At 33.8% G+C, this 60,948-nt stretch overlaps 1 protein-coding gene across 1 annotated transcript; it reads left to right on the top strand.

Moving 5' to 3' along the window:
* The first annotated feature begins 14,209 nt into the window (after positions 1-14,209).
* On the top strand, positions 14,210-27,309 carry LOC143228380 (polycystin-2-like protein 1). The gene is made up of 6 exons (XM_076459645.1): positions 14,210-14,445; positions 16,546-16,770; positions 17,445-17,607; positions 23,583-23,813; positions 26,960-27,081; positions 27,279-27,309. The coding sequence occupies exons 1-6, from the start codon at positions 14,210-14,212 to the stop codon at positions 27,307-27,309; spliced, it is 1,008 nt and encodes a 335-aa protein (XP_076315760.1).
* Positions 27,310-60,948: the final 33,639 nt, after the last annotated feature.

Here is a 60,948-nt window from a genome sequence, read left to right as displayed (position 1 = left end):
CTTTTGTATTTAAAACCTAAATAATTATTGTCCTTAAGTGGCTCAGTAGCAAGTCTGAAAGTTTATAAAACTTAAAAACTGGGTTTCGATGGTTGTGGCAGTCACAGTACAGACCGTCAATTGTGTAGCTTATTGCTTATCAGCAATAAACAAATCACTATTTGTGTGCACTTTGTCATCTTAGCCTAGGAGAAATGCACAAGTACAAAAAGGAATGCAGACATTTACAATTAAAGCACTGGGAGACACCCAACAGTTTTTTCTCTATGGAATATATATATATATATATCACCAAGTCTGAAACTACCTGTGACAGAGATATTGTGACACACTCCGGACTGACAAAACTAGCTGATAGGGGTTCGGTTTTAATCACAACTGTAGGTTACAAACGTAGTTAAAACTTGTGTTTACAATTCATTAATACCACAGTAGATTACAATACGACAGTATTACTTAAAATCTTTGTATATATTGCATACCTTTTATCATTTTAATACAATAAAATAACATTTACATACAAAAACATTAGGATGTGAAATACGTGCTCACGTTTTCAGTCGTTGGAGCGTTATAATGTTTAGCTCAATTCCACTCTTCGTTGGTAAAAGAGTAGCCTTTCCTCTAGTCTTACACTGCTAAATTAGGGATGGCTAGTGCAGATAGCCCTCGTGTAGCTTTGCACGAAATTAAGAAAGCAAACAAAAACAATTTAGTCTGCAGTTAATTACAATAACTTGCCAAACCATGCAAAAGCAATTAATATTAGCTATCCCCCTGTCACAACAACACTGAATAGGTACAACAGTACATCACGAAAATGAAATCTAATTTATATTACGGTGCTTTTTACAGACGAATTTCTTGACTTGCTTTCTACACGAAAGTGAGATAGTAATATTTAGATAAATTAGAAAAAGATATATACGGTTTTATTACAGGAAATGTATGTCAGTTTACTAACTGAAATTATGTTGAACAATGTAAGAGTTCATATATAACCACCAATTGTTTTAAATGTATTAAATTACACATTGTTAGAATATCCACAGAATAAGTTCACAATTAACACCATTTTCAGTAGTTAAATACAATACAGATTCAAACTGCATGTAAAATTTCAAGCAGAGACGGATTAGAAGTGAAACAAAAAAGTCAAAATGTTGCAGGCAAACCTGATTTTTAATAACAGTGTAGTACACAGTTATTTGTAACATCTAACGTTTCCCTCGTCATCCAGAGTCTCAGTGGTAAGTCTTGTAAAATTAAAAATCAGGTTTCCATCCCATGGTGGCATAGCAAATGTAGATATTGTATAGCTTTGTACTTGATTACTAACAAAAATACAAACACACATCAAACTAATCAAACAAGCATACTTTGATTTACCATGTTGGTGTTGATTACACTTCTAGTAACTATCCATAAATTCATGGTGCCTTTTTGTTAAAGTTCAGATAACAAGAAATACAGAATACCCTAAGCTCAGCGATGTTTTAATTGGTTTATGTGAATACCACGAGCTAATCTGCAGTAGGGTTGGAGTAGAGAGAGAAACTGCTACCCGTCGGTTTGTTTAGAGACTTAATAAAAGCTGGAGTACAAATCAAAATCACCTTGGGGGGGGGGGAAATGGTGCGGCCAAAAAAGGTTTGAATGTGCGACTTTGGCGTCGAAACTGGTAGCTACACTTGTAGCATTGATTAGAGGGTCGTTGGTTCGAATCCCCGTCACACCAAATATGCTCGCCCTTTCAGCCGTGGGGGCGCTATAATGTGACGGTCAATCCCACTATTCGTTAGTAAAATAGTAGCCCAAGATTTGGCGAACATGCTAATTTAGTTATACTGCTAAATTAGGGACGGCTAGCATAGATAGCTCACGTGTAGCTTTGCGTGAAATTCAAAACAAACCAAACCAAGCATTGATTAGAAGTTTACAGCAAATGGTCATTTACTAGTTAGCCGGGCGCAAAAAGTTTCGTCAAATTTGAGCGAATTTTGTTCAATAATTTTGCACATGTGCTTTATATTTACAACAAATGAGACTCCTCATTGTAGGTTAAATGGTCTATCATTATAAATTTCAAAACAAATCCGTGAAAGTTAAGTACTTTTTTCTTACAAATAAAGATTCTGTACTTTTGGTGCAAAGAAGAAAAAAATCAAAATGGGAGATCTTACGTCTCAAGCATTTTTTAATGGATTGCCTTGAAATTTGGTATGTGAAATGAAAGTCCAGTAGAGCACATCCATTGACAATATGAAATACTGAAAAATTGAAATACCTGAAAATGTATTCATAATACTCTGAAGAGCTCCATGTAATAGAATATATCATAATATTTTCTGAATGAACTCGTGAACTTCCTTCTGTAACTTAATTCATGCTATTCAGCATACACCATTCGCTTCACTTGGTGGTGGAAACATTGTTATTGTTGTCATCGGCACAACCATTCGATTTTAGGGTTTTGGTTATTGAATAGTGTCAATGAAGCCCCACTAACAAGATTTCCCACGGAGTCTCAACACGCTTTACGTGAGGTGTGACTCTTAGAATCTCACTGCTGCTGTCATCCTCTTTTCTGTTTTTATGACTACAGGCAATCCGTTATTAATAATAGAACTTAGAAGAGGCTTGGATTGGCTTCTCCCATTGGTAGCAAGTTGAAAATACCGTAGAATGCTTTCCAAAGCGTTGGAAAGCACTTCGAATGCTTTCCATAACTACTTTTTAATAAAATAAATTGAGATTTTAATACTAAATAATAGCGTTTGTCAGTTTTTCCTATACAGTTTAGCTCGGCATGGCCGGGTGTTTGGGACACTTGATTCACAATCTGAGGGTCGCGGGTTCGAATCCTCCATCCCCCCAAACATACTTGCCCTTTCAGCTGCGGGTGTGTAATAATGTGATAGTTAATCTTACTGTTCGTTTTCAAAAGAGAAACCCAAGAGTTGGTGGTGGATGGTGTTGAATATCTGTCTTCCCTTTAGTCTATCGCTACTAAATTAGGGACGGATACCGCAGATAGCCCTCATATAGTTTTGTGCGAAATTAAAAAATAAACGTATATATTTTAACGTTTCATTTACATGGCTATGGCACTAAACATTGATAAGTGGATAAATAAGCAAGTCAATATTGAAGAAAATCGGCTCGGTATGGCCAAGTGGTTAAGGCACTCGACTCGTAATTCGAGAGTCGCGGGTTGAAATCCCCGTCACACAAAACATTCCACCACCAACTGCTCTGCATTGGCACCATCTTAACGATTTTCCTTCTAAAGCAGTGTTTCAAAGGTTCATGGTGGACTTCTATTTCATTTCCAAGTACAGGAACCAAAATATAGAAATTTTGTACATGCCTAAACATTGGTAGAATTTCACAGAAGTTTAATAAGTTTGAAGCATTAAATCTATTGCTTATAATATCACACAATAAACATTATTATTTTATTTTATAAAATTTATTATCTCTTTGGTCATCAAATATATTTATCTTGAATTTCATTTATAGTTTTTACCTTACGTAAGGCCCGCCATGGCCAAGTAGTTAAGGCCCTCGACTCTAAGGGTTACGGGTTCGAATCCCCCTCACACCAAACATGCTCGCCCTCTCAGCCATGGGGGCGTTATAATGTGACGATCAATCCCATTATTCGCTGGTAAAAGAGTAGCTCAAGAGTTGGCGGTGGGTGGTGATGACTGGCTGCCTTCTCTCTTGTCTTACACTGCAAAATTAGGGACTGCTAGTGCAGATGGCGCTCGTGTAGCTTTGCGCGAAAATTCAAGAGAAAACAAAATCATGTATTCAGGATAACGTTTTAATGTGGATAACTACGAAACGTAAGCAGATACATTTTTTATGAACATTTCTCGTTGTTACAAAGAATTACTAACCTTCCTCAACTATTCTTGTACATAACATTAATTGTACAATATGAGTTCTGTTATTTCTTATGCGAGTTCATTTTTTGCACACGTTTCTGCATCATACAATATGCATTTGTATTATTTTATTAATTACCAAACACGATACGTTTATTTTCCTTATTCGTGTTGCTTATTATTTCGTTATCACAGATGTTAATTACTGTATGGTTTTGTGTCTTTAGAGTGAACGTGTCAAACTCCTCCTCTTTTTACATATTAATACGTTCACCACCAGTATTTTTCAGAACATAATAGTATTTATTGTTTGTAATTATACATGGATTGTTCATTCGTTATTTTTTATTATTGTTTCTGAATTACATACATACTATTTGTTGTTTGTGTATCTTCAGTGTGTTTTTAAAGCAAATGGTTAAAACGTATCGTAACATACGTATTTTTTCACAATTAACATCTTGCTTTTATGTTAAGGTTCGGAATATGAAAGCAATAGAAGAATGAACCGCTATCAAGATCCATGCAAAATCTTTGAAGATGAGCTGTGATGAAAGACATGGAAGAAACTGGAGCATCTTGCACTGGATCTTCAATGATGAAAGACATGGAAGAAACTGGAGCATCTTGCACTGGATCTTCAATGATGAAAGACATGGAAGAAACTGGAGCATTTTGCACTGGATCTTCAATGATGAAAGACATGGAAGAAACTGGAGCATCTTGCACTGGATCTTCAAGAATATTTCCAGGCAGAAATACTGTTGTGTCTAATGATCAGGATCTCAAAACCCAGGATGAGAAAGTGAGAATAAATGAACAGGATCAAGAAGAAACCATAAACCCAACTTATACAGAAGATCTTTCAACAGATGGTCAACGTAAAGTTGTGACTGACAATCAGTACAAAAAAAGAAAGTCGAAAAAATGTCAATGCTTCAAACGTTGTCCGAGTGAGTGATTTTACATTTATGGATTTTTAAATAGTTTTACGACAACGATTTTAATGTCTTAATTTTTTAGATTTTTCTCCTTATTTTCGGTCAAATGCAAGGCTTAGAAATAGTTGAAGTTGGCCAAATTTACAATTTTCAAAGATTTCATCTTGTCGTAAGATTACTTACCAGAATATGTAAGTGAAATCATGTAGAACAGTTGAGTTACAATAGTGTTAAATGCTTTTGTAAGTACGTTCACAAATATTTAACTACATTCGACCTTGTTATGTTTATCTTAACTCTTTATATTATAATTACGCTAAAAATGGGGTTTGCGATTAATAACAAACAAACAAATAATAATAGTAAAGCACCACATTGTTCTTCAAATTTTGATAAACAAGAACTTACAGGTTTTGTTTTTAGATTTCACGAATGTGCATCTTTCTGTATTGGAAAGATAGTCAAGTTGTTGGAACAACGTCCTTTGTTGGTCAAAATGTTGTCTTTTGGAGTGATGTTAAGACAGAAAAAGTAAAATACAATTTCTAACTGAAACTTCATCATTTTGTTTAAATAAGTGTACAGGTTTCCTTCTCTGGATGTTTTCCAAATATTTTGAGTGTTTAATTTTAAAATTTTATTATTTCGCTGTTTGATGTTTATCTCATGACTGCCGTAGTTTTGTATAAAACTTTAGATACAATTGTGTCATGAAACGATGAAGGCTAATTAATATCAACAAGATGCTGTGGTTTTTTTAGTGTATTTTTATTCTATTCCTGCCAGTAGTATTTTTTTTACAAGTAATTTATTTTATTTTTCAAAAAATTATTTAGTACGTTACAAAAATACCTAGGTGTACTTTACTACCTGTTTCTGTCTTGTTCCCGGTGAGACAATCAATTGAATTATATGTTGCAGTAAGAAATTATGAATTTTGATTTTTTAGATGTTCTGATTGAGAAGTGTCTGAAAAAAGATGAAGATGGGCAGGTGGTAGCTCTCATAAAAGAGCTTACCATATATTTGATTTTTTTGTCTCTACTTTCTACAAGTAAGTGTTAACGTAAAGACGTTGTGGAAGATATTTTCGTGTTGTCTATGGTACTCGTAAATATGTTCGTTTATTTACTTGACTATATGTATATGTATACTGCTCTCATGCATCCCCTTCTTCTTATTTTCATAGACATTTTTTGTCTTCCCGAGGAAACATTTTTTTCCGTTAAACAATTACAACAGAAATTTCATGGACGATCTTTCATCCTTAATTTAGAATTTTAGCTGCTTAAATAACAGTCTGTTTTTAATGTACCGAATTATTTCATTGTTAATATTTGCCCTAATCCTGAATGACTCACTCTTTTGATCTTACATTGTACTCACATATGACAATCCTCGTCACACCAAACATGCTCACCATTTCAGCCATGGGGACATTATAATGTTACTATCAATTCCACTGTTCGTTGGTAAAAGAGTAGCCCAACAGTTGGCGGTGGATGGTGATAATTAGCTGCCTTATCTCTATTCTTACACTGCTAAATTAGGGACGGCTAGTGCAGATAGCCCTCGTGTAGCTTTGCGCGAAATTCAAAATAAACAAACAAATACATGCAAATCTAGTGTACAACCTACCCATCACTGGAACTAGATGGAAAAACAACGTACACTAACATAGAAATAGCTGAGATCTTTAAAAAACACATAGAAAACTCGTTCAAAACACATCATGAACTAGACATGAACAGATACTTCTATAATACAGTCAATAACTTTATTGATCAAAACAAAAGCGTATACACACCTATATTCCCAGTAAACACATTATTACAACCAGAGAAAACAACAGACTGGAGCACTCATCAACTAATAAAAGATATCACAGTAACGGATGTAGAAACTGCTATCAAAAACACAAAAATCAAAGCTCCTTGAGAAGATGATATCCAAGCTATCCTCCCAAAACACGGCACCCAGAGATTATATGAACACCTAACAGCCTTATTTCACCTATCATTATCAGCTGGATATATCCCCATTTCTTGGAAGGAAGCAATAATATTAATGTTCCAGAAAGAAGGAAAGCCAGCGAATAAACCAAATAACTACCGCCCAATTAGCCTAACCAGTTGTATCGGCAAAATTTTAGAAAGAATAATTAGTAATCGTCTATCCATATACTTAGAAGAAAACTCTACATTACCCGAAATTCAAAACGGATTTCGAAAATACCGACAAACTAATGACCACCTAATTAGACTAAGAGAATCAATTACAGACAGCTTCAATAAAAATGAATGCACTGTAGCTTGCTTTCTCGACATTGATAAAGCATTTGACACAGTGTGGTATAATGGATTACGTCATAGCTTACAGGAAATGGCTTTACCCCAGGGAATTATTCGCTGGCTATCCAACTTCCTGGAAAACAGAATGTGCTAAATAGATGTGAATAGGGCCCACTCAGGGTCCTTTTCACCCGAAGTAGGAGTCTCGTAGGGAGGGGTAGTTAACCCTATATTATTTATCATGTACGTGAGTAATATGTCTCTGTCGGACCTGAATTTATGTTTTGCATCACAATTTGCTGACGATGTAGCAGTCTGGAAAAGTGCCCCCATTCTTCAATAGCAGCAACAAACCTCCAACCAGTCCTGAATAATATAGAAGAATACTGCCAGAAATATAGAATAAAATCAATATTTCGAAAACCCAAGTAATATTATTCAGCAGACTAAATAAACTGAAAAAAGATCCATCCAAGCTATACATGAATGGATCACTTTTACTGACTGCTACTTCTGCTAAATTTCTCGGTTTAACTTATAATACAAAATTAACGTGGTTACAGCATACGAAAAATATACTGATACGAATCTGGAAAAGAGCAAATTATGCAAGAAGTCTTTCAGGTATAAACCAAGGAACATCACCAGACAACATAATTAAAATCTGCAAAACATGCATCAGACCCATAATAGAATACGCATCTCCTGCCTGGATAAACATAGCACCCAAACAATTACAGAAACTACAAAGAATACAAAATTCAGTTTTAACTTCGGCCTATAAAGTTCCACATAGCACTTCATCCACAAGTATGCAAACATAAAGACAATATCTGAAAGACTCTTGCATAATTCTCTTAAGTATTTTAATAAGAATTGGCATAAAAATGACTTAATGTGTGATCTTGACAGATACTACGTACATGATGAACATAGTCCTAAATACCTCTCACCTTTTAACAGATATTTGAGGTTGGTTTGGTTTGGTTTGGTTTTGGAATTTCGCACAAAGCTACTCGAGGGCTATCTGTGCTAGCCGTCCCTAATTTAGCAGTGTAAGACTAGAGGGAAGGCAGCTAGTCATCACCACCCACCGCCAACTCTTGGGCTACTCTTTTACCAACGAATAGTGGGATTGGCCGTTACATTATAACGCCCCCACGGCTGGGAGGGCGAGCATGTTTGGCGCGACTCGGGCGCGAACCCGCGACCCTCAAATAACGAAGCGCACGCCTTAACGCGCTAGGCCATGCCGGGCCAGATATTTAAGAAATATCAAACAAGCTGGCCACCACGCACTAAACACTTAAACCTAGTTTTATATTATTGTACCCTATTTTTCTTATTTTATTTTATTTTATTATTATTATTACTACTACTGCTAGTATATTATCTATGGAAGAAAGAAAAATAATAAAAAATGAAAATAAATAAATAAAATATATAAAAAAGAGAGAAAAAAATTATTGTCAAGACTATGCATGGACACTGCCCTGAAACGGTTCTGAGAACGGTGTCATACTCTGGCCGAAAGTTATACAAATGAATCAACACTTAACGATAGACGCCATCAACGCTAGGGATGGAGGAAGAGGTCTAGTGCACCTGACCCTCCTGGGTATTTAACATCACTACCCAAATACCAACACAGAGGAAGCGAAATCTAGTGTGTGGGAGAAAGAGGTCAAAGAGAACCTGACCCTCCAGGGTACGAACATACAATACCCAAACATCGATAGAGAGAGAGAAAAATTTAGTGTGTGGTAAGTCAAGTATAAAAAAACATAACATTAGTGAGTACAATTTATACTTAATGATTAGTCGGTTCAGGATTATGGCAAAAAGTAGGGATGAAATAAACCTGTACATCAAAGAAGTTTTTCCTACTAATTAAGAAATTCTCAACTCAAAGAAGCAGAACAAAATCATCGTAATATTCATTCAGCGTTTTCATTTAAATACTTGTTTAACCTGTGAACAAATTTATTGAATCGCGAAATTAAATTTATGGAAATATGATTAACTAAAGATGCCATCAGAGGAATTTTCTTTAAATTAATAAATAAAAATATGTGTCAGAGTTTTGAAAGTATTTGTATTTTCTATGGAAAAAAAATATTGAATCTCCATATTGAACAATTTAATAACGTAATAAGCTCACAGTTTTACAGTTGTATGATATTTGTAAAAGTGTTTAAAACAATCTCATATTTTTATGCAGGCGATAATTTTGTCTCTTGATACTTTCAGTAATTTTCACGATGGTGGGAATCAATCATTTCTATTTAACAACCGTCCTAAAATCTCTGTTTCTGGGCACTAGTTTCCCGGACGCAAGTGGTAATTTGAGAGAAGCTAAGGACGTTGATGATTTTTGGAACGTAAGGAGCTGTTATACTAAGATCTGATATAGAGTGATCCAGTTTTTCTCAAGCTAGCTTATGTTTCAAATATATATGTCACTGTTTCTCTGTGTACCTGTAATCGCAGGTATTGATTTGGTAATGGATAATTTCAATACTTTGTGAAATTTATTGCTTTTTTAAATGTTAAAGTACGACACATTTAAACTATATTTACGTTGAAACGATTTTACCTTCGGAAGATATGAAATTATCGCAAGTCACAATTGGCATTACCTGTTTTAAAGTCTACTGTCCTGTATTATAATGTACAAAATATCAAAATGTAATGGGAATTTATAGTAAAATCTTCACAGCAGTTAGGTGCTATTCAGTGTTTTCAGTATTCTACTTATGACAAAGCACAACTGTTATTGAACGGTATCAATGACCCTCTCAGTTTACTGTTACACAAAACAAGAGTCATATGACTAGTCGTGTGATTTGGTTTGCAGATTTTAGTGTTTTATAATAGTGAAGGAAATGGTGTGTTCTCAACAGCTTGAGAGTGTAAAAAAAATCACAGTGCTATATTAAAATGTGTCACGACTCCATAAAAGGCATTAACACATTTTAATGACTTGGCAAACAGTAGGTTGTCTTGTAGATGATCAAGATAATAAGTCTTTCAGAATTATTTACAAGTCTTGTAAAGTATGGTTAGCGGATTCTGACTCGGTGTCAGATCACCAACAATTAGCAGAGGGGATGGAGAGGTATATCAATGCTCACAACCCCGCAATATTTTTTGTACTTAACAGTATGGTTCTCAGTCTTTCAACTAAATAGCATTAAATGGACAAGTCAGTATACATATGGTCAGGGAGCGTTTACAGATTCGGCCATTTAGCTAAATAACCAATGGTGTGTGTTTCTCTAACCTATCGCTACAAAATAGCCTGTCTACAATGGTGTCAAGAGTTGCAAAATGGACAAACGACATCTGGGCGAATGTCTTGTCCACATACGAATCAAGCTCTTCACTACAGCCTGATACAATTTATATATGCACTTGTAGAGTGACCAGCACCAGATTTAATCCCAATTTCACAGAAAAATAAAGATGCTCATACGTTGGTGGTGACGACATATTAGCCTGGGAAGGGACAAGCACTTATGGCCACACTGACTTTTTGTGCTAAAATATGGTACTATGAATACTATATTGTTTAAAGAATCTCTCCTTTCTATGTTGAACTAGTGAAACTTTTCCTACGAGATGATGTTGTTGAGCGAATGGATTGGCTACCACACTCAGGATTAGAATTTGATTGAGTAGTCATGTGATGCTCTTGGAGTTAACTTGGCAACACTTGTTTCACTTTCTACAAGTGTTAATCAACTGAAAGTAGATGTAATAAAAAAGTAGGGAATATTACCTCAGTAGCTCATTGACACACTCATTTTAAGTATGAATTACTGTTCAAGATAGCATGTGTTATTAATAAATATTTTCTTATAATTTTTTGGGTTTTAACTCTGTAGTACCATATAAACATTTGTGAACAAGGATTCCAATACTGGACCACATAAATGGTTATATAGTACATACTTAAGAAAATTAAAAATCATTGTCACTATTTACTAACAGTAGTTTGACCTTGTCATGGCTGGTATGTTAAAAAACAAAATTGTTGTAATTCTCTAATTGTTTTTGGCAATGCCTTGTAACTAAAACAAAGCATAAACATTTGTATAAAATAATGTCAGTCTGTTATCAAAATATTTATATATTTGCTTGTATCTATTGAACAGCTGGGTAGAAAAATGGAACTTGGGTAAAATATCTGCTTAAGGACACAACGTAATGCCTCCTATCCCAAAGTATAAACAATGAGTAGCATTAACAACTACACCATATTATCCCCATATTGTATGGTGTCTAAAATAACCTTTCACATAACAATTGTATTAAGGATTACTAGTAAGATGATCATCAGCATTTGATGGCATAGAGCACTTTTAAATTTTGGTTATAGTATCCCCCCCTTTTAACAACTAATCTATCTTTACGCGCCTATTGATAACGAACTTATGCTCATTGATTAATTTCAATCTATACATGGTCCCCTTCAAGGAAGTGACATAGCCTAAACAATGTAAAAATGCACATTACGGTGCTCTTAAACCCGCTGCCTTTCTGTAAGCTTATCGTGCTTAAAGGTTCAGTGTAAGGGAAATAAGAAGAATGTTGTTGTTGTTTTTTTTAATTTCGCACAAAGCTACTCGAGGGCTATCTGTGCTAACCGTCCCTAATTTAGCAGTGTAAGACTAGAGGGAAGGCAGCTAGTCATCACCACCCACCGCCAACTCTTGGGCTACTCTTTTACCAACGAATAGTGGGATTGACTGTAACATTATAACGCCCCCACGGCTAAAAGAGCGAACATGTTTGGCGCGACCGGGATGCGAACCCGCGACCCTCAGATTACGAGATGCACGCCTTAACACGCTTGGCCATGCCGGGCCCCCTAAAGCGACCATGTTTGGCGCGATAGAGATGCGAACCCGCGACCCTCACATTAGGAGTCGCACGCCTTTACACGCATGGCCATGTCGGACCAAATAAGAAGAAACACAGTGTGATGTTTACAGTTATTTTCAATGTGGTTTATCTTACAATTTGCACATTTTGTGGAGTCTGACTCAACCTCAGAAATAAAACAATAAATTTATATGTTGGTGAAATTCCTCAGGCCGAACGAATTCATTTGGTGGCTAATTTAAATTGAGCTTCATATTTTGACTGGGTTGTGGTTGTCCACACGAAAGAAGTGAGATAAAATAAGAGACTGTACGGCAAATATATATATGGATAGATGTATTAGACAGCAAGGGATAACACGAAACGACAATATGTCAGCTGTACTGACAAACTCACTGTTTGTTGAACTAAGAGTTACGAACCCCATTCCAACCAAACTCATACTGTATAGTCACAGAATTGGATATAATAAGTTCAATGTGTTATGGCTGATAGAAAATAAAGACTATTCGAACTGAATTCTACAAGGTTCCAACACTCTCACTTCTGTTTCTATCTAAACTTCTGGTTTGCCTCAGTCGTACATTATCTACTTTAACAGTAATTCTAATGCTAACATCATGTGAACACAAGGATATAAACAAATTTTACAATGATAAGTTGTATATCAACCCACTCTTGCCACGAATAGGTGCATTTGTTTCGGAATAAGGTACGAAACACTTCACATGACTTATGTCAAGAAAATGACCCATGGACCAATAAAATATAACTTCATAACATACTCGTTAATGAGTTAACAGATATGTATTAATTTTAAGAAAATATGGAAAGATAATCAATTCAAGGTATATAAGAACGTGACGCATATGACGTGATGGAAGTGTTATATGAACGAAAATGAACACTTGCAAATTTGGTGCCACTGGTTCTATACATTGCAGAGTTTACATCATATGACGTTTTGTGTTGCCTTGTGGTAATGAAATGGGTTCTGCCTTTATTATACTGGATAAAAATGTCAACCGACACTAAAGTATAAACTGGGGATTGATTGATTGAAAATCCCCAGATTCAATCCCATAGAACATAGATGAGATGTTTGTATAAGATGCGTCATAATATTTGAATGGGTTCTAAATATTAAAAATGTCATTAAAACAGCTCTTTATCCCATAAAGTATATATATATTTACTTCAGATATTAAAAATACCTTGGGAACAGCTCTTTCAGAGGAGTAAGTAAGAGTACATTAGAATGTTATCAACACTGTTGGTTTAGGCATGAAAGTTCAGTTTCATACTATTTTCGTTGTTTTATGATAACTCGATTCCGTGTTAGATTGAATTAAAGTGAGCTGTAAGTACACAAATCCATATTTACTAAACGTTTATTGGAAAGTAGGGTAAATAATCAATTTGCTATTCATATATACTGAATCATCAGATACCTGAACTAACGAAGGGTTATTAAGCATTGTTTTATAATAGTGATTTTGCTCTGTCATAGATAAAATATTATAAATTTTAATTTCTTTTTAACTGTTTAATGCAATTTATATAATTCATGGCATTATAAAATGAAACTAGCGAAGTCCCAACAAGAAATGTGATCAATCGAGAAGTGGCTAACAGGCAGTGATTTTGTATATTAGTTCCTTTTATGACAGAAAAACGAACAATGGCCAAGAATAGGCCTTGTTCAATTTAATTGTTTTTCCTGTATAGGAATAAAAATAAATTTACTTAAGTCAAATATAATTATTTGAGCTGCCAGATATTTGACATACCCCTAGGGTGTATATACATAGGAACACTAGAAGTTTATAATTCCCGTGTTAAAAATTAAAAGTATCTTTCTTTCTTCACATAAAATAACATCTTAGTAATTCATAACATAAAATTACCAAAACAGCTAGTTTAGAATAAAAGCTAATATCCACAGTTTTAAAAAAACAACATGTTCAAGTTTACATTGACCAAACGTTTTCGTAGATTTTTCCATTGTTTGTTAATATAGTATGAAATAAACGAAATTAAGTTTGGAACATACGCTTGCAAAATAAGCTTATAAGTTCGATACAATTGTATCATAAAGTTACCAGAGAATATTAAATACGTTTTTGTTATGTATTGCATTGAACTGACAGGTTTTTATCGCTGTTCTTTATCTAAAACATAGTTTGCAGAGCACGTGATGCTAGATGCCTTATATTGGGACACCTGGTACAACAAAAAACCCACGAATGGTAATGAAAGATCTATACTCTACGTTAACCGATTACTCGGTGCGCCTCGATTACGGCAGTTACGAGTACGCAATGACTCTTGTACAATTCCTGAAGAATTTAAAAGAGCTATTTCTGACTGTTACAGTGTCTACTCTTCCAATAACGAGGCTACTCAATCGTATGGAGTATATGACGGTACAGCGTGAGTAAAACTGTTTATTAGTATTAACATGAACTATGTGAAACGCTGGTTAGTTGGAAGTTAAATAAATAATACAATTTCGAATTACTAATAAATGCTTCATTTACGGCAAGTATAATGTATTTTGTTATGATTTATTAAAAAATAAAACAATGTTTTTTAGATGTTATGTAATGCAGCTTCAGAATTTAGGGCCCGACATGGACAAGTAATTAAGGCATTCGACCTGCAGTCTGAGGGTCGAGGGTTCGAATCCCGGTCACATCAAACATGCTCGCCCTCTCAGCCGTGGGGGTGTTATAACGTGACGGCCAATCCCATTATTCGTTAGTAAAAAGAGTAACCCAAGAGTTGGTAGTGGGTGGTGATAACTAGCTGTTTCCACTGTGGTCTTATACTGCTATATTAGGGACGGCTAGTGCAGATAGCTCTCGTATAGCTTTGCGCGAAATTCACAAACAAACCAAAACTTATTAATAAAATAAAGTTATTTTATTTTTAAGATTTCCCGTCGAAAAAAAGGGATAAATATAAAAGACTCTGAAATAGAAAAAAATTTTCTCCTATTTTTTCGCCTGGACTACCCAGGTATGGTAACTGGGCGATGTCCGGCAGTATATAAAGGACAACTTATTTTAAGATTCTTGCCCGACAAGAGGGGTGAAAAATACCCAGAAATGGGGTGACACATTTTGCTCCTGTCACCCACAGTTGACTGGCTTGATTACTGTAATTTTATACGGTAGCTGAAAACTATTTGACGATGCAGATGAGCTACTTTGTTTTAGAATTTCCACCTGAGAAGATGGTAAAAAAACAACCCTGAAATATTGTACACTCCCACTTTTTTATAGGCTTTTTGCTTTGAATTTAAAGACACAAGTATTCAATAAGTTAAGTCAGTTGTCGCTTTCTACAAATCAAATGTACAATTAGTATCTGGTGAGGTTGTTAGGAATTAGATAACAGAAGAAAGGGGAATATTACTGAACATTGTCCTTTATACAAGTTTTATTTCCTTGTCAGGTGTCCTCGGCTAGTTTTTATAGCACGCCTACGACTGAAAGCACAGAGCGTATTTAACGGCAACTTGGTCCAAAACTTGGTTTTATCCTGTCCTTTGTTTTTTCACATTAACTTACAGATTATATTTCATGACGCACATTACATTTCTACAGGTTAGATATTCAACTTATGGCAAATACCTGTATTTTGCGGGACACATTTATATTTGTCCATCTACTTGTATTGTTTGTTTGTTTGTTTTTAATTTCGCGCAAAGCTACTCGAAGGCTATCTGCGCTTGCCGCTCCTAATTTAGCAGTGTAAGACTAGAGGGAAGGTAGCTAGTCATCACCACCCACCGCCAACTCTTAGACTACTCTTTTGCCAACGAATAGTGGGATTGACCGTCACATTATAACGCCCCCACGGCTGAAAGGGCGAGCACGTTTGATGCGACGGGAATTCGAACCCGCGACCCTCGGATTACGAGTCGCACGCCTTAACTCGCTTGGCCATGCCGGGTCCCCATCTACTTATTGAAAAACCTAGTTTCACCGCAGGGTTTTTACAGATTATTGATGTTGTTTATTTAATATTTCAAGTGCTGATGCATTCTATCTTGTAGTCACAAATAAAAAATATACTAATAATTTTAATCAAAGCTAGTTTTAAATAATTAAATTAAACATACATTTATTACAAAAGAAGAATTAGAAGGTGAGAAAGATTTTTTCTAGACCTTTATTAAAATACTGCTTTGAGTTTCATGCTTGGTATAGTTAACTAACGTAATAACTATGTTTTTATACTTGGTTACATACTAATTTTTAACATTAATGTTTTAAGCTGTTTTTATTTACTCATTGGTTGACTTAAAACTAACTGTAACAGAATTGTAATGAGTAATTTCTCAGTGTGTGAATGTTTGTATCACTTTAACATTGGAAAAAATCAAACTAATAATTATTTGTTGCTACAAATTTATGACATACAATATTCTAAGATGACAAATAATGATGGCAGTAGCACTTCGATTTGTCATTGGTTATAAGTAGATCATTGAAAGGAAATTTTACGAGTAATTCCGTTTACTAGGTGGAATTACAACAGTGCTGAAAAGCTGGGGGGATCCAACTACTGGGGGACGTTGGCCTGGTACGGAAAAGGAGGTTTCTACGTTGACCTAGGGGTCAACAGGTCGAAAACTGAAGAAATATTAATGGAACTGAAGTTGTACCGGTGGATTGATCAAGCTACTCGAGCCGTTTTCCTCGATTTTACTGTTTACAATGCGAATGTCAACTTGTTCTGTGTTGTGAGGTAAGTAGACCGATCGTTACGTCATATAAACCATTAAACATACACGCAGTAGGACCTGTTGAGACAACGCGCCTGATTATTTGAACTTTAGGTAAACCCTCACGGGACGTCAAACTGTTTTTCACGCCTAAAGGATACAATAAGATCATCTAAATTATATTCACTATTCTCGAACCACTAACAGGTAAAAAGAGTTGATATAGTTTGCAAATGCAATACTCAGTTCATCATAGTGTAGGGCCTGTTTTTCAAGATGAACAAATACGTTCATATTTCACGCTTATACAATTACAGGTTTCTGAAATATTATATGTAAGTAAACTTATAATTTATTTATAATCAGGAAATGTATTTAGCTAGTATTGTCATGGCCTTAATTATAAAATGATTAAAGTGAGGATTACGTTTCGGTCAGTTGGGTTGCATTTTCTTTGATTTAAACATGATGTCCCCTGGTAGGACAACGGTAAGTTTAAGGATTTACGATGCTAAAATCGGGGGATTGGTTCCACGCCATGGACACAGTAGATAATCCAATATGTCTTTGTTCTAAAACGAACAGGAACATTTATAGTAAAGTGTTTTCATTACCCAATCAAGCCGTCTCAAAACATTTATTTCCTAAAAGCGAGTTCCTTGTTATCAAGTATATGCATCGTTCTGTACATTTTTAGGTTGGTGTTTGAATTTCCACCTACTGGAGGTATGATACCTTCATGGAATTTTGAAACTTCTAAGTTGATTCGCTATACCAGCACAAACGATTTCTTCATAGCGGGATTAGAAGTCATCTTTGTGATCTTCACTCTGTATTATTTTGTGGAAGAGTTACAGGAGGTAAGTCAAGTACAATATAAGTAATGTTGGATGTTATTAAAGTTCTGAAGACATTCTTTTGAGAAAGAGATCAAACTTCAGAAAAAATGAATCCAGAGATAATTCGTTACTTTTTATTTTTTATATCACGATGACCCAATTAAAGTATATGATTGTAGAGGTTTGAGGGATTATGAATCTGTAAACTTGGAGACAACGGGATGTCTGCAAATTCATACCGCTTGAAACCGAGTTTCAGTACCCATTGTGGGCAGAGCACAGATAGCCCAGTCTATAGCTTTTTGTTTAATTCCAAAAAAAAAAAAAAAAAACTGTAAACTTAGAAACGAACAAGCAAGTTCTGGGAAATATCCCTGTATTATAAATTAAAATAATTCATATTTTTTATGAAAATGAGGTGTGTTTTTAGGTTCTTCATCATTATTTTTTACAGGCCTTCGGTTACAGTTTAAAAAAAAACTGTTTTCAGAAGTTTCTTGCCTCGCCATGTTATTACGGATTATTTCAATATGTCCGATCTTGCTCTGTCCGTAGGTTTTTGCAGTAACCGTTTCAACTGTTCAATCCCACAAAAATCCATAGGCTCTGCATTCAACAAAACATGTTTGTTTTACGGAATAACATGAAAACCTGTTTCATTATTTAGCTGCTTGAAGTTTGACTAAAAGGTTTTTCTAAGTGAACTAATACCCTGTTGAACCTCACTAACCCAGCATTTCTTCATGATTCACAGACTCCAGACTGTTGCTATGAAACTAACAAGAGCTTATCTTGAACTCTGTATCCATTCACCTGATTCTTAACCTGTCCCTGTTTCAGTGTCAAGCAATAATAGCAAGCCGGGTGCCACATTTGGATTTTGTTTTTCTGCCCACTGACTGGTATATAATGGCACAAGACTGTTATCAAAGTACACTTACGCATCGTCAAATAACATCAAATACTGGAGCTTTCCCCAGCTAAGTGCAGGTCATACAGTTTCCTATACCTGGTTTTTCTTTCCTAAATATTTCGTGGTAGAAATTTGTGTACAAGTGACTTTTGTCACACTTCCAGATGGACACCCTTCTTGATTATGTTGTTTACTGTCGACTACGACAGACACATGGATGGCTTTTCCAACTGGACTTTGCTTGTTTTGGCTATGGTATAACTGATCGCCTCATAAGTGTTTCATGTTGGTCCATATTACTTTGTTTACCAATAGTATTAAACACAAGGGATATCTTTGCATTGGAAATTATAAACTCACAATTTGAACACATCTTTATGAGCTAAATGTATGAATATTTTGTTTTTCAATTAATTTTAAAGCAGAACACTACAAATGCCAAATAATGTCAAAGTGTAACTTTAATACATTCTGTTCCATTGTGTCTTTATTTTGGCTGTTTGTGTCTCATAACTTGCTGATTTGCTTGTATAAAACCGTTTTAATATAATGTATTCAACTCTCTGTACTCATTGATATTACGGTACATTTTTAGTGATATTTAGGCAGAGCCAATATTTTGGAAAGTTCCCTTTGGCGAATAATACATGGTGATAAATCTCGGAATAACTAATCTATTAACTCTGTATCATTATTTAATTAAAAATATTCAAGTTATAGCAATTAAAGTTAATTTTGACACAAGAATAAACTCAATGTATGAATACGATTTAATAATGTGTAATCTCAATGTGCTAAGTAAAACTTGACTGCAAGTTACACACTAATAATAGCTGTTGATAAAATGAACAAATCACTGTATTTTTATGATAATACGGCACACACAAGCTTCTATAGTACTGTTTTAGGTATTTTTTAATTAAGAACTTTTTATTATTGATTGTCTAGAGAGAATTTTAATGAATAAAACTTTCTTGAAACTAGGAAACGATTTCAGTAGTATAAGATTGGGTTAAAATATATTCAGGTACGAAAATAATTACGAAGTTAACGAGTTGCATAATCAGATTGTCTGGTAGTTCAGTTTTGTGAATACTGAGCTAGTGTTTTGATGAAGAAAATGAATATATGATATCAAAAAGTGTTGTATGTACGAAAGAAGCTAGCAAATGAATAGCATTTTTATATTAATGTGTATTGTGCACTTAGGTTTATCAGTAAAAGTTAGTCAAGCTAACTTGCAAAATTTGTAATCAAAGAATTAAAACACTTTCGTTATCATTAAGTGCACTTGACTTTGTATTTTGATTTTACTGAATAAGAACTTGAAAGAACTCGAACCGCAAAAGTAACCATTAAAACACTGTTAATAAAAAACAGAAACATACAAAAAAGGCACAGAAGATGCAAGACTAAGTTAAAGAAATAAAAAAACAAACTAGTTACAATGGAAATAAAATTTAAGAAAATTTTAACTTGACACAGCGTTTCGGGCCTAAACCATTCTTCAGGCGATGTCTGTTAAAGTCATATACAGAACACATTCGAATATCACTAAAATAAAGTCATAAAAGGAAAAGTTCAAAGCATGGTTCAAAGTGTGATGAAACAATACTGGTAAATTAGTTGTTGTCAAGTAACGACGTTAGTGAAGAGAACCAGGATAAAAAGTGTAAAGAAATATAAAGCTGTTACGTGAGAGGTAATAGTAGGAAAAGTCATAAGTTGTCAAAGTAAAGTTGTACAAAGAAGATTTCTCGTTTGAACCAAATGGAGAAATTGTACCTACGATATAAGCAAGGCCTCGTGACATACATTCTGTACATACCACTATAATACGCATCACCTGAATAAGGGTTTAAGCTTGAAACGTTGTGTAAAATTATAGGTTTTGTTTTCAGATTGTATTACAACATTGTTGTCAGAAGTAGTATTATTTTGGTAAAATCCAAAATAGAATCAAGATTCTACTTTAAAATTACAACAAGTACTTGAATTGAGATAAAAAAATTAATAGAAATAGTGAGAAAATGGAAGGAAAAGAGAAAATATCAAAAAAAATCTAAAAGTAAGAAAAAGAAAATTAACAAAAACTATTACAAAGAAAGAGGTCAGAATTTAAAAGATACCTTACAATATTAACATATAAACTGTGAATAAAATTATATTTGTGCAAAGACTAGACTGATGAAGTCATAGAAGTGACACCAGAAGTAAAAAAAAAAAAAGACATCAACAAAGATACAAATATTATAACAAAAAACTGCAAAGAACAGAAAGATAGTATCATACTAAGAGTGAAGAACCCACAGGAAATGTAGAAAAGGAATTCAATGTCTGGCTAAAACATCTATAAATGAATTAGTAAATGCAAGGATCAAACCAGCATCCACTCGAAATTTCCAACCTCAAACACTATCAACAATGAAACATGAAATGTTAGAAACCACCTGCTTTATGCCTGTTGTCACTAATGTTGTGCAACCTGTGGCCGCAAAATATTAATTATTATTTATCAAGTTAAGGAACTGAGCACACCTGTTCAACAAAACTGCCCAATTGAGAAAATAGCAAATTATGATGAAAATATATCATAAGGACATATCAGGTACAGTTTCAAATAATTTCCAAAGCAAATTCGTATTATTGTAAACAGCAAGCTATTATTCTCTTTGTATATTCGAAAGGTTCTGTGAGAACAACAAAAAGTAACTTTCTTATAGAGAGTCGTATAACGAGTGCCGTCCATTCGTTGGTGTCTTATCAAACATATTTTGAGCATCACACCAAAAGGGAGTTTCTAAACAAAAGTTTATAATCAGTGTAAGGAGAAAGGACAAAACCTTAGACAAACTTGAGGAAAACGTGGAAAGACTTATCCAGATGCTTCATGTAAAATGATGAATTCATGGAACACGATCAATTCATAAATGCTTTAATGGATGATAAATAATAAGCAGGCTTCACTAAAATAAGCTAAATGTACATTTTAAAAGGCACTGTTCGGTTTGTGATAGACAGCTAAAAATGTCTAGGAATTATGCGATTATCAAATCAAATATGCAGAAATATTAATTTGTTTCTGATGGTAGTAAATAATAACTCAGAGAATTAATCAGTTAACAGGTTGCTTAGAATGAGAAATAAACCATAGAACATTAGGTCTTTCAAGCATCTATTAAAAGAACACTTTTCTGAGAAACCTAACCAAAACCCTTTAGGAAACAAAATTTGCTCCAAACAGTGGTAGAAAGAGAAAACTGTTATAAGTGTGGAACACATAGACATTAAATTTGAGCTTGTAATGAAAGTTATTAATAATAAACAAGATTCCTGTTGAGACCACCTCCAAAGCATCACTAGGAATGGAGTCACCATTCCCTCAGTTGTTCACTTAAAGGGAATTCTTCCAAGTGATGATACAAACCAGAGAACGTGTAAGTTACAAATGATCATTGTTTTTGGGAATCCTGTCTTTAAATAGAAATAAGTTTATAATTCTGAAAAAATATTTGAAAATGAATTTGTGAGTAAACTTTGTCTAAAAGAGAACTTGTTTTTAATACCTTGAAAATGTGGCACATGCACAACAGTATTATTGCACTCGGTTTCTTAAAAACGTCAAATTGAAAATTTTTTTTTCATTTGTATCAACTGAATTTTCATTAAGGTATTCAACTTACATCGGCCTGGCATGGCCTGGTGGGTTTGAATCCCCGCTACACCAAACATGCTCGCCCTCTCAGCCGTGGGGGCGTTATTATGTTGCGGTCAATCCCATTATTCGTTAGTAAAAGAGTAACCCAAGAGTTGGCGGTGGGTTGTGATGACTAGCTGCTTTCCCTCTAGTTTTGCACTGCTAAATTAGAGCGCTAGTTCAGACAGCCCTCTTGTAGCTTTGCGTGAAATTCAAAACAAACAAACAAAACAGTTTCATACTCTTTGTTTAAGAAACGATCTTTGTTTGACAGGCGTGATTGTTTTGTGCTCGCACTCTGACATCTTTCATTTTACATTTCTTTCGTTTCTGACCCTTCCAATTTTTTTCCATGGTATATTAGACACACTGTTTGTACTGTAATAGTTATCATTTTGTATGCACTCAACACATGAGTCATCATTTTGTACATAATACTACGTCGAAACTTTGATAGCTCGTACTTTTTATAATGATCTTAATTTTGAGCTACTTGTATTCCGGCCTATAGCCCAGATAGTCCTCGAGTAGCGTTGCGCGTACAATATAATTTGAAACAAAAAACAAATCAACTAACATCTACTGTAAAGTTACATCGATTTTGTACATGTGATCAACCCTCTTTCTTCATTAACTTATGAAAAACGTCTTACAGACAAAAACTTGATATTTATTATAAATGAACTATTGTATTATATCTCTTAATAAATTTTAAATATTTATTCATTAATCAGTAACGTATTTTTAGATATGTAAGTAACGTATTAAAAGAGGTTTTAATCATAATTATGATATTTTAATTTTTTCAGCTCTACCATCAAAAATTAGAATATCTAAAAAACGTATGGAATATTTTTGATCTACTAATTCTTTGTGTAAGTATTCAATATATTTTTAAAACTTGTGTAAATTGTATTCTGTGCATGTGATGTTCTGTTTCTTTGTAACAGTGTAACAACGGTTGTTCTGCGATACGTTTTTTAGCCATAACATTGATGATGAGTAGACGGGATCTGCTCGTTAGCAAAACTGAAGTGTAGAGGAACAGATTTCGAAAGTCAATGGACATGAAGACGAAGGACTTTCGAAACGTCGTCCTCTATACTTGTGTTTTTATAACAGCCATTTGCCATCCATTCCACTATACTCAGCAGTAGTTTTGGTAACTGTTGAAACAAAGTTGAAACGTTGTTGTTTTAATTAATTACAGGAGATTATCTTTGAAAGATATTTTAACAAATAATGCTTAGATATAAAAAATTTTGTGAAAGAAAACTTTTTACAGCTTTAGAATAAACTGAATAACAGGTTATACTCTTATACATTTACGTACTATTTGTAAGACGTTATTATTACGTCTACATATGCTAATTGTTCTTTTCTTAGGCTTCGATTAACTGTATTGTATTCAACATCTACCGTACTTTCACAGTAGGCTATTTGCTGCAAGGCTTATTGGCTAATCCACAGAATTTTCCAGACTTCCATGGACTCAGCTTTGGTCAGATTATGTTTAACTATGCCGTCGCCGTCACCATCTTCCTGTCCTGGATTAGAGTCTTTAAATACATGAGTTTTAACAAAACCATGATGCAGTTGTCCTTAACTTTATCCAGAGTAAGACAAAGATAGATTATCGATAGTTTTTGTATTTCTATATCAGAATCTGGATCATTCTTTTAATCAGTTTCTCGATTATTACACATGAACATTTAAAACTTATGTTTCTTAAGTGTAAAATTAACTTTATCCAGAGTAAGACAAAGATAGATTATCGATAGTTTTTGTATTTCTATATCAGAATGTGGATCATTCTTCTAATCAGTTTCTCGATTATTACACATGAACATTTAAAACTCATGTTTCTTAAGTGTAAAATAGTACTTAATTATCTGTGTACACGTTAAATTGGTTGAAGTGTTATGTTTGCAGTCGTTTGTTATTGTTCTGTTAATACTGTAAATGTATATACGTCAACAAATTATATATTCTGACCGTACTTTGAACAGGAAAATTTCGAAAGCCCTTGTATTTCTTCAGTTTTCACGTTTTTGACCTATTTGCGAATGGCCAGCTGAAGAGTTTTTTGTTTGTTTGTGAATTTCGCACAAAGCTACACGAAGGTTATCTGCGCTAACCATCCCTAATTTAGCAGTGTAAAACTAGAGGGAATGCAGCTAGTCATCACCACCCACCGCCAACTCTTGGGGTACTCTTTTACCAACGAATAGTGAGATTGACCGTAACATTATAAAACCCCCACGACTGAAATGGCGAACATGTTTGATGTGACAGGGATTCGAACCCGAGACCCTCGAATTACCAGCTGGAAAGAGAATGCAGATAATAACAGTAGTTTCTATGCCTTCAGAAATGTTAGCTTCTGGTTTGAATAGATCCTAAATGGTTGGATGGTTAAGAACTGTAAACAAAATGTCCATAAAATAGTTCTTTGTCATATGTGTTTTAGATAAATAAAAGAAAAACTTCGACGGATGCTTAACTCTCATTTTTTAAAAATTTCCTCATAAATTATTTATATTAAATGTAAGTTTAAACTTCACTAGCATCAGGTTTAAGTCAATTTCTTCGATAATTAGTTTTATACTCTATCAGTGGAGTTATTCGGAATGTTAAAACACGTTTTAAATCCATGTTTGGTACTAAGTAAATTGTATGTGATTATGATATCTTTTAGAAACAATTCTTCTTTAAATATATAGTGTAAAATTCAGAAATAGGTAAAAGAAGCTTTCCGTTAGCATGATTAAATCAGTGATTCTTAGGTTAAACAACTACTCTGAAACTAAGGCACTTACAAACGATCAGGGCCTAGGTTCTAATCATAAGACTCTCCCTTTTGAATATTAGATATTCCTCCAAATCCATTGATGTGAATGGATTTCTACATCCGAACTAATCACTATCACTTGTACTGTTGCAACTGAGTAATTTAACTCACCACCTATGTTGGGGATGACCTAGTTGTTTGCGTGCCCAAACAGTGAATCCAAAGATTCATGTCAACATTCTATTTGTACAAAATATGTACTCTTGCACTTTGAGGATGCGGACCAAAAATATGAATGACGGTGAAGCAGCACTGCTTATTCAAACAAGAGTATTTTAAGAGTTTATGACAGATGTTGTTGAGTAGCTGCCTTCCATCTAGTATATTATTTCAAAATTAGGTACAGTAATATGCAAGCTAGCCCTTTGTGTTGCGTTTAACAAACATTCTGAAACCAATAAGCTCATTCATAACTAAGCAACTACAAATGTTAATTAACATTATCTTCTGATCAAATCAAGCTGCCTTAATAGATCAGAAATACAAATGAACCAAATTATAAGTATAATTAATTAAAAGCACTGTTCTTATTTAAATTATAACAATGTATTTTTTCATTATTTGGGTACACGCCCTGTTAGCAGTATTTTTGGCCATACTCTCAGTAATATCTCACAAAATTTCACTAGTTTAGAACTGTGTGTAAAGTCCCTATCCGGGATGTTGTGAACCCCAGATAAGCAAACATTAGTACTCCGAGACCAATGTTCTTATGCAAATAACACTCTCTCTTAAGAGGTATAGAGAGTGAAACTTTGACCTCAGATGGTTTTGTACTCTATCTGGTAAGCTAGTGGCTTCATAAACATAATAATGACTCCGGAATATTCAAAGTGAAACTTTATTTCCGGGTTTCTGAAGAACCTGCTCAACCTGCAGCATTGAAATTATATTGTGTTCTACCAACCAAGATCTAATGTATTTTGATAATTATGTAACTTTATTCATGTAAAACATAATTTAATTTCTAACTCTTGATTATAGATACATTTTGTTTAATGAATTATCATGACCAACTTTCAAGAATTCACGAATTTCTTAGCGATATTTTCAAATTAGGTGGCACCTTATATGGTATATTGGCGAAATGGAATGGCTAGATCATATAACTCAAGGTTTAGGCATCGAATTGCTTATTAGGTAGAGTGAAACAAGCCGGCCTCATTTGTAGTCTATAAGGTTGATCTTAGTCAAATAACGAGATTGAATTTTAAGGGTACAAATACCTATCTTACTGATAATATCCGGGGTTAACTATTTTTAACCTTCAAAACAATTAACAACAATGGTTCCTTGAGTAATTTTGCTTCATGAAAATTAGCTGTGCCAGGGTCACAACACATAAAAAACTAAATGTTTTCATCGGCACATCACGGCTAAAATCCAACATACTAGCCAATGGGGCTCTTCTTCTTTAAAAATACACGGTATGATAACACATTAGCAAAAATTATAACTTCACACAAAAGCAATATTAGTGTTATTTTAAAGACATGTCACACACTGTTGGCAGTTTTCTTTTAAAGGGTTAATAGTTGTGTTAAAAAAAGAATGTGTAATGTTATCTTTAATTACAAATGACTGAAACACTTCTGTAAGGTCTATTAAAGTAAAGACACATACTTCTGTTAAAAACTCCTAGATTTTCACAGTTTTGTAAAATGTTTCTTAAACATTTCTTTGGACTGTTTTTGTTTCACTCTCAATAAGTGTTATTTCTAAAAAAAATGCTTATCCTATTTTCCGTGATATTTTATTTAAAATTCGTTTAATTATAAAAATGCAACAAAAATAGTTTTAATTTTTATGAAGAAAACGTTTACTGAAAAACTAAGCTTTTATCTAAGATAATGTTTAAAAAGTGATTTTTTTTCGTATGTGAAGTTTATTATTATTATTTTATAAATTCCAGGGAGCAAAAGACCTTTTTGGTTTTGCCGTTATGTTTTCTATTGTATTTTTGGCATATGCTCAGTTAGGATACCTTATGTTTGGATCTCAACTGATAGACTTTTGTTCCATCAGTAGCTCAATGTAAGTAGCGTTTCCTGGATATCAAATTATTTTAATTATTATTTATTAAAGATGTGGTACTGTAATCTCGGCTGTATGTTGTAATGTTTTTTATTATGGTAGTGTTTTATCATAAATATCATTCATTAACATATTTCAGTTGTTATTAAATATTGCTTATTAAAGTATTTTATATATTATTCTTAGTTTTTTTTCAGGTATTGTTTATTGGAAGATCCGGTTAAATAATAGAAATATTTTGCCTTAGATATTATTTGTTGAAATATTGGTACAATAATTTTAACAGTTTGTTTCAAACATTGTTTATGACAAAACTTAATACATTAATATAAGACTTTTTTTAAAGAAATTGTTTATTGAAAGGCATTGAGGAACAATAAGTGACACTAATTACTCGCCACCCCCCAGTGGCACAGACTCACAGCGCTAAAAACCGGGTTTCGATACCCGTGGTGGGTAGAGCACATATAGCCCATTGTTTAGCTTTGTGCTTAATTCCAAACAAACCAAACTAAACATTATTCGCCTATAATCGCTTTGTTTAAAACTACCAGATTTAACACTTCTATAATTATAGACAAATCTGTATTTAGGAATATGTTTCAAAATTTTCTTTTAAAGATGTTTGCATTTCGTTAAGATTATTGTGAACAGGATATAAATGGTCGTAAGTTTGCATGAGTCTTCGCCTTGGACTAAAGGTTATATATCACAGTGACCGTTCTATAACACTGCTAAGCTCTTGGCCATGTTTATGTCATCCCTTTTCTGGGGTATGAGCCATGCCCAAGTAGGGCGCAGAGGGTGTAAAGAGGTTTGTAAAAGTTATTATAAGCTGAGAAAGAATCTTTCTTTCGAATATGTAAAAATGGAAAAGACTACTAATGAAGGTAATCTAGGAATGTAAAATATCAAAATATGATTTGAAAGTACGGTGTTGGTACATCATGTCTATCTCTTAACGTGTGAAGACGTTTCTCTGCTACAATGCACCACCCAGATGCTACCCTCTAACATCTGCAACAACCTAAGTGCTCGTGAAACAAAAATAGAAAAATCCTTTTAGTTTTTTGATATATCAGTGTTTCCAACAATTACCGATGGTCGAAACTAATTATCAGAGTCTTAGTATCTTAATTGACGAGCTCAGTAGTTTTAGATGTTTTAACTAGCAAGTAACATATTCAAGATATATCACAAAAATACAGCTGGAACTCATTAGATGTACATTAAATGTTTGTCTTGTGGCATTTCACTGCTAAATATTGATCAATAGTCCCAAAAATAATTATTGTAACTTCCTTTAAACTGTTGGTTTATATCCTAATAAACTATTCTAAATGGTCTATAATGAATAATTTTAACAAAATGACCTTAATTCTTTGTTCCATTAACCACTATTTGAGAACTCAAAAGTAAGGAATATCCCTTTATTTCAATTAATGTATCAATCAACCATGTGCTAAGTAATATTGCTTCATCTCTTGCATGACAAGCATTACTCAAATTATCTGAGTCATTTGGTTACTCTTATTAAATCTTCTGATAGGTCATTTGTGTATTTTCCTTTGTAAATATAATTCTGATCACTCATGTAATTCATCGTCATGGATACTGTAATTGCTTTGAATTTTGCACAGTATCCATGATTCGAACTTCCAATTGACGATAAAAAATGTATGCTGCAGGATAGCCTTGTACTGAGGAAGGTACTTATGCGTATTTATGGCTATTTAAGTCGTGTCAAGAGGACATTAATTATCTGTAGAATATTCTAATACTAACAAAAAATAAATAAAACATGTAACTAAAGAATGATATACAAGGCGGTTGGAAACATCTTTGTTAGATTACACCGGGAAAACCATTGAACATAGAGATACAAAATCACCATAATTCAATATATGTACTATGAGCTGTATTAAAAATGTCCAGTCTTTCACTCATCTCCTTCCAAGTGTTTTGCAAGTCGTCCTTACTTGTAACAATGTGGTAGGGTACCGTCCTGCTAGAATAGTACATTAGTTTGTGATGTTTCCAACTGTGATAAAGCAAGGTTCTGCAACATGTCAAGGTACTTTTTCCTGTGACAGTTGCCCTACAAAACGAATAATGTTGTGGGTAAACTGCTGCCCAGACGATCACTTCCAGGCTGTCTATCGCATGTTCACTTGACTTTAATTACTTCATAACTCGTCCCTGCACGTGCGGTAAATCGCGTCTCTCATGTTAAACGGTTTTTTTGATACAGGTTTTCAAAAATGTCTCCAAAAGTCTTGAACATCCTGTATTCTTTTCTTCTTAGAGCTGAACAAAACATAGTTTTAAAGTGATACGCTTGTTTGTCACAAGTTTATTTTTAAAAATACTAATATAATGTTATACAACCAGCTTGTTTACAAATAATACGTTTCTTCGTGTTTTGATGTGTTTGTTTGTTCAACTGAAGTTCACCTCTTGAGTTTATATTAGGCATACTTTAACAATTAAAACACATTTCGTTTAGGCTACTGCTATCTATTGTTTGGATATAGACACGAGCTTTTTGTTTTATGATGAGTGTTATAATGTGTTTACATGCTGCTACACAACTTATTAATGTGTGGTTGTTAGAGATTATTCTAAATATTCTGTATGACTCCCCACAATTTAATTAGGTTGTTTGATGAACTTTTGATAAACACTTGTAGCCTAAATATTCTTTATATAGAAACTTTATTCAAGGCAAGTCATAGTTATAAGTGTTCCGTCAACCTTTTTACCATCAACAGGTTATTTCACCACATTTGCTATATGCTTAGGATCATTGTTTGAAAGATGAATCCTCTTGTAAAGTTTTATTCTTGAGGGAATGTTATGATGGATTAGAATTTACAGATACCTTTCAACAGTCAGTGTTCGATCACTTTTCTGAAGATTATTATGTCCAAGACTTGTATTTATATTTATTCCCTACTATGTTTAATTATAGATAATGTACGTTGATTATTGTATAATTTTCCTTTTCTATGTGATTTATTTTTGCTAACCAGATCATCTGTAGAGATCACTCGTCTCCAGCTTTGGTAATTCTACTGTTTATTGTTGCAGTGCTTATTTTAACCTTTTATACCTTATTATTCCTACTCAGCTGTTGTTTTCAAGCAGCCACACACGCACTGGGATCACCTTCGTGTTAGTGTGTATTTAAATGATCTGGAGGTACCATCAATACCCGCGTTACATTAATGTAGTTTTGAAGATCATCATCTATCTAATAAAACACATTCTAAGGTGCTTAACATCACTTACAGGGAGTGCCAGTTTCATGTGTACATTCTTTAAAGTTTTATATACATATTTTAGTCTTGTCACAAATGTTCACAATGAGTGTCCTTGATCAAGTAAAATTCAGTTTCTTAGCGCTTTTTATGTGGTATTTCATGCCTAGAACTACAGTACTATTAGTGGGTATATTATGAGTGTTTTTTCATTTCACTTGATTTTACGTTGGTGCATTACATAATCGCACATTAATATTAAGCATTCCTATAGTATTTAATTACAGAAAGTCATAATTATTTTAAATACAGTATCTCAACACAGCAACTCTAGCAAGTTATCATAAGTGTGGTTTGTTTTGAATTTCGCGCAAAGCTACACGAGGGCTATCTGCTCTAGTAATCCCTAATTTAGCAGTGTAAGACTAGAGGGAAGACAGCTTGTCATTACCATCCACCGCCAACTCGTCGACTACTCCTTTACCAACGAATAGTGGGATTGGCCGTTACATTATAACGCCCCACGGCCGAAAGGGCGAGCATGTTTGGTGTGACGGGGATTCGAACCCGCGATCCTCGGATTATGAGTCGAGTGCCTTAACCATCTGACCATGTTACCATAAGCATTAAAAATATTGTAATTTCTTCAATATAAATATTCTTCAATGAAACATATTAATAGATGTACGTTGACCAATATATTTTATCGTGTATAAATACATATTGCTCTTACAGATTCACATTACTACGAGTTCTTTTGGGTGACTTTGATTTCTATGCCTTGAAGGAAATTCACGGAGTGCTTGGACCCATGTTCTTTCTCTCCTATGTGTTTCTTGTTTTTTTCATCTTGATGGTGAGTTGATAATCAAGTACCTGTTATATTTGATGTTGGTATAACACATGACAAAATATTCTTTTTTTCTAAGTTATATTACATATCAGAAGTAGTCACTCCTAATTCAAAGAAAAGTGTTTTTTATCATTGAGTGGCACATAAAAATATTTCAAGATAAATATTCGTGTTATTGAGTAGTATTAGAGCAGTTTTTTGTTGCTTCAAAGATAAATAATGGTTATATTAATGATGCATTTAAGTTAGCAACCGCTGGATTGAAAAATCTGAGACATTAGAATATAACCATTGCAAGTTTAAAAATAAATGTTTGTTATTATACGTACATCAGAAGTTAGTCACTACAGTACTAATTCAAAGAAAAATGGTTTATTGTAAAGTGCCATTATTAGATGGTAGCCACTGCTAATTCAGTTTATAATGTGTTATTATTATTATAAAAGATATGAGAAGATGCCTATTGATACTTTATAAAGAAGATATTTTATTATTAACTGACATATTATAAATTAGCTACTGTTAGATCAAAGAGGAATGTTTTTATTATCAGATGGCTTTTAGAGAGTAACCATAAATCATTCAGTGAGAAGTATTATTATTATTAAGGGGCACTCAAGGATATACAAAAGAGTACAAAAATAACTTTTTCTATTTGAAGGAAAGTTTTATATTATTGAGATACGTTAGAAGATAGTCACAGCTTCTACTTCAAAGACAAGTTTTCTATTATTTAGATACTTTTGAAGGTAGCCACAACTTTTACTGCAAAGAAAGGTTCTATATTATTGAGACACATTAGAAGGTAGCAACCACTTCTAGTTTACACAGAAGTTTGTATTATTAAGTCAAATTAGAAAATAGACACAACTGCTACTTTAAAGATAAGTTTTGTATTATTACGACAGGTTAGAAACTAATCACGTGCACTACGTGAAGGTGAGGTATTTTATCATAACGTATACATAAGAAGGTAGTCACTCCTAGTTTGAAAAGGTTGTTTTGGGGGAATTTTTTTCCCAGTTTTCGAGCTAAGCTGGACATGAATCTATTTGTCTATCTGCTTTTAAAATAGAAGTTCTAATGATAAGTGATAAACTAGAGAACAAACCAAGTTAATCTCATGACAACAGGTTATTTTCTTATCACATGGCATATTAGATTATTCAACGAAAATTGTCTTATTTTGTCAAGTGACAACGTGGAATGTATCTACAATTAATATCAAGTGTTTTTATTGTTAAATGTTATATTGGAAGTATCCACTGCTAGTTCAGTATTAGGGTTTTATTAATTAGGTAAACTTTAGAAAATTACTATTATTAGTTTAAAAATAAGTATTTTTATCATTAAGTGATACTTCTGAGTAAAATAAGACTTCTCTTTTTTATTTTATGGATCATTAAAGAATTGTCTTTGTGTTCAGAAGAAGAGTTATTATTAAGTGTCACATTGCTACAAAAATATTGTAAGTATATTAGATATTTACTATTACTGGTTCAAATAGAAATATTTTATTATAGTTAGTTATCAGAAATAAGTCACTGCTGATTTAGTCACTAAGCCATAGATAGGAAGGCTTACACTGTGGTTTAAGTTGTATTTCAAAATTTAAGTATGTTGTATGAAAACAAATTTCTCGAAGTTTTAACACGAGTTTATGTTCTATCTGATTATTATGAATCTTGACAATAACCTTTCAGTATAGTTTCCATTGCCAAACGTTCTGTTGAAAGACTTTAATTTTCAAAACATATCACACCACTCTGTATGCTTTCCATAATGCATCTAACAATCCTTTCAACAGATCAATCACACATAAATCCGCTAGCACAACAGTTAATGATCTGGCCAGTAGATGTCTTCATTTGAATTAAAAACAAAATATCCTTTCCATTCTCCAGATGATAGAGGTACAAGACTGGAAACCTTATATTAGTGAACCAATACCCTGTTGGCTTCGTTTACATTTGAAAATTTTTCTTGACTATGTTGTGCACTATTTCCTGTGGCTCATGGAATCTTTTTGCCACTGATTTTTGTATTTGTGAACTCTCTCTTCTTATAAGACATCGCACTTTGGCCATCATATCTAGGTTTGGCTTGTTATATATTTCTTTCTGGATGGTCTCGGTGCCCTAAGTTTTTCCGTAATTCTTTGTTTACAAGGGATATCACAGACCTAAAAATGGTCAATCCTCAACCTGAACACGTCTTTACGACCAAAAATTATTACATTTTTTTGTCCAAAAGGGCTGTTACGTACCCTTTCCAAAAGTGGTCAATTTTCAGTGGCTTTGCACCGCTTATGAAAAGCTAACCAGTGCCAAAATGTTGCTCTGATAAATGAGGTTCCCAAAGAGTTTAAACTGGTAGCGGCTGTTAGGTGACTTGCTGGTGTGAATATTCAATATCATTATAACACAACATTTTCAACCTTCTGTATTAGACACTACTGGGTCCGGTCACATCAAAATATCGGCGGTATCTAGCAATAACAGGTTACCTACATCAACAACCATTCTACAGAGAGTTAAAATCTCAGTTCTTACTGACCTGTAGGTGCCTCCCATCTGATGATAGGTAAGTTTACGGGGTTGCAGTGCTAAAATCTGGAGCTCATTTCTCAACCATGGACAGAGCACAGATAGCCCATTGTGTAGCTTTGCGCTAAACGACAACAAAAACAAGGTTTGTACATATGTATGTGCAAAACTGTATTAATCAAATATGAACTGGGGGATTAATGCAAGCTTATGAACCTTAGTTACAAAAATGCCAGCTAACTATGTGCAAAACTCTTCTTCGGCAGTTAAGAAAATTTCATACATATATATGTAAACCAAATTATACTTTATTATTTTAATAGAAGTTGCTGCTTTTACAGTAAGGAAGAATATTTTTAAAATATGTACAGGAAAAGCTGTAACTTGTAATAAAATACTATTTATATTCAAACTCAAAATGAAACTATAAAATATATATTTTATTCACAGCTATGTAAAAGTGAAAGATAACTTCTTATAACATAAGCTCAGTTCGTACCTAAGCCTGAACCGTAAGGCTAAACACCAAAGGGTTTTAGGCTTATGATGTTGAAAATAGGTTTTCGATACTTGAAGTGGGCACACCACAAATAGACGGTTGTGTAGCACAGAAATGATGTCATTATGTTTACATACTCACATAAGCGAGAGATCTTTATTAAATACATACGCCCCAGAAATTAGTCAAACAAAATAAAATAAAACTAAAAATGTCAAAAATGAACGAAATAAGATGGAGTGAAATGAAATAATATTGACAAAAAAGTTTACTTAAAGATGATCAGTTATATAGGGTTGCAAAATAAATAAGACCATATGCAATACAAGATCTGAACGAAACTAAATCAACCAACAGTTTAAATACAAAATCAAATTTAATTTGGAGTTCAAATGGTTCTAACTAAAATGAAAATAAATCATCTGTAAAAGTAAATTAAACCAAAATAAAATAATATAAATGAAAACCTAATCATAGCACACTGAAAATAATTAGACGACGTACGTGGGATATGGAACTAATTGTAATGTTAACATTTAAATAAATATGAATAACAAATTAAAATATTGAATACGTTAAGAGTTAGTTATCACAAGTTCAAAATAAAATGTTTTTATTATTTAGTGATTTATGACAAGTTAGCAACAATTAACTTAATGAGAAGTATTGTTTTTAATCATTAAGTCATACATTACCGAGTAAACACTTTTAGTTCAGTTGTTGTTGTTTTTTGGAATTTTGCACAAAGCTACTCGAGGGCTATCTGTACTAGCCGTCCCTAATTTAGCAGTGTAAGACTAGAGGGAAGGCAGCTAGTCATCACCACCCACCGTCAACTCTTGGGTTGACTTGGGCTACTCTTTTACCAACGAATAGTGGGATTGATCGTCACATTATAACGCCCCCACGGCTGGGAGGGCGAGCATGTTTGGCACGACTCGGGCGCGAACCCGCGACCCTCAGATTACGAAGCGCACGCCTTAACGCGCTAGGCCATGCCAGGCCTCTTTTAGTTCAGAGAATAGTTATTGGTTGTTAACTGTTATATTTGCAAATAGATATTTCTAGTGGAAAGAAAGAGTTTTTATTATTAAGTGTTTTATGCTCTTGAAAATCACATTTGAAGAAGCCATTAAAAGCTTCAGAGAGACATATTTTTTATTATTACATGACCTTTGAGAAAGCATACACTACTCGTACAATTATAACTTTGTTTTATAATTTCTGTGACTAAACACATTAGAAGTTAACCAATGTTTGTTTAATTAGAAGTATGTTTGGAATTACTGAATGACACATTCTTATTATGTTAGACACTTGGAGGTAACAACTGCTGGTTCAAAGGTAATTATTATGTTTCGTAATTCATTTGATGACGGTAAGTTTTAGTTGAGGGATAAGTGTTTTTATTATTAAACTGACTTGTTAAAAAATAGGCACTGTTAGTCGATATTGTTGAGTGATATATTTGAAAGAAGTCACTGGTCATTGGAAATGTTCTTTTTATTTAAAAATGCATTTTACTGTAGTCATTCACACTTGGAAAACATTCTTATTATGAAATTACAAACTTGGAAGTAACATTTGTTAGATAAAAGAAAAACGTTCTGATTAGTTTGTGATATATTAGGTGGTATACACTGTTTACTCAAGTAAGCATTGCTATTGCTAGTTGAAAGTTGAGTATTTGTTATTGTGATGCCTTATATGGTAGTTTCTATTAGACCAAAGAAAAGATTGTTTTAACTGTCCAATGATGCATTAAAAGATTATCTCCACCATTTCATTGCCAGCACACGCCAAATATATTTTTGTTCACTTTGTACAGAATATGTTCCTGGCAATTATAAACGACACTTATTCCCAGGTGAAGATGGAACCTGTAACAGATGAAGTTAGCAATAAAATTGTGAATTTCGTAAAGAAGGTAAATAAAAAAACTAATTCATTTTTAAATCACCAATAAAGTATTATGTTACTTTGACAATTTTTGTTCAACAAAGTTTATGCTTAAAGGATAGCATCTCACTTTATCAATTTATCCTGATGCAGTGGTTTAAACCACAAGGCCTAAGATGTTTTATTTTAAGCTTCGCCAGTCTTAAAACGTATTTTATTCCAATGCATATAGGTGTCTGTGTTTTATGACATGCAATTTTTTTGTCAGAATTACTAATTATAAGTGACGTTTTACAATTACAACGTAAAACAAAATTAAAGCAGCACCATAACATCTGTAGAACTTACGTGCTATGGTTTTTCTGTTGTTTGGCTACCTAATTTTTCTTTTGCTATAATAATTGGTTATGATGTTATTAACACTGTATGTAGGTATACTTCAGGTTATTCTGATGTCAAACCATTACACTTTTTTTATAACACGATCAGTAACGTGGAATGTTTGTAGCAGAGATTTGCAATAGCTTGCATAAAACCACAAATGTTACCAAACGTGAGCTACAACCTGAAAACAAAGGGTGATGTATCTTGGTGCAGGACTGTACCGATAGTTGATGGTGTCTTGTGCAAGATATAGATTTTACACTCTTTCTAAAAAAAATACATATATATATATAAATCTTTTGCTACAAAGAAGCAAACTCGCTCTCCCAAAAGGTCAGTACAACTGCTCTTGGTACAACTCTGTAGGAAAACTATGGTGATGTGCAACTTTTTAATTGCTCTGAATATGAATTTTGTTCTTTATGTGTGGTGCAGGAAATTTTTTATATTGAAAAACTGCACACTTTTCCTTTATCTTGTTATCTATTTTTGTTTGTTTATAGAAATGGAGAGCTTTTAAACGTAAGTTTACACGTAAGGAACAGCTGAAAACTGTGGAAGAAACATTCACTGAAATATTGGCCACTAGTAGAACTTCTTATTATGACGATGTGCAGAGGGAATTTAAAAGGTGGGTTGATGGTAGGTTACAGACGTTTTGCAAAAGTTAGCGATTATTTAATTACTTTAAGAAGTTTGTTATAGCATAAGAAGAGATCTTGCATTAGTTCTAGAAGTATCCACGGAAGTAGAACATGCTATTTATAACTCTCGCATAGTATATGATAATACATTCTTTGATAGATTGTTTAGGCAGAGTATTCATGAAGAAACAGTAGAATGGACGGCAACTGTTGTGGAGACACAAGTGTAGAGGACAATGTTTCGAAAGTCTTCCGCCTTTTGTCTTCATGTCAGTGACCTGATAATACAGTTTAATGGAAAATTTAATTGCTCAAACTCCCAGCATCTTACATCTTTACCATTTGGAACTGTCTGCAACCAGCTACGAAGACGAGGTTTTCAGATAATAAATACAAATTAAACACTTCGTGGTTGCAATGTAGTTATCCTTGAAGCTTTTATAATGCCTCACAACAAACACGTAGCAAGATAACTAATTAAACATTTGTTAGAAACATACCCAACACTATCTCACAAAAAAACAACAACACGAAACTGGCAATTCTCTACTATATGAATTATGTGTTGGTGTTTGTCATGTTATTCCAAGTTACTGATGTGGTATCAGATATTATTATATGCTAGTAAAGAATCAAATATCTGAAAAGTTCAGGTTTTGAAGATGCTTTTACAGAGAATGATTTTAAATGCTGACAGCAAAGGATGGAAAAAAAATGTATGAAATTATAAATAAACTAAATACTCAATCGTACAATGAACTGTGTACATTTTACTTTCAACAACCAGAGTCCTAATTTGCTGAATAACATGTACTGTCTGATGCAGTGGAAACCAATTCGTGATTTCTTAAAGATTTTAAACTCAAGAAATATTTATGTTGATATGTACATTTCTTTTAAATGTAAAATTCTTGTAAAACGTTATTGTAGCAAAATACTCAGAAATCTTATCCTAACCCTATGCCATTTATCGAGAGCGACATCTCACAGCTTGAAGCACAGAGTAGTTGTGTCTCTCGGCTCTTTTTGTTGTTGTTGTTATTTGTACAGTTTATCTACGATGCAAGGGAAACAGTTGGTAGGATCAAAGTCTTTTTTTTTCAAGTTAATGGAGCCAATCAGAATCTCATTTGAACAATTAACCAAAAAAAAGTATTTTGAGAACAATTTTTCAACCATGAGGAAGCTGTGGTAACCAAGGTTTGGTACAACTTTAAAGATTACGTGATTTTTCATTGTTTATAATTATATAAAGCATTAAAAGCGAGTTTTATTAAATGATGTGCAGTGACCTGGTTAAAACTGGTGACGAGTTATCTTGATTTGAGATAATTTTCTAGTTTTATAACAATAGTTAATCTGGTCCTCCTTGGTGTGATAATGCTACTAACTTGTCTACAGTTATGGAAGACCAGTGGCTTGAATTCACGTTTAAATAAAGCAAAATGCCGTTTTACTGTTCTTTATCTTTGACGGTGTGGTTAAAATATTGCTGACCTTCACCACAGTTTTAACTGTCTGCCGTCACTGATTTGATGGGGTAGATAACAGGTGAAAGCATAAAAAAATAATGTACATGAAAAACACAAAAAATACAACATGAAATAACACACAATGTGAACTTACTTGCAGTTATAATCTAACGTGAACAAAGGTTACATGCCATAATGATTGGTGATTGAAGTTTATGCATAACTTACCTACACCGATCATCCACATTAAATATATTCTTGGGATATAAACTTCCAACTCATACCAGTTTTAAAAGTCTCAGTAACATCTCTTGAAGCTGCTAAGACCCCTTACAATGAAGACATAACACAGAAACAGCGCCAAAAAATATCAACCATATGGAATAACTTGTGTGACAAGCAACATTCGTCTAAATGTGGTATATTTGGATGAAAGTGAATAAGGTTTAGAGCAATGGAATAGGATATTTCGCCATGGTACTGATTACGAAGTAATGATATATCTCTGAGTTACTGAGTTGTGAGATTGGATCAAATACAGAGCAGATACAAGGTACAAAGTGACACACAAAATAACAATATTTATTATATCACATATAAAGCATACATTGCATGTGTGAGTAATTGTTTCATCAACAAGGGACAATCACTTTTACTGAATCATTTTTCTTTAGCTACTCGAACTGAATCCACGTACCAATCTGATTAAATCAAACATTTCTCACTTTGCAAAAAACATCACATTTACCTGGAGCAAGTTAAACAACTAAACAAGCATTACCCATGTGATTGGTCATTCTCATTCAAACGTAAGTGAGACCGTTACCTCGAGAGATCACCTGAACAAACACTGAATGGTACTGCTATCAACATCCTTCCACATATAAAGAATAAATATATAATATTGTATATCACACTGTCGTCTGTTCTATACTTCAAGCTTGTCCTCAAACTGACGATATTACATTTAAAACTAATAATCATTAAACTTTCACCTCAATAAGGAAATGTGTTAACTAAACATTCACACGTCACACAGACATAACAACCATTTAACAAAGGAAACCATCAAAATATTTTAATAAAAGTGTCTCCGTTCAAAGAACCCTTTAATAAACATAAATGACAGATAACACAAAAGCACAACCCTGTAACAATGACACTATATATAATACAAAAATAAACTTAGAAGCGAGCATATTTTGAAAAAAAAACTTTTAACAAAGGAAGACTTTTGAAGAAGAATTACTTAAAGTAAATGTATTTAACCATGAGATCAAACACTTTACAGTCGCAGTTTAACAATAAATCAAATCTTACTGTACAACTACACATAGTTAAAACCTTATAATAAAAATCCCCATTTAATGATTAGCATGAAACAAACCATTTTAGAGTAATACATAAAATCAATTCCCCTCAACCATAAAGTTACACACAAAACATAACAAAAAGAATAAACACAATGTAAAAATTTAAATATCAAAATAGCCTTTTAAGATCTATTTAGAATACATTAAAGAATTGTTCATTAAGCAAGGTACAGGTACCTTAACTAGTACAAAGTTTTTCAATTATATGAGAGAATATGTAACTTACTAAAAAAATTACTTATTAAATAAAACTATGTTTACAAAATACAAGAAACATATACAAAAAAGACCTTAAAACATCTTAAACAGAAAACAGAATAAGTTTATCACAACAACAACAAAAGGATCAAGTTTATTATATGACATTAAATAAAAGTAACTAAAACACTATTAAAATTGTCTAACTGGAAAAAAGAACGTTGTGTAAAATAATCCTTGTTAACAGAAATTTACAAAACACTGTGAATAGAAAATAAACAAATATAAATTTACATACATTCAGAATATATCTAGACCACTTTTAAACTATAAAATGAGGAATTATAATATTTACACCTACCCAATATCAAATACGAGGTTCTGCTCCATTATCTGTGTCAGCAGATCCTCCAAGGTCTCCGGTACAGCCAGGTGGTTAGGGCGCTTGACTCGCAATCTGTAGGCCACGGGTTCGAATCTCTGTTACATCAACCATGCTTGTCCTATCGACCGTGGGGAGTTATAATGTGACGGCCAATCCCACTATTCGTAAGTGAAAGAGTGGCCCAAGAATTGGCTGTGGGTGGTGATAACTGGCTGCCTTCCCTCTATTCTGAAAGTGATAAATTAGGGACGGCTAGCTACTGAGTGGCTACTGTCTAGAAATTGGCCATAGTGGTCACTCTGATACAATCATAATTTTTGGCCAGCTTCGATTATAAGCATTGGATTTCTTCTTTGAGCCTGATAGAGGCATAATTATACACCACAGCCCTTGTTCTATTTGATTTTACAGAGCTCAAGCCTTCGTACACTTTAATATCATCTCCTGAAAATGCTGATTTACACTTGATTAATTCTTGGAACTTCTTCAGTGATAGAGGTCTCAGCCTTAGTGGTGGGTTATTGAGGTGGAAGTTCCCTTGTTTTCTGTAAACGCCCTTGCCATCATGGATAGTAGAATTGATGCAGGCAGTGAGCCTCTTTGGCCAGCTGATTTTAGCACTTTTTCGTAGTGCCATTAGTTGCTCGATTTGCCACGTTAGGTACTGGTGCTGGTTGAGTATTGTCTATCTTTTTTCTTCTCCTTCCATTACTCATTCACCACTTGAGGTGACTTTAACATTAGGAAGATCTTCCCCAGATTTGGAATAAAGTAATACTGATGGATATATGCATTCATTCAGTATGTTTGCCTCACCATCATTAGAAACCTTCTGAAGGGATACGAAGGAAAAATTCCCAATACCAATACATGTACTATTTCTCCGCACAATTCTGTAAATATGGTGCATCAGCCAACAATGCATCTTCATTAATTCATGAGTTTGACCAAGCTGATTGTCAAGCTGGTCACTGAAATCCCTGATTCAGTCACAAAGTCTAGTTTCTTGCCAAACGGAAGGTTCTGGGTATAATTTTGGCCATCAGATCTTCTTCCTTCCATGACAGTTTGAATTAAAGTTTAGAGATTTAAACACATCGGAATGATAACTTTTCTAGCCACTTGAATATCTAGAAAAAATAAAGAGTTTAATCTTAAATAGCAAAGATCTGAATTTCAAATGCAAGGTCGTATGAATTCCAGATGGTCTGAAGGTCATCTAGTTGTGTAGGTCGAAAAATGATCATAACTGTTTGGTTATAACCATTAATCCCCAATAACAATTAACTTTAGAGACAAAGAAACAAATAAATTACTTGGTCAGCAACATTTCTGAATATTTTACACGTTTTTGCTTTAAGAACCTGTAAAACGATATTTCTAGCATCCATGAATATTTTGGACCAAAAGCCTCATGAAGTCTTCATTTGATCAAGTACTTCTTATTCATGCTACTCTCTGTTGCCGGTCTCATAAGAATATTTAATAGGGTTACCCTTTGAAATAGATCCATTTCTTCCAGTGTTGTCTGTTTATTACATAACTAGTGTCTGTTTTCAATCGTCAAGATGCAAAACTAGATTTTACACATATGAACTGATTTGAATTAGGTAATGTCATTGCTTACTTTTGACCATACGGATACACTAATATTTATGTTATCTTTCTTCAGGAACTTTCTTCCAGTTATAAGTTTGACAGCACTATTTGTGTTTTACAAAGTTTTGCCACATTGATGATACTTTCTACCTCCACTTAGTGCCTTTATAATATATATTTTCTTACATCTTATACGTACCTTTAAGAAAACTGTGTGCTTTACTATGTATTTTAATTTGTATGATTGAGAATATCATAATACAACCAGATAGAATGCTAGGTACATAAAATTAATATTGTAATGATATTTAGGCTATTAGATATTGACTGTGACTTTCATATGCTACTATTAACTTCACCAACTCAAATATTTTGATTCAATCCAGTCAAGCTATCATGCACTACTCTTACTGAAAAACAAGTAAAACCGTGTTTTCCTTTGTACATAGTCCAAGTCTTTCCACTTTCCTTGCCCTTCCATAAAAATGCACTTCCTATTGAATGTATGAATGTTAAAATTAAACTTTCTCTCAAAATTCTTACTGAAATTAATGTGTACATTGTATCTTCAACAAATACTTATGTGCTAGTAATCACAGTAAACCTAATACCACAAAGAATTAACATTCATATAAAATTCATTGTTTCCCTTTACATGTTACTGGATAGTTTTGTTATTTGTGTAATTAATACATTTAGTTCATGCAACACTCATGAATGACTTTAAGTAATTTTTCGACGTGTGTAAGGGACCATACATATTTATCTATTCATTCATACATATTGCAATTTACAAATATTTTCATTACATGTTGTATATAATTGTAGATTACACTGCACAACAAAGTTTTTGCTTCTTGAACAATGTTGGGTGTTCCTTATAAATTTTTGGCTGCTGATCACGAAAATCACATCCAAATTTGCCCATCAGTGCCGTTTCATCGAAATATTCAGTTTCACCAGGACATTGCTACAATGGAAAAACGATATCAGGGCAACTGAAATCCGTCAATGCTTACTGACTACTATTGGACACTGCAACGTGATGCACCGGACATTGAATACAAACGAAAATCAGGAGCAAAACACTTTTAATTATGTTGAACTTAATAGCGTATTAGAAACAAAAACACAGTTAAATACGTTAATGCCGGTAAACAGTTAACTGTCTATTTCTCAGAGTTCCTTCGTGATGAAGCAAAACCAAAACTATATTTGTGTATACCCACCAGGTACCTGTCACAATCAGCAAAAAACTTTTCAGGAAGCAAAACTTTTAAAACAAATTGTTGTTCAGTGTTTTTTATTTATTTTTGTCCTTTTCTGAAATAAAATAACTGTTTATTTAACCCAACATAAATAGTTTAGAATATATATACGTAGTGAGGTGTATTCAGGTAGGTGTTTCTCAGTTTCCACGCTCGTGTGGCTTTGTGGTTATGATAATCGACTGACAATCTGCGAGTCGCGAGTTCGGATCCCGACACCAAACATGCTCGCACATTCAGCTATGTGGGTGTTATAATACAATAGTCAACTCCTCTATTCGTTGGTAATAATATATCTCAAGAGTTGATGGTTGCTGGTGTTGACTGGTTACTTTTTTATTAGTATACTTCTAAATCAGGAGCAGCTAGCGCAGATAGCCTTCGAGCAGTTCACCTGTCACAATCAGCCCAAACGTTTTAGAAAGCAAAACTTTTCAAAAACTTGTTTGTGCAGTGTTATTAAGATTCACATACAAATTACTTCATTATATTATCATGTTAGGTAATTACCTTCCCAAGATATTATTTGATAGCTGCATTCCAGTAAACTGTTACCATCTGGGGATAATCAAATTCAACACGTTTTTTTCTTTTCAGGCATCACAAAATAAGTAATTAAAGAAATAATTTAGTTAAACTAAGACTTTGAAACTAAAGTTGTTATAACATCAGGGTTAATATTCACGCTGTTTGGTTTTACGTTGTCTAATGCACAAAGCTATTTGAGAGTAATCCGTGCTAGCTGTTCCTAATTTTGAAGTGATAGAATATATGGAAGGTAGCTAGTCAGCACCACCCACCACAAACTCACGCGCTACTGTTTGCCAGTTAATAGTTGGGTTGATTGTAACATTACAAAACCCTCATTGATAAACAAACGAGCATATTTGTTGATTGGACTCACATGCTCAATCCAAATTGTGAGTTAAGTAGCCTAACCAATTCATGCTGTTGTTGTATTACATGTCAAAACAAGCTAGGATGTAACAAAACTTCTTCAGTGGACATAGAGAAGTTATTTGAATTTCAGGTGTACTGTAACAGATTTAACAAAGATATGCTGTATTCTCCATATATCTCTTGACCATCACTTAGATAAAGTAATTGATTATTGTTAAATGTTTCTGACGTTTTACCTTGAAACAAAATCACTTGGTAGCTCAGAAAGTAAGAGTTACAAATACACGAGTTTTTGAACTTCTAACTGTCTTTTAACGTTGTACAAACTGGTGATAGTATTGACACTACATTTATGTGTACTAGTTGCTGTAATAGTGTTAATCCAGCAGCTATCATCTGATACCCCTGCTAGTGCATTCATTAGCCATGAACTTTACAAATGTACGGCTCATTTTGTGAAATAGTAAATGACAACGACTACACAAATGAGACTTTGTTTTGTCTCTGAGAGTAGATCAGCAATGACCATGAATATTTTCTACAGAGGAAGACCAGCAAATATTTGCTGGAGTTTACCCTTCATGGAAGAGTTTTTTGTCTATAATGCTAGATTTGCTCAAATATCACGTATTTTGTAATTTCCGGTATTAATGATTATTGAGGTTTGAAACATTGGGATATACCCACTGTATTTTGTTTAGCATCAAGTTATAGTTTTTTATATTGAAAACGTTCAGTGAAACGTAAAGCAATGCTATGGTAGTCGTTTATGTATCTCTACATGACTCATATTAATGAAAGATTCAACAGTATTGACTATACCTTTAATTGCCATTAAAATGTTATTACTAAATTAGACTTCACAGATAATAAAATGTGTCCTAACCCTTAAAATAAAGTTACAGTACCTATTATTTTCTTTATTAAAAATTAAATGTGATAAAGTAGAATCGAAAATAACTTCTATATAACTTATTCTTATACAATCTGAAAGAAATGTGTACTTTTATTACTATATAGGCGGGGACCCAGTGAGCAACATTTGAAAGAAGTATATGAAACTCATGACCGGGATATTAATTTAGTTCGAGATGAAAAAGAAATGCAATATGCTATGAGCAACATTAAGGAAACGTTTGAAGAAAGTATTAAAAGTAAAGAGGAAGTTCTCAACACAAGATCGCAGAATTTATCAAGATGGACACGAAGGAGAAATTCGAGGGGGAGAAGTTTCGATACTTTACAAATAGAGACAGAAAATCAGCAACTTAAGAGTCAAATAGTAAAGTATGTAAAATGCAACATTTTCCTTATTTCTTTAAGTGTGGTGAATATTTCATTAAACCTAACATCAATTACCAAAAAAACAATCAACCACAAACACATATTTGTAAAATTAGACTCGTGTACATTTCAGTAAATCTTGTATGGAATTTGAGCACATTACACCAAAATGATTTATGGGATTCACCATGTCCTTACCTTCCTTACCGCCTTGTCTAGAAATCTTTTATTGGAAAACCATGCATCTTTATAGAATTTACTGCCATTACTAAAGGCTGTATCGTGTCCAAACTGCACCATCCCGACTTGCATGCTTTCCATAACTCATCTAGTATAAGAGGAAAACAGTTTGCAAGCACCCATTTAAACAGTACAATCACAAAAATCTATTTATAGGCGTTGAATTTAGTGGTTTCAAGTAGATGGAACATTAAGAATGCTCGTTTCTTTCTCCATCTGCTTCAAATATCTAGCAGTTGAACAGGTGGTATTTTAGTGCGTCCATACCCTGTTCGCCAAGTTTCCAGATAGAAATCCTGCTTGACTGAGCAGCATTCTGTTTCCAGGGATACTTGGATAAATTTTGTTACTAGTTTTTTATGTTTGTGGATTTTCGTCTATTATAAAATGAGAGACTCATTGTGGGACTCTTTCTGAATGGTAGCCTGGCATGGCTAGGTGGGTTAAGGCATTCGACTTGTAATTCGAGAGTTGCGGATTCGAAACCCCAGTCGCACCAGACATCTGCGCTAGCCGTCCCTAATTTAGCAGTGTAAGACGAGATGGAAGGCAGCTAGTCATCACCACCCACCACCAACTCTTGGAATACTTTTTTACCAACGAATAATGGGCTTGACCATCACATTATAACACGCTCACGGCTGAAAGAGCGAGCACGTTTCGTGTGACGGAGATTCGAAACCGTGACCCTCGGATTACGAGTCGAACGCCTTAACACACTTGGCCATGCCGGGTTTACACTGTTTCTTCTCCTGCGGGTACAGCGGTATGTCTACAGACTTATAACACTAAAATCAGGGGTTCAGTAGATAGCCAAATGTAGTTTTGCTACAAGAAAACACACACATACAGGTATTATTTGGGTATATTTTCATTAATTATGCTAAAATCATCACTCTCATTAGTGTTATGTAGATATCATTTTAATTAATATTGTAAGAAACGTTGTACTTTTAGGATTTTTTTTATATTAATGAAGCTAGAAACCACCAGTCACTGTAATGCCAATGGATTTTTTTTTCTTTGATAGTGGTTGGGACCATTAGTTGTAGTAGTATAATTTAGGTATTTTTTTCCATTACTATTTTAATAAAATTTTAGTTACAGTGGTGTTATTTTAATAATTTGGTCGATTAATGTATACAGGGTGGCCCATAAGTCCCTACCCATCCATATATCTTATGTATCCAGTGTACCTGTGTGCTGACTTTAACTGGTCTTCCTGAGCGAGGTGCATCCTTAATGTTGCCAGTTTCAAACAATTTGCTCTCTCAGTTTGACATTGTTTTTCGTGTTGGTGGATCCTTATTGACTCTTTCTCTAAATTTGCCAGTTATTGTATCCAGGGTGACACCAGTATTCTTGCGCTCATGTACCCACGTACTTGTCACAATGCGCTCTTCAAGTGTAAATGGGCTTACATCGGCCATATTTCTCTGAAAAAAAAGAAACAAATTTATAATACATGCGTAATAACATATGGATGGGTAGGGACTTACGAGCCACCCTGTAGTGTGAAAAAATGTGAGTAGTAGTATATTATTTTCAGGCTTTTTATTCCATTCAAAGTTTTAGAAAATATCAGTGTTAGTATTTTCATTTTGAAACATTTTTTCCATTAACAGTGAAATTGGTTTGTTTTGAATCTCGCGAAAAGCTATACTGTGTCTATCTGCGCCAGCCACTCTAACCTAGCAGTGATAATCTAGTCAGTACCATCCACTGCTGATTTTTTGGCTACTCTTTACCAACAGTGATTTGACCATCACAGCATCCATGGTTGAAAGGGCGAGCACGTTTGGTGAGAGAGATTCGAACCTGCTACTTGCAGGTTGCGAGTCGAGTGCTCTAACAACCAGGATGTCTTAATAGTGCAGTAAAATACCTGTTGCAGTAGTAATTTGAGTAATTTTCTATTCTGCAAAAAAGTGTGTATAAATCTTGTATTTTAAAGGATGTTTGTTAAGCCATTAAATCTTCTCTAGTAATGCTTTTCTAGACGTAATATGACAGAAAACTTTATGATTCAAGTATTAATCTTAATAAAACTCCAAACATTAATATGAAATTTAAAAATTAGAAAACTGTACAATAAAATTCACTGTAAAAGTATTTAAAGACATTCATTTGTTCTGATGTACTTTAGCAAGTCATCACCGCCCACTTCCAACTCTTGGCTACTCTTTTACCAACGAATAGTGGGATTGATCGTTACTTATAATGCCCCCACGGCTGAAAGGGCGAGCATGTTTGGTATGACGGGGATTCCAACCCGCGACCCTCAGATTATGAGTCGGACGCCTTAACCCACCTGGCCAGAGGATATAGCGAGAAGACGATTTAGTAATAAATGTATAAATAGTGTGAGATGAGCGGGAAACAGCAGACAGACATATATAATAGCAGATGCTGGTAAAATCATGGCTAAGGAAACGTTCGTCGTGAAGTTAACTGTAGTAGAAATGGTAGGCCTAACGTTCAATATGTTATATTAAAACAGTAAAAATGAGTAAAAGAAGAACATTTTCCGTCAAAGCGTGGTTTAAGAGTAATTCAATAAGCCTGAGTGCACTTTGAAAAAACGAACAAGGATATTTTGAAGAAAGAAGATCAAAAATACTTGAAGAGATGATACGCCTATGGTAACTGTAACGGATATATTGTTGTACATTTATTTTAGCGTCTACGTTGTTTCTGTATAGTTTTCTTTTTTCAATGTGACGTATATTCTTGGCTGTGTATTGCGTAACTTCCGCCTGTTCAAATTTGTATAACGTTCTTGAAAGTGAGAATCAACAATACGTGTTTACGAAAATGCGCTATAATATTGTTGAAGCGTCGAGAAAATCGCGTGATACCGATAAAAAGTGGCTAGCCGAGAGATGGAGGGGAATATTATTGCACAGTTACGGTGGGTGAGCTATAGGCTTAGGAAGCTATAATTGTGATTAAGGATTATTCATCAAAAATCTATACAGTTTGAGCAGAAATGTTGTAGATTTCTCACATTACCAACTATTCAACTTCAGTGAATTACTTCGGACGTTATTATTCTCACGAGGACATTAAGTATCTTCGTTAGAAAAAGTGAACCAGAGATGCCAACTATATCAAATGACTGAGCGCAATGATTGTAGACAGAGCCCGTACAGATATCGTACAACCACTGGATACAGTTTTGAGTCATCCATGTCTGTGGATCAATCTGTGGCTAAACTGTAAACACTGTTAGTAAGTATGCTTGAAATCATTTTGTCATCTTCATAACCCAACATTTGTACAATGGCTGTAGTTTTAGTTCTAGCACAGCATTATTTTTTCGCTATATCAGAGTCTGGGAACATTTTTATGAATAGATGTCCTGCATGATCAGCTACAGCTAGGGGTAAATTATGAGCAATTACGAATTGCATGAACATCACTTCCGCATTTATGGTTTCATATTCTGAATTCTTACTCATAAATGTCGTTATCTGCACCATTCTTGTCTTCGCCTCAGCCTTTTGTTGGTGAGATGCCAATTTTGTATGTCTGGAACAATCGTTTATCTCGCCATGCGCCACAGAAAAATCGGTGTGACAAACTGTACAAAACGCATGACTGTCACTGACTTTTGATGCAATGACCAGATATTTTGCACTATACTCTTTCCTAAATTTTTGATTCACAGTTTTAGTCCTTTTACATTTGCCAGAAACAAGACAATCTGGTGAACGAGGCCTCTCTTTTTCATCTTGTGAACGATCGCACTGGTGTTTCTTTGTCGCTTAGAAAACGAGAAATACCCATCTACACAAGCACTGATGACATAACTATGGACTCCCCCACATACCCAGTATGGAGAAGCACCGTACTCAAACTATTGGTAGACGTCGGAGATACAAATATTTTTTATTATTTCAAGCACAAACATGATTATCGCAAGTAGCCATTTGGACTATGTTTTTTATTTATTATCAAAATTTATTTGTATCTCACTAGAAATTTTCTTTTCACCCTTTTCAAGCCCTGAGGGAACAATTTATCACTTTATTGTAAAGGCCTATAGAATATATAATAATTTGGGAGTTGCAACAAGTCGTAATATTTGTCTGTATGAGCGTATAGTCGTAATGTGTACACCAAAATTGTAATAGTTGGCATCTCTGGTGAACTTGTAAGGGTGTAAGGCTAGCCGAGAAAAGACGTCGTTAGCGTAAGCGAGGTGCAACAATATCAACTCAGAATTAATTTGTTTGGCGTGGACCTGGATCATCGATAAAATATTCAGTTCTAAAGCAAATATAAAACTCAGTATTGTCTATAAGTTTGTAAAACTGGAATATAAACCATCACTAGTAATAACCGTTATTATACATTGTATTGTTTTTATGTTTGTATATTAAAATACATTTGTTTTAAAAGAGAAATTATATATATCAATCTCTTTAGCAAATAACAAAAAATTTGATACATTTTAACATTTAATTAACTATTAAGCTCAACTTAAAACTCTGATTATTTGAAATAATAATACGTAATACAAATAACGTAATAAATCGGAGACTTGTCCGAAATCAATTATAATACATAACATAATTAATAAGCTGGGGGCTTGTGTCCGAGATGTGAATCAGAGACAAAATTCAATCTAAATTAAAAGTATAATCTTAATTCAACTTATATCTATCAGTGCCAACAAGATTTGATCATGTCTGATTATCAAAGTTTTCTTGAATCGCTTTCCTTCGAACAACTAAAAAAATATAACAAAACTGAATTGTTTGAAATTGCCAAAATTTCAGAATTAGAGAATAAATTTTAATGAGAAGAAATGAACTGAAAAAGTGTATTGTTGGTATATTAGTCATTGATGATTTGTTGTCTGAGTAAGCATTAGTGGAATACTCGTGTCTTCGGCCAACTATAGTTGAGTGATAAGGATAAGTTAGAAATCCAGTTAAAACGCAAACAAATTGAGCTTGAACAAGCCCGCATTGAAGCCCAGAAACAAGAATTCCGTATTGAGGTTGAAAAAGAGAAAGAGCAAACTCATTGGAAGCCAAAAAGGAAATTAGGCTAAAATAAGTGGAAATGAGACCAAGGCGAACTGACAACTTTGAACTCAATCGATATATTAAGATAACACCTTATAACAAAGACGAAGTTGATAAATATTTCCAAAATTTTAAGAGAAATTTGCCCAAACCATGGAATGGCTCACAGAAAAATGTTTATTATTATTGCAGTGTTTTGGCTGGTAAAGCCCGAGAAGCTTATGTTGCTCTATCTCTAGAAGATTGTACAGGTTATGATAAGGTTAAAGCAGCTATCCTCAAAGTTTACGAGTTAGTACTGGAGGCCTATCACCAAAAGTTCTAAGCTTATTACTAGCGTGACAGTCAAACGTTTATGGAATTAGCCCACGAAAAAGAGATTTATTTCGATCGATGGTGTAATTATATGCATATTGGTAACAGTTTCGACAAATTAAGACAATTATATCTAATTGAGGAACTCAAACACTGTACGCCCCCACCAGTACAGCAGTACGTATGCAGACACACACAGCTAAAAATCTGGGTTTCGATACAAGTGGTAGGCATGGCACAGATAGCCCATTGTGTAGCTTTGTGCTTAACTCTAAATAAACAGACAAAACAAACACTGTACGAGAGACGACCTCAAAACACATTTGGATGAAAAGAAAGTTGAAATACTAAAGGAAGCAGATTCTTCTTCTGTCGATCACACTTTAACTCATAAAACCACTATTCATAAAAAGAAATCCGCTAAAGTTTAGGGTCCTTCTAAACATCCAACTCCTATGTTTTGAAATCTCCAAACAGTCATGATAAAACTTTATCAAAACCATCAAAGCATGCCTGTTACTTTTGTAAAAAGGCCTAGTCATATTATATCCGATTGTTGTATTTTGAAAAGGAAAAGAGAAAAGGAGGCAACACCCGGTGTGTTTATGTCCACATATGGACGTAGTGTCACCATATCACCCAGTGTTGTTTGTTTGGCCACTGATGAAAAGGCTGATGTAGTTAGGGAGGAATTTAGACCTTTTGTGTCAGTTAGTTCTATGTCTTTGGGAAATGATACTGCTAATTTCATACCCATACGTATTTTACGTGAAACTGAGGCAGCTAAATCACTGTTGTTAGAAGGTGTATTGCCTTTAGATTCGAATTCTGGTAATGGTGAGTATGTTATGGCTCAGAATATTGAGAGTGGTTTTATTAATTTTCCTCTTCAAAACATTTGTTTAACATCAAATCTAGTTTCGGGACCAATTGTGACTGGAGTAAGACTTACTCTGCCAATTCAGGATGTATAATTACTCTTGCGAAATGATTTGGCTGGGAGAAAGTTATTGCCGAGCCTAAAATGGGAAACAAGCCAAATCACTGTTTCATCTAAGGATGGTGTTGGCGAGGAAAATCCATAAATGTTTCCCTCATGTGCTGTGACTCGAACTCGAGCTGAAAAAATAAGCCAAAAACAAATGACACATGTTCAGTGGAAGATATTATAGATTCATCACAGACATTTTTTGGGTCAGTATGGATCTTGTGAATGATTTTCCTACTCACAAGTCTTTGGAGAGTGACGATGATGGACGTGAGGGATCTGATTCAGCTGGTAAATTTCCAATTTGCTAAAAGCAGACTGATCCATGAGCAAAAAAAGGATCTGCAGATCTCACCACTATTTAGATGTGGACCCCCAAAAGAGAAACTGGAGAAATGTATCTCAAGACGGCTGGTATGAGTATTAAAACTTTTATTAAAATAAAATAGAGAACAATGTTTCGACCTTCTTAGATCATGTTCAGGTTTACCTTTGTCAAGGCCTAGACCTGTTGGAATTCTTTTACCACCTTGAATAATCCATCCTTAATCCTTTCTCGTATCTTTCTCATATTTACATATGGATTTGACTTTCTTCCACTTCATTGGCTTTGTATTGTAGACCATAATAGAAGCTGATGACAGTGCTTCAAATTCTAGATTGTGTTCATCCGTGTAAAAGTAGTCGATGGTTCGAGTTCTGTGAGTTAGAATAAGTTAAAACTAACGATCTGAAAACATTTGTAAAGGTTGAGATTTATCCCCAATACTTTTTGTGTCTTGAATTATCTTAACTTCCGAAAAGTAGTCCTGAGCTTCATGGTATAGTAGTTACAGCAGAATAGACATGGATCTCCTGGTCATTATTGTGGTTATACACATAATTGCAACCTCATGTGGAGCACTTAAAGGAAACTCGAGGTCCTTTCTGATTCTCTTCGTTCTCCTCCACTCTAGATGGGTTTACAATTGTGGTGGTGGCTGCACAGTAAACAGGATAGGTTCTAAGTTGATACACAGAAAAGTCAGAACTGAAAATGCTTGGTCAAAGTCATTTGTTGTTCAATATTCGAATGGAAGAATATGTATGTTATTTGGATTGGCTTAGATACAACTGTAATTCTGCTCCAAATGCAGATTTTAAATATCAGTTGTAAAATACTTGTACACAACACAATTGAGAACACTTCCAGTTCAGTAGACTTTATATGAAATATGTACTTGATCTGTACTAAGCTATTCCCTCTACTGGGCTTACTCATGCATTTTAGTTTCCCATCATTGACTGGTTGTTTTCAAAACAGAACCCATCTCCAGTAGGAAATGGAAAATGTTAAACAATATGTAGATTCCCACAGAAGTATTTGAAATCAGGGCAGTGCAGTGCCCTATCTTCTACTTATGTAGCTTTCCTCGTCGATATTGCTACAAGTGATGTAAAATCAACAACAAATTAATGCAATGCTGGTGTTAAATTTTGCCTTAAGCCATACAACTAGGTTATGTTATAACTGAAAGTTGTAAGAAAATAAGAAACATTTTAATAAATAGTAAATAAGATTGTGTACTTAAGAAATAAATATTTTAATTCATAATATTAGTAGATCACATCAGAACTGGACAAAACGTTAGGTACACTAAGATTTTAACTATAATACATAGGCTACTGTTAGTAAGTTTCACTATCTACATATAATTTCAGCAGCTTATGAATGTCTCAGTTTCGTCCAATGAAACATATTCTTCATTTAAATTACTAAACAATTTAAGTAACCACGGTTTAGTTATAATTAAGTTCCGATTACTTTCATATCTTTCAAGTGAAAAATCTTCTATCTCACAAATATTTCACTTTCCAAGCCTGAAAATTTTTCTCCACACCGTTTTCATATTTATCATCATCTTAAATCAATTTTTTTTAGATTTTAATTTAGTTGTTGTATGACATTTGTGTTCATTATGTAGCTTATTCAAGTGCATGGTACCATGTTCTTCAAATATTTCATGTAATTTTGGTTCATGCGTGTTATGACCATATTTATATAAATTTCTATACTTAGGAGCATTACATATCGTCATATAAACTTTTGGTGTCTGAACAGTTGTCTCATAACTTATGCACCTTGACTTTGGCAACCTTATATCTCGAACGCCATATTACCGATATAGTAAATTCATCTATGAGACAATACATCCTCTTTCTGAGTAATGATGTAAATAAATAAAGGCGGAATTACTTGAGCTGAAATAAAACTTTTAGTTTAAAATTCATTCAACGAGAATCATGTTGTACTACAGCATACATCAATGTACTATACAGCATGCATCAGTGTACTATGTCAGCTTACATCAATCTACTATACAGCATGCATCAGTGTACTATACAGCATGCATCAGTGTACTATGTCAGCTTACATCAGTGTACTATGACAGCATGCATCAGTGTACTATACAGCATGCATCAGTGTACTATGTCAGCTTACATCAGTGTACTATGACAGCATGCATCAGTGTATTATGTCAGCATACATCAGTGTACTATATAGCATACCTCAGTGTACTATGTCAGCAACGTTAGATCATCATCATCAGTGAAACAAATTTTTAGATGGCTGCAAATACTAATTGCTAAACTGTCACAATATTGTACTTTGGTTTGTGAGTCAATACACTCATTAAAGTTGTCATCACATAAAAATAAGTACAACGAATATTCTAATGTAATCTATCATGCTCATATTCTGTACTAATTAAAATCACAACTCTTTCATTGTGTATGTAGAATGTGTGTTTGTGTTTTTTTTTATGGCAAAGCCACATCGGTCTATCTGTTGAGCTCACCGAGGGGAATCGAACCCATGATTTTAGCGTTGTAATCCGTAGACTTACCGCTGTACTAGCGGGGGGGCATATGTATGTAGAAACCATATATATAGGTCTGCCCGGCATGGCCAAGTGGTTAAGGCACTCGACTCGTAACCCGAAGGTCGCTGATTCGAATCCCCGTCACACCAAACATACTCGCTCTTTAAGCCGTGGGAGCGTTATAAAGTGACCGTCAATTCCACTATTCGTTGGTAAAAGGATAGCCCAAGAGTTGGCGGTGGGTGGTGATGACTAGCTGCCTTCCCTCTAGTCTTATTGTGCTAAATTGGGGACAGTTAGCGCAGATAACCCTTGTGTAGCTTTGCGCGTAATTCAAAACAAACCAAATATATAGGTCCTCATGCCTGTGTAAATGCTATTTAAATTTTGCATTTTTATAGACACAGATAACCTCACGTGTGTTGTTTTTTTTTTGCATAAACATCTTTTCTTTAGAATTCTACCTGAGTGTTCTAAAACCAAGTATTGTAAAATACTGTCAATTTTCAAAGGCATTCAAAATTTTATGATAAATTCCAGTAATATCAACTACACATTTCCTAGATATCATAACTAATCACTTTGGCTGAATTCGTATTGAAGTTAAATGGTTATCACGTGATACACTTCACGTACTCCCTACTAACAATATAAATGAATGGCTTACAACACAAGGTTAAGGTATTCTTTAAGCTTATAAATATTTTTTTTATAATCCAGCATTCATTGAAAAATTGTATAAACTTTCGATTATCCAAGCATTTCATTCACTAACACCAATTGCTCTTTTCATAAAATAAATGAATAGCTATCACATTATGTTTCTCAGACATCTCGCAATGAAACTTTTCTCCAAGCTCAGAAGATAAGGATTACAATATCTTTTTCGTTCTGTTAGTTTTATGACCAGCCAATCATTTTAACTTTATAAAAATAACAAGAAATGCTATCTTCTAGTAATCACTGATCTTTAAATAAATCACGTGAACATTCAGCTGCTTGTCCACTGCATCAACTAGGTTAACATTAGAATCTCACTCATTTATCGGAGCTACTATGTTGGCCCTTCCATCTGACAATTACTACTGAAGATGATCAAACACTCTCTGAAGGTGATCTGATTTCATTTTTAGACATATTCTGTATTTCATCACAAGTTAAAATCCTAATGTTCCAAGAAAACGTGTGTGCAGTTGTTTTACCATATTTGTCTGTGAAGTGGTATGTTATTGTTATAAAACACATAACCATGTAGTGCCATAAACACATTGGCACATTCATTCAGTAATACCATTGTTTCAAGTCCAAATTTATCATCGATGATCTTACATATTTTGTTAAGTGTGTATTCACTCTCAGATGTAACATACCAATAAGTACATAACAGTTCCAACAATGTCTACTTTACTGGTGACCAAAGATGAGTAGATAATTGTCCATAATTAAAGAAAAAAGGAATTGGAAACTTGCCATCACTTTGAGATAAATGGTTTGAGTAAATACAGCTTAGTTTTTAAACAAGAAACAACAGCCAGAGATACTGTAATTCCCTTTTCAACATTCACTTGTGCAGTCTAGTTCTTGAAGCCAATCTTGCTGACATTGGATAGTTTCTCTATAGAAATGCAACTGACAAAACTCGCTGACAATCTCCGTGGAAGCTCCATGTTTAAGAACCCAATACTCGATGAAAGATTGGTGGCAATTACCTTCGTCATTTGGATGGCATTACATTTACAAATATTTTCATTCATATTTAGCAGACCACAATTCACCAATCAAAGTTTGTTTGTTTCAGCTGGATAAAGTTGTGGCTTCGCGTTAAGTAGCTGACACAGTGTATTGTCTATCAAGGTTCCAACAGCTTCTATATCAACCAAAAATTCGGCTTTACATTTATGTATTTTTATCGGCATGTATCAAGCACAACCATTTCTAAACAACGTGAGGTATCAACTAAATCTTCTTACACATACTGAATTCTATGTTCCCCAGGTCATTGTCGTGACTCAACCTATAATTCATTAGTTTCTCAGGAAAGAATGATGACAGTTATATGTTGCCTTCGACTTTCTGCATCTGATGAATAATCTTGCAAAATTGTAAATTCTGTTTATAATATCCTGCCACAGTGCAACGAAAGAAAGCAGTTCGACCCTCGTGTTAGAACACTAGTGTACGTAGATGTGGCACAACCACCTATTATAGGAGGCCCTGGAAATACTTGCTTATTCACTAGTATTCGGTGTGGGTTTGATGAGGTGTTGAAATACCTCTGTAGCTAAGTAGCTTCAACTGGGATAAGAGTTTTCCATTATAAATGCCTCTTGATAAGACAGTATCACCAAGAAACAGCTTCTGAAGCATTTGCTATAAGGTTTTTTATCTGTTTTGATCACCATAAATAGCTCTATTAAGACATAAATGTTCTAAATTTTTTCAGGTGCTGGTGCATTATTTTACTTGTGAGAAACTCCACGACGTTATTTTTGTGATCTGCTAACGTCATAGTGCAATACGCTTTCCCATGCAGAAATCACGAAAATGGCCATATTCTTCAAGAGATCCCCTCTTTCAAACACTAAATTCAGGCCAGTGAATTGTTTGGTTTTTTTACATCTTCACAACTCGTCTATAACTGTATACCAGCCACTGAGCTGCTCCTTATTCAAGTGTTCAAATGAGTTATGTACTGGTCAGTAAACACTCAATATCAGGCATTGACTTCCTTTTATTTAGTCCAGCTGTTTCAGGAATTGACTTACTTGAAAGGCTTTAGAAAACAATCCAGGTCCTCTTTGACTGTTCTTTTTAATAACAAAGTGAAATATGCTTCATCAGGTTCTGAGGCAGCTCCAAATGATAGACAAGCATCATCTCTAGTCTCCTTTGATTAGCTACAAATGGTTGGGCTTCTGTTTTATAGCACTCTGATACCCTAGAGAAATCACCTTCTTTGGTCTCAAAAACTCTATCCTGCAAGTTACAACACAACCTTTTGCGAGTTAAGATTACAAATTCTCACTTATCCATACCTTCTGTGAGTTAAGGTTACAAATCCTCATTCTCAGTTATCTATATCTTCTGTGAGTTAAGATTCATAAGACTTGCAGTTTACAGCTGTAATTCTTCTTTCTGATTTTGTAGTCAAATCAAAATTCTAAACATTGATATTTGCAGAATCAGCAAAAGACCAACATACAATACGTGTAGTATATCCTTATTATTATCAAACTTCTTTGTATAATCCACCATCATGTCCCAAGATGAACAAAAAACGAGGCTCGACTAACTAATGAAAGAATACTTTCTTTAAAATTCTTATCAGTTATTATCAGTTGTAGCTACCAGTTCGGCCGCCAAGTCTGATTTCATTTCTTTAAGTTGAACATTAAATCCTTTTTTCGCACCCAAGGTGTTTTTGATTAAACAATGCACACCAACAGACCACATCAAGTAAGAAACTAACACTCGGTAGTGATCAACATTAGCTTTAGAATCGCAACCATATTATTCGAAACGAACCTAAACTTAAGAGAACAGAACATTAAAATACATAATACTTGTCTTCCTCTTTAACACGGTATTAATAATTTATTTTATAGTAACGCCATGGAATTTAAATTAACAGTTTCTTGCACCTTCATCCAATCGGAATAACTGTATCAAACATCATTATTTATGCTAAATGTTTAAGCTAATATCACATGGCGTTATACGCTCTTTAATTAAGAGAATTTCATAAAATTTAGTAAATTTGTGCTGATAATTTGGCAATTAATAATAATTAATAACCGTCCGCTATATGCATCTTTTGAAAATTGGAGCTATAGACTGCTGATCTATTTTGCTTGGCCTAAACAACACATGTATCTTCACGTGCTTTCACCCTATAGTTTTGCTGCTCTATAACAGTCGTGTTTAATCCGAATGACAAAAACTAAAAATGTTCACTTTTACTCTTAGATGAAGTTGCAGTAAAACCTTTAGATCTATATATCACATGAGGTACGTTGTCATGAGCAAAAAGTTTGGTCAAATTTTAGCGGTTTCCGTTGAATAACTTTACACATATGACTTATACTTAGACCAAATTTCACATTTAATTATAGGTTGTAAAGATCCATCAGTGTCCTAAAATTTCAAAAAATCAAAGAAAGTTAAATATTTTTTCTTTCAAATAAAATTTTTGTACTTTTGGTGCGAAGAAAAAATATGTTTAAAAATTCAATTAGAATTGTACATTTTATATCTTGTTTATTTCTGAATGAATTGCCTTTGAAATTTAGTACGTGAAGTTATAGCTTAGTAGAGCATATCCACTAAACATATATGATAGTTGGATTAGCACAGTCCGAGCCACAGAAACTGAAAAATCGTTAAACTATCACTTCTACCAACAACACATAGTGTGTCCTGCAGATTGCTTTAGCCTCACGACACACTACTGTGCATCTTGATCTAGCCTTCTGGTATTTATATACAGTTTATAGATTAAACTGGATATGAAATTCCATAATAATTATTATTGATGCTAAGACGTAGGCGACAAGTGCAGCTAACCTTTTGATCTACTTCATTTACCATCAGTTTACTAGACAAAATTTCGGTTTCAGCAGAGACTTTTAATGGTATGTCACTGTTGTAGTAACTTTGTCATATTCAAAGTGTGATATCTAAGCACTTTATTCATCACAAATTATCTAAAATAACTTAGGTATTTAAGAAACACACGACTGTACTTTAGTGAAGAGAAACAATTAACAGTTAACTTGTCACATGTTACTTGTCCATATGTTTGTATTGTTGTAGTTTAGGGAAGTAAATCAGTATCCAATTTATTAAAAACTGTCTCCCGGTGGGTCATCGGTTAGTCCCCATGCTTACAACAAAAAATATAAGGTTCTATTCCCGAGATGGACGTGGTACATATAACTTATTATGTGGTTATGCACTAAGAAAATAGCATAACTTATGCGCGCACAGTAATAATTGTTCATACTTTAGTGTAGAAATTAATGTTGTTGTTATTTAGCACAAAGCTACCCAGTGGGTCGCCTGTGCTCTGCAACAGTGGAGAATCGAATTCTGGCTTTGAGCATCGTAAGTCCAGAAACTTAGCGCTGACCCACCAACGTAACAGTGTTGGAATTAACCGACAAAAGTGGCAATTATTAATAAATACTTTAGAATTTGTTGTTTCGTCTTTAAGACCTTGTTTATCATATTACAGACTAGAAAACAGAATTCGCGAAATGGAGGAGAGAGTTAAAACACTAGAAAGGAGTTACGTGGTAAGACAAGTTTTTGTAATTACGAAAATATTTAATGTAATATTATATTTTAAACCATTGTTGATATATGCAACTCATTAAAACATGTTCTAAAATATATATTAACTGGTTTTTCATAGTAATAAAAAAGTTATATTTGCCACTTCAAGCTCGAGATAGTAATTCGTGAAGAATTATTCTGAATTGTTGAAAAATAGAGTAGTATACATAATAAATGTTCTTGGGTGAAAGCAATAGTCAAGCCTATAAGAACTGGTTTCAGGTATTTAATAAAAAGTGAAAGACCAGGTATCAACTTTTTCCAAATATTTGATAAAATTGAAAGACCAAGTACCAAATGTTTTCAAATATTTGATAAAATTGAAAGACTAGGTATCAACTGTTTTTAGATGGCTAGTAAAGCCAAAATACTAACTAGTTTCAGATACTGTATAAACTCGAGAAGAGAAATTAATAACAAACTGTTTTGAGAACATGGGTGACATCGAGAGACTATCTCATAATAAAATGTTTTTGGATCATAGCGAATGCGAGAGATTGGTTCCTAATATTAAGCTGTTTTAACA

Source organism: Tachypleus tridentatus, chromosome 10, assembly GCF_004210375.1.
Source record: "Tachypleus tridentatus isolate NWPU-2018 chromosome 10, ASM421037v1, whole genome shotgun sequence".
Classification (NCBI taxonomy): Eukaryota; Metazoa; Arthropoda; class Merostomata; order Xiphosura; family Limulidae; genus Tachypleus; species Tachypleus tridentatus.
This window is presented reverse-complemented; position numbering and strand designations above follow the sequence as displayed.

Excerpts from the sequence above, each read along its gene's own strand:
- LOC143228380 (XM_076459645.1), top strand. The coding sequence starts at position 14,210 with ATGCTAGATGCCTTATATTGGGACACCTGGTACAACAAAAAACCCACG. Across the intron at positions 14,446-16,545 it reads GGAGTATATGACGGTACAGC|GTGGAATTACAACAGTGCTG; the intron begins GTGAGTAAAACT and ends TCCGTTTACTAG. Across the intron at positions 16,771-17,444 it reads AACTTGTTCTGTGTTGTGAG|GTTGGTGTTTGAATTTCCAC; the intron begins GTAAGTAGACCG and ends GTACATTTTTAG.